A 70,886-nucleotide genomic window follows, 5' to 3' on the forward strand; every position below is an offset into this window, starting at 1 on the left:
GCGTGCAGCGGTGAGTCATCATGCGGGAAGGTTTCCTGGGTTTGCCCCGCCATAACCTCACTGTTATTGCTGCTTCCTGGGATCTCTTACATCATATTCTAAAGCAGCATATTTTTGGCCTTCTGCTCTATAGCCTCAAAGTTACAGTGCGCATCCGTCTGAGAAGGATCATTTTCATCGTCAACAGCTTCATCACTTTTAGACTTTTAAAGTGCTTACAACAAGCGCACATAGAATAGAAAACCGAAAGTAATTACCGTCAGTAAGGCAGCGTCGGTAACAAAGTAAGGAATATTTTTCACAGCTGTTTTTTATTATACGTCGAAGAGTAGCCCATATAGCCAGTGAGACAGAAAAGGGGGCATTTGAGGGTGTTATGAACGAGGACTTCGAAGCGCAAGAAGATGAATTGTTGGCGCTCGCAAGTATCTATAGTCGGGAAGAGTTCGTTCGGGCAGAGTCGGCGTCGGGCGGGGAGATTCGGGTTTCTGTGGACCTACCACGGGACTTCAGTGTGACTGTCAAACATGGTATGTTTATGCTCATCATTATTCACACGTTTAGTGCGATTTATTGTTGTCATAACGTTCATTGTGCTGATCCCACTGGCCTACCACGAACTGCAAAACATAAGGAAACTTTCATTGGGAATATTGAATAATGTTTTATCCTAGTAGGCAGCCAACGTTATCAGTTATCCAATACTGGTGAACGGCAGGCCATGGCGATAGAAAAGCAGTCTGTCTGTTTGTTTGTTGTTGATACCAAGGTGACAAACAGAGGGAGTATGGGATATCATTCCTCCCTCCCCTGTTGATGACCTTTGACCTACCTGTGGATTACCCCTCCACCTCCCCACCCAGTTTCACTCTGAGCTGCAGGTGGCTCTCCCTCATTCAGGTGTGTTAAAGCTAAATAGTTGGATATCAAAAAGAGTAAATAGTTGGATATCAAATCAAATCAAATTAAATCCCACTCTGTCTTGTGTGTGTCTCCCCCCCCCCCTCTCTCTCTCTTCCGCTCTCTCTCTTTATATCCCTTTGTGTGTCTGCCTGTGCACTTTTGCATGTGTGTGTGTGTGTGTGTGTGTGTGTGTGTGTTGTTATCTGTGGTTTATGTCCCAGCTCTCCGCAGTATGCCAGCATCTAGATGAGCTATGGCAGGGCAGTGTGGGAAACGTAGTTCTTTTCTACTGGGTCCAGTTCCTCCAAGAAGACCTCCTCAACTTCCTCCACATCCAGCCCCCTCTGGAGATCCCTGTCTACAACCAGACTTCTCCAACCTCAGAGGACTATAACAACCAGACTTCTCCAACCTCAGAGGACTACAACAACCAGGATGCTCACAAGTCAGAGGACTACAATAAGGAGGCTTCTCCAAAGGGCAGTCAGGCTGGAGGAGGTCTGGAGGGGGGCTTGGAGCCCCTGGACCCCAGGGCTGCCCTTTCAGAAGAGACCCCAGACTTGGACCTCCTGGCCCATCTCCTGGACTACGATGAGAGCCAGAGGCAGAGGGTGTTTGAGGGCCAGCCGTATGGCTGTGGCATCTGCTTCCTGGACAGGTCGGGTTCCGAGTGTGTCCAGTTCAGAGTCTGCGGCCATGTTTACTGTAACACCTGCATGGCCGAGTACTTCAAGGTCCAGATCAGAGATGGAAACGTACGTGGACTCACCTGCCCCGAGTCTGAATGTAGCTCTACAGCTACACCCTCACAGGTATGTACACACACACACACACACACACACACACACACACACACACACACACACACACACAGGTATGTACACAGAACACGCACACGCACACACAGGCACGTATGCACACGTACACACGCATGCACAAACACTCACACACACACACACACACACACACACACACACACACACACACACACATTGACATATGAATACCCCAAGTCTGAGTGTAGCTCCACAGTATGTACACATACTCACACAAACACACAAGCAAGCACACACACATACACAAGCATGAAACGCACGCACGCACACACAAACACACACACACACACACACACACACAAACACACACACACACACACACACACACAGGTATATACACACTCCCACTCCCTCTATGAGGGAACTAAACCCAGACAATGCTGCCTCTTGCTCTCCTCTCCTCTTGAAGGTGAAGCACCTGGTGGGAGAGGAGCTGTTTGCTCGTTATGATCGTCTCCTGCTCCAGTCCACCCTGGACCGCATGGCCGACGTCGTGTACTGTCCTCGCCACGCCTGTGGCGCCGCCGTGATCCTGGAGCCAGACACCACCGCCACTCTCTGCCTCACCTGCCACTACGCCTTCTGTTCCCTTTGTAGGAGGAGCTACCATGGCCCCTCCCACTGCCAGGCGAAGTGGGCGGCAGCTGATACCAACGGTTCGCACGCTGACGTACCCCAGGCTGAGGGTAAGGGAGGTTTTCATTTATTATTTTGGTTTATTAAAGCATTCTTTTCAGAAATGTGTTCAATTGAGAATCAATAACGTTTTAGAAGAATGACCCAAATAGCAACACACACAGTTACAGATTATGACAAACAATTCATTAATCAAAAATATTTATATTTTTTGGTACAAAAATAAATGATATCACCACATGAACCACATGTCACGTGGAACTCTGGATGAGTCACTCTTTGGGTGTGTCAACATATATGGCCAGTTTTAGAGGAACCTTTTTAACATTGCACTGGCTTGGCACTGTTAGTGTTAAGATTAGATTAGATTAGATTCAACTTTATTGTCATTGTGCAAGTACAGAGACAACGAAATGCAGTGTTAAGGTAATCTTGTGTAGCCATACCTCCAAATCATGTTGTTCTCACGCCTCCTTTTGGAGGAATGCCATTTAAAACCCTGCCATCTACTGGTGAGTCAGCTCAATTAAAAAGCACTTTCGTTCAATCAAACTGTGTGTGTGTGTGTGTGTGTGTGTGTGTGTGTGTGTGTGTGTGTGTGTGTGTGTGTGTGTGTGTGTGTGTGTGTGTGTGTGTGTGTGTGTGTGTGTGTGTGTGTGTGTGTCTAGCCGGGCTCAAGGCCCTGTGGGAGGACTATGCCTCAGGCAGTGATGAGCGGAGGAAGTTTCTGGAGAAGCGTTATGGGAAACACACACTCCAACTCCAGGTGGAGGAGTGTCTGAATATATCCTGGATGAGGCAAAACAGCAAGGAATGTCCACGCTGCTCTGCTAGCATAGAGGTGAGTCTGGTGAGGCTGGAGAGGCTGGTGTAAGTCGAAATCAGAGGACAGGCTCATTGTAATGCATGGAATGGCATAAGGAATGGTATCAAACACACGTTTGAAACCATTCTTTATTCCATTCCATGTATTACAATGAGTAATTGTAAGTATTGAAGGTGCTCTTTCGTCATAGGGTCAGTCAAGTGCAAGAACAAAAAACCAAAGCACTCTTTCTCTTCAAAGTTTATATTCTGGCATGTTCAATGAACAGATAGAAATGTAGATAGTGTAAATGGAAATGTAGATAGAAATGTTTCAGTCACTCCCTGACCATGGCTGAGGCCAAAGCCTTTTTTTACCTATGTCACCGAACATGGTGAATTGATAAAGGAAACTCAAAGAGTGTCTTGCTCCTCCTTTCTATTCTTGCATTTGAAATAAAGTTAATTTATATTTGATTGAATATGAGATGATGTCCCCTGTGACCAGTGTGTGTCTGTGGTCCTGTCCTTCCAGAAGAACGGTGGCTGCAACAAGATGGACTGTACCAACTGTGGCCAGTACTTCTGTTGGGTGTGTCTGATCTGTCTGCCCACAAACAAACCCTTCGAACACTTCAACAACCCCAACACCGCCTGCTACAACAAGCCCTATGCATTCTAGGTGTATGACAACGATGATGATGATGATGATGATGATGATGATGATGATGATGATGATGCTAACCTATCAAATCAAATCAAACTTTTATATATAAAGCACATTGCACTTCACAGAAAAGAAAAAATAAATAAAGGCAGAAAAGACAACTAAAAACACAACAAGACAATTAAAAACACAACGAGACTAAACATTAGAGGATAGAAATATGGCAGCCATCTCAATGGGACATCCTGGTTAAAAAATAAGAAAAATATAAATATAAATATATATACATAATTATAAAATGATTGAATGCATTCATTGTGTGTTATTAATATTTTTGTGTTAATTGTCCACACCGATGAAATCGGAGAGGGAACTATGATTCCTCTGTCCATTTGTATGTCACAAGCATTTTCTCCGACACAATTTTGATGAAACTTGGGTGAATGATGCGTCTTGATGTATCAATGATATCTACCCTGAAGTTGTATTCTCCTTTCTGGGGTGAATGTAACATTTTAGACTATTATCTTTGCCTTTATTGTCGATCAGTAAATCTGTATTTATTTAGCACATTTCATACAGACATCTGAGATACCTTATATTGCCAGCAGGGGACCCCACAACCCGGTGTTATTTTTCATACAGGTATTTTTCATATCAAAATCTTTCTCTGCGACTCTAGAACACGATCTAACGGCTGGAATAGAACATTCCATTTAACTATTCTGTTTTACACCACTGTTCATAGAGTTGGCTTAGCTGTATGTCTCTGTGTTCCCTCGGGTATCATACACCACATTTCTTCAGATACAAGGTAACTTTCACTCCTTTTAGCTAGATTATTTGGTTGGTCACTCCTCACTTTATCTATTGAAGAATGTAAGGATTCATCCATGTAATGACTGTCAGCAACCGAATGCAAAGGTTCGAATTCAGCATTGGACAGCGACAGAGGTCCGCTCAATGTAGACGGGTGGAGTTCAGCACCACGGACAGCGCCCCGATCACCAGCGCTGTGTGTGTGTGTGTGTGTGAGAGAGAGAGAGAGAGAGAGAGAGAGAGAGAGAGAGAGAGAGAGAGAGAAAGCGAGAGACAGAATAGCCCAAAGAAATTCTTCTAGGTAAGAAAATGTAAGGAAGTTATTATAACAATGGCCAGAACATAGACAAGGCCAATGTAGTAATGACGCTATGAGTTGATGAATGTGACGGAGAGGCAGAGGAGGGGATGGGAGGGGCTACAGAGACGGTGGAACATGGGGAAATTGGATGACACGGTGCGTACACAAGTAGGGTGACAAGATAACATAATGGAATTTAAGAATAAAGAATTTACCTGATTCAACGACATTGTTTTGGAAAGAAAAATCTATCAGTGCGGAAAGCGGCAGCGGTCAAGGATTTTATATTATTTTGTAGCCTATTTTATGAGGATGCGGGCCCTCACGGTACCCTGATCGTGGCCCAACCACTGGACAATGTGTTCTGTTAATGAGAACGTCGAATTAGTATTTTCCTGAAGAGATCCGGTCGACGTTTGAGAGGAACAGCCCAGTCTACACGAAGGTAACGTTTAGATGCTTTACGTCGAAATAATAAACGCGCTGTTCTCAACGACAACCAGACAACATCCGCGCGATTGAAATTGAACAGAGCATCTCTATCATTTTATGTTGATGTTTGCCGCAAGTCGATCGGTGCCTCTTTTCTTGTGAAAGCTGCGATCATTTGGACTGTAAGGCCTCGAGCTTGATTTAAAGGGTCTTTATCTTTATCACAGTGATCATAATTGTTATCAGGATAAAACAAGTTTACCATATTTATCATTATAATATCCTAATATGTTGTTTTTGTAATTATTTGATGTTGATGTCACCCAGTGGTAGCTGGACATACATAATCATTTATAGTCAGGCCTAAATAATAAAATAATTTGGTTGGTTTTACAATTCTGGTATACTCATTCACTTGGAACTCAGAAATATTCAGAAGATTCCACACTGGGCAAGATAAACAGGCTAATTTGTGATGTTGTCTGTTAAAATGAGTCTAACACTGCCCTCCCCTGTTTGTCTCTGGTCTTTACCTCTGACTGTCTGTCTCCCAAACCATCTCTCTCTCTCTCTCTCTCTCCCTCCCCCTCTCTCTCGGTCTGTCTCTTACCATCTCTCCTCTCTCCCCAGGTTCTCAGGCCTGTTGAAGCCATGGCTCTCGTCCTCTTGTCTGCCCTGATCCTGTCCGTCCACAGCCTCCCTTCGCTGGGCTGTCCTGTGGGATGTCGCTGCTACAGCTTGACTGTAGAATGTGGCTCCATGGGCCTCAGAGAGATCCCCTCACACGTACCACCTTCCACACAGGTAGGTCAAACACACACACACACACACACACACACACACACACACACACAAACACAGGCATGCACACATGCGCACACACACACACACGCATACACTCACACACATGCATGCACACACGCACGACTGCACACACACACACACACACACACACACACACACACACACACACACATCCCTGCCCTGCCTTTGTTTCATAACTATACTATCTTCCCCATTGCTCTCCATTTGTAGACCATCTTCCTCCAGGACAATGCCATTGGTCAGATCCGTGTGTCGGACCTGTCCCAGCTGGGTCGCCTCCACTACCTGTACCTGCAGAACAACAGCATCTCAGCGCTGGAGCCCGGAGCCTTCCGGAACCAGGGCCAGCTGCTGGAGCTGGCCCTCAACGGGAACCGTATACACCTGGTCACCGCCGACATGTTCAAAGGACTGGAACACCTCCGCATCCTCTACCTAGCAGGAAATGACATCACACGCCTCCAGGACTATACCTTCAGAGGCCTACAGGTGAGTCATCCTGTAGAAGATGCTCAGTTTGGTCCGTTACAGTGGAGGCTGGTGGAGGTAGAAATCGGAGGACGGACTCGTTGTAATGCATGGAATGAAATGAAGAATGGCTGGACATTCCTCTGGACATTCCTCATTCCGTTAGGGTTAGGGTTAGGGTTATTACTATAAGCCCGTCCTCCGATTTCTACCTCCACTAGCCTCCACTGTAACAGACTTTATGCTTTGTAAACATAGTAGATTTAGCAGTTTTATATTTGTATTTGTATTGTGTATACAATACATAATATAATTGAGGATAGTGTATATAATGTATTTTGTATAGGCTATATGTTTGCATTTGGTACGCCCACCACAACTGCTTCTATCCCTAATGAACTACAATAAACATTCTAATCCTGAATAAATGAATGAATGAAGTGAATAGAACAAAGTGCACTTGACCGTGAATAGAATTGAACAAACAAACAAATAAACAACCAAACCAACAAACAAAGAAATCCATAAATGAATGACTATTCATGGATCATGATGACTGAGGTGTATCCAACCCTCCTGTTCTGTCTGTAGCGTCTGCAGGAGCTTCATCTGCAGCAGAACAGCATAGAGCTGCTGGGAGACCAGGCTCTGATAGGGCTGACCTCCCTGGCCCTGCTGGACCTCAGCAGGAACAACCTACACACCATGGGCCCCGCCACGCTCCGACCCCTGGTCAGCCTGCAGGTTCTGCGGGTTACAGGTGAGGGGAGAGGAGAGGGGGCGGGGAGCGGTGGGTGGGCAGCAGGGCTGCGGGCGACAGTGGGTTATCCATCTAACTATCTCTATATCTATCAATCTATCAATCTAGCTGTCTATCTATCAATCTAGCTGTCTATCTATCTATCTCTCTATTGATCTCTCTCTCTATATCTATCTATCTATCTATCTATCTATCTGTCTGTCTGTCTGTCTGTCTGTCTGTCTGTCTGTCTATCTTTCTATCTCTCTATCGATCTATCTACTGTATCCATATGTCCTTGTTGCATCATTGTAAAGTGTATTGAAATGCATTACATGAATACAACTTTAATATTGAATTTGTATGATTCCCTCCTAGACAACCCCTGGCGCTGTGACTGTGCACTCCACTGGCTGCGCAGCTGGATCGACGAGGAGGGCCAACGTCTCCTGAGCTCTGCCGAGAGGCGCCTGGTATGTACGGAGCCCCCCCGCCTGTCCCACCTCAGCCTGGTGGAGGTGCCCCTCAACAGCCTGGTGTGTATCCCCCCCCTGGTGCAGCTGGAGCCCCGGCGCCTGGCCGTCCGTCTGGGGGAGAGCCTGCGGGTGTCCTGCCACGCATCCGGCTACCCCCGGCCCCAGGTCACCTGGAGGAAGGCCTCCCAGGGCAAGGTGATGCTCTCCCCCCGCGGCCTGGTCCAGGAGCTGGGTGGTGGAGGAGGTGGAGGTGGGGGTGAAGGGGCGGTAGGGCCGGAGGTAGGGGCAGCTCATCCAGAAGGGAGGGTGAGGCTTCAGAAGGTGGACGGTGAGCGTTTCGACCCAGACACCGGCAGCGGAATGCTGTTCCTCAGCAACGTGACCGTGGCGCACGCTGGGCTGTACGAGTGCGAGGCCTGGAACGCGGGGGGTGTGGCCCGCGTCACCTTCCAGCTGGGCATTAACTCCTCCTCTTCCTCCTCGCCATGGGCCCCCGCCGCCCCCTACTCGCCACCTTGGCCCCGCTTGCGCTCTTCGCGCCCAGGGTCGTCCTCGTCCGACGTCAGCCGGGAACCGCTCTACGCCCTGGGCAGCATGGCCTTCAGCGCTCTGGGTGCCGCCACTCAGACGGCTATCGCCATTGGCATCTCCCTGCTGGCGCTCACCGCCCTCCTCCTGGTCGCCATGATCTACAGCCGCCACCACCAGCGCCTGAAAGACGCGGACGACAAGAAGGAGAGTATCCTGTACGTCAACGACTACTCGGACGGACCCACCACCTTCGCCCAGCTGGAGGAGTACCGCGACGAGCGCGGACACGAGATGTACGTCCTGAACCGAGCCAAGCCCGTCCTCCCGCCTCCGCCACCCCCCACCGCCGTGACCACCAGCCTAGGGTACGGCCCCCAGCAGGAGCCCCCCCCCATGACCCCCACCAAGCCCGCCATGGAGCCAGACATTCGGACAATGAGGAGGATGGCGGGGGAGGGAGGGGAGGCTGAGCCCGTGACCACGGCCGAGGCGGAGGGCTTGTTTCTCAACCACACGGGTTTGTTCCTGGACTCACAGATAGCCTACGAGATCCACTGCTGAGGAGCAGGGCCACCTAGCAGAAACATCAGTGACGTCACTCTTGTGTAAAAGAGATGTTTCATCTCAATGGAACTAACTTGATAAACCTGATAACGGTTTGATAAAATAAAAAAGGAAGCAGAACAGGCAGCCCCCGCCCCAGTGAGGTTAGTGACAATATTACAACTCAGACAGCGCCCTCTCTCTGTGGGGGCAGGGGGCGGGGGGCGAAGGAAGGAAACTCTCTACAACCCCAACTGTACCTCCTCTCCTGGGAGAACCAACATACTGCATTAGAGCTGAGAACTACAGAACTATTAGAACTTCTCTGTATCTGTACTGAGAATGGAGAGAACCCACCTGGGTGCTGGGGTTGCCATGCCAACCTGCCAGGTTTGGACAGTATTAGCCTTGGCGTGCCTGAGGAGCAGAAGATCTATCATTAGAGATATCGAAACACTCGACACCTCAACATAATGATCAACTGAAATGTGTCACGACATTGCAGTTGGAATGGAATTTTGTGAAATTGTTGTTTGTTGAACTTTGGGCTCATACAGTACATACAGTACAGTATACAGTAGGCTGCCGGGAGCCCTTCGACCCACCAAACCCTCTCTCTGTGTATCTTAGCTAGGAGTCTTTTGTTTTTGTTGATGAGCTCCAAACTGGAGTCATATGTTGTGCATTGTTGTGTTGAGAAACCATTACCGGGGTGGGAGGCATCTGTGGCGGCATTTGGAGACTTCATTGGCTTCATTGTGATGCTACCAGTGTTTTATATCAACCAAACTGTGATGGGGCACACTGTAAACCCCTTTACAATTTCCACCTGTCTGTCTGGCAGATTCACCTGACTGACTCACCTGAGACAGAACTGTGGCAGAACTGTGAAGAACTGGCATGCGTACCGAATCATGATCCTCCATTTTCTACAGCATCATGTTACTTCCAAAGATCTCATCATTCAAACAGTGCATCATCGTGTGTGTCTATATCAGAAGAGACTGGTGGAGGTAGAAATCGGAGGACGGGCTCATTGTAGACTGATGGACTGATGGGCTCATGGAATGGAATGAGGAATGGTATCAAACACACGTGTTTGATACCATGTGTATTTGATACCATTCCTCATTCCATTCCATGCATTATAATGAGCCCGTCCTCCGATTTCTACCTCCACCAGCCTCCCCAGGTCTATATCATGTGTCATCTCCTACTCTGTTCTCCCTACGTTGGTGATATTACCAACATATATATCAGAAGATGTGAACTTGCATGAAAATCTGGAGGCGTATCATATTTGAGGGCATAATCAAAGGCATTATCAAATCTGTCGAAAACCCTTAACTGTAAAATAATCCTTTTTGAGATGTATGAATTAAGAGCCTAGCTTTACGATTGTGTTGTTTTTGTTGTATCCCAACCGGTGGTCATGATTTTGAGTTGATCACATAAAACCATGTGATTTAGCGATGATCAAACATTTAAATAGCATTTAGCCAACTGTGTTTACAGTACGGTACACCTTGGTAGACTGACGTTTGAGTGAAGAGGCCCCATTTTGTGCACTCTCAACTTGGAGGAAAGGAAAGTGAAACTTTGTTCATGTCCTGCTCGTAAAAATCTCTCCTTCAACCTGTGACTTTGCCTTTCAGATGTTGACAGTAATCTCTTTGAGCCAGGGAGTGCCGCAGGTGTGTGTGTAGTCATCAGACACAGAGATAGTTTGATGTAACTGTTTAAGTCATGCCAATAGATACAACAGAATGCCAGTAGATACAGCAACAATGATACCAGGGGAGGCTGGTGGAGGTAGAAATCGGAGCCCGGGCTCATTGTCATGTATGGAAAGGAATGAACAATGGTATCAAACACCATTCCTCATTCCAATCCATTCGTGACAATGAGCCCAAGCTCCGATTTCTACATCTACCAGCCTCCCTTTAATGATAATGAATGACACCAATGGTGCAATATAATCATACAAGAGGTGTAATACTGATTTTTAATGAAAAACACTAGATAGAGACCTAGTCTCTGTAACACAGGGATGATTCACACACATACATGTACACAGTTCTATTTTGTCTCTATGCCTGATAGAGAGTATGGGATCTGAATGCTCCCAGGACAACGGTGTGTTTGAGGCTTAACAGAACAACCATGCAGTCTGGCATTAAATTACCAACACTGTCCTCTCCTGTCCACAATGTTAGCCTGGCTACTTTCAAATTTAAATGTAAAGCTGTTTGGATTTTTCAGTTAATTTTGTGTGTGTGATTTGTGTTTACGCTACATATTGTGTTTTAATCAATTTCTGAATAAATGCATTTACTGTTGCCTTTCTTTTGCTGTTGACGGAATTGTGTACTTATCAGTAATTGTCATATCATTGTCATCGCCCATTTTGGTCTAAGCGTATGTAATGTAATGCAATGTTTACTAGATAAAACAAGAACAACATTGTCAGTTTAATTCCAGGGTGAAAAAGCCATATTTTCTGCAGCGCGGGTTTGATTGAATGTTGCCCATATTGAGTGGGAAAGCAGTCAGTTTCAGCAGCAGGTGATGTCAGATTAGCGCACCTGTGCAAGAGAAGCGAGTGGAGCATAACTGGATATCAAGGTAAAAAGATGAACTCTAATACACATACAACATTGGTCATTAATTTATTCCCGTCGTTCGCAAAATAAGTGCTACTCCACCAGCAATATGCGAGTATGTTCGATAATTCGCTTGTGTTGTTATTGAATTGGACTCTTATCTGGGGGCAAATGTGACCGCAATAAAGGTCTTGACAGCGGACAAAATTTGCACTGCTCAGCTCCAAGTTCTCTCCGCTATCACTGTACACACATTGGACATAATGTTGTCGATAAATGTTTCCCATGTAGTCTGCAATACAAAATAAAATCCTGTACAAAACAATCGACGGTAAATTCCTCGATCACCTCAAAATCCAGGTCACCAACCAGGTCGCCCTCGCAGAAAGCTTTCCAATCTCAAGGGTTTTAGCTGCTTCAATAAAGGTTAAATAGTCTTAATAAAATCAATATTTCCACTTAACCTATTTTATTATGGCTGTCTAGAGGTGGGAAGCCTCCACTAGGTCAATGATTATTTTCCCTTGGAGACAAGTAGGCCTACTTTCCCCAGTAGCCTAATCATATTGTCAGTAGTTTGCCTTCTCATTCTTTCACCCATGAGACTCTAGTCTCACTCCCATTCTGTCTTCACAAATTAAGCTGTCTCAGACTCAACAGCAGGGGAGGCTGGTGGAGGTAGAAATCAGAGGACGGGCTTACATTCCTCATCCTATTCCATGCATTACAATGAGTCCGTCCTCTGATTTCTGCCTCCACTGCTCAACAGGCTCTGTCACAGGGATGAAATGTAATCAATTATTGATTAATCAGGCCTGACAAGCACAAAGGTTAATTGTTAAAGGCAGGTTTATCCATTCACAATGAGAATGGGATGTGTATGCATACTTAGGAGAGGGGCTGTCTATTGTCTCCTAACAGTCATGTGAACACCCTTGACCACCCCCACCTCTCCCTAGCTGAAGCAATCACTCACTATTGAGTCACTGTTGAACCTGAGGACACACTCAAGCATGCAGAGAACGTCTCGGCAGTGCCAGAAGTAAGACCTGATGGTAGTAGTGGAAGAGTCAGCAGCAATTAGACTATAGGTGGGAGGAAGGAGAAGACACTCGGCTTGGAGAGGTGAGGACAGTGGGAAAGCAAACCTTTTCACCCTGGAATTAAAATGCCACGGTTGTCCTTGTTTGATCTAGTATAGCTTCGACTGTCTGGAAGTAGCAGAGGAGAGCAGGGTACAACAAGTACTCAAGCCTTTGATTGAAGAGAGGAGAAGAACAAGAGAACAGCCAGAGGTAATAAGGCCTTGCTTGGAATGAAGTGAAGGGGACAGAGGAGAAGAGAGGAGAGAAGACTGATCATGAAAAGTCTGAGGGAGAACATAGAGATGGAGCTGTTTGTCTCTGTCGGCTTGATTGCTGTGGTCCAACAGGAGTGTGTGGCAGAAGACCCGGCGATTGAACAGGTAAAGTCAACCTCTGACCCTCCGGTCAACATGCAATCCACTGTTGGGTTATTTCGGTTCTTTGTTATTGACTTTTTGTGTGTGTGTGTGTGTGTGTGTGTTCTCCTAAATCCTAAATGTGTAACCACTAGACTTGGGCCCAAATACCATTCATTTATTTGGAGGACGGGGCTCATTGTAATGCATGGAATGAGGAATGGTATCAAACATGTCTGTTCTCTCCCACAGAGTCAGCGTGAGCACCCTCTAGAGGACGTTGAGTTGTCGGAGGAGTCGGAGGAGTCAGAGGAGTCTTCAGACCCGGTCCAACAGCAGCAGGAGATTCCGTCGGTTCCGATGGTAGCAACACCTGCTAAGACTACGAAGGAGGAGTTGCCAGTGACGGCTCCAGCAATAATTCCACTGGAGAGCATGGAGAGCGTCGAGATAGAGATGGATGTGTTCCCACCTTCAGGCTCTCTGGCCGAGGACATGGTGAAGATCACATCAGGTGACTCCTCCGTCATGTGCACTGTAAGTATGAGCGACTGGGTTTGAACCAGGGTCGTCTAAGTGCCCACTGGGAAACTGTGTTAAGCCCAGGTCATGAGGTTCACCCCAAGCCAGTCCTTTAGATCTGAAAGGACTTGATAGGTGTAAGCAATATGGGGACAGTTCCACCTTTCTCTCTGATAAGGTGGCAAGGTTTTCGGAAGAGTCCTTATATATGGTACTTTATACAACGGTTTGATCATAACAAGCATTGTGATTGGCCGAGAGGCCTACAAAGCGTTGATTTAATAACGATAATGTCACGGTTAAATCACCTGTTATAATATTCATATGCCACAGTGTTTATCACGTTCCTTTGACAAATATTTCTCGGCTCAGGGTAGAAACCACACCAATCTATCACAAAATAAATATTTAAAGCGTTGTTTTCTTGTCACAATTTTCTGATTTGTTGTGTAAATGTTGTATCAAAGCAATAATGGAGGCTGGTTTTGTGAATTACACTCTCCAACATCAAATTGTGTCACTTTCCTTCAGACACCAGAACCGTCCACCCCAGCCCTCCCTCCGATCAGACACAGCAAGCTCAAGTGGAGGAGCCTCCCAGCCGAGAAGAGAGGTCTGGTGGTGAAGGACGTGGTATGTCTGCCCCGGGGTCACTACCTGGCCCAGGACATCCACCACAGCGTACCTAGGGAACAGGAGAGGGCAGATCTCTCCACCATGGGCCTCATTGCCAGGATCACCATGGACTACTCCTGGCTGGCCCATGAGATGGAGAGCCGCCTGGCTTCTCTCTTCGGGGGCAGGTTTTTCAGGGGACGGGCCCAGAGGTTCACCTTTACCTACCTACAGGTACTATGGTTAGAATGAGGGGGGGGGGGGGGATTCCCAAGAGAACAATGATGCACTCTGCATTTAATCTCTCTTTTGAAATGTCAAGTTTATCTCTATTATTACAAGCAGTATGTACATGTTGTTGCCAGGTGAACTACTGGACACATTACACTGTGTATGTTGTAAACTTAATGCGTTATCTTACTCTATTTTCTCTCTTCTCTCCTCTCCCTCTGTTAGTGTCTCCAGGGATCTCGGGTGCTGTTTGTTCCCGACCCCCCACCACGGAGCTCCTGGACGGGGGAGGAGGTTCTGAGGATCGCAGGGCATGGCAACCTCTACATCCTCAGTCACCATGACTACCAGAGCACCGAGGTGAACACTAATAACTTTCGCCAAGGTTGATCGGCTAAATAATGAAAGATGAAAATGTAATTAAAGCCCCCTCCTCTCCTCATTGCTGTGGAGGAATACATAATGGATTTTGGAAATACTGCATTATTATGATACTGTGTGGACCGGCTCTGTAGATATGTTGTATTGAAAATACCCACATTATAGTTAGTACCTCTGATGCCCACTAGGGCATAACAAAATTGCTTATTTCAGACCAAAATGATTGTATATTGATATACTTGTACTTAAAATATGTATTTTCAGCTCAGACTCGAGGGGATCTTTAACATTAATGTATAGGTTATTATGTCATGAGATGTTGTACATTGACGTTGGTATTTAATGTTATGTTGTGTTTTTGTGATTGTACAGGCAGAATGTGATTGGTCCACGTGCAGGACATCTATGATAGACAGGTAGGCCTATATTAGACTATATTTGACTGAAGGGTGGTAATATGATATTTAAGCATCTTAAATGGGGAATCTGGCTCAAGTGCATACGTTTGCTGCATTCACTGAATATTCCATTGAAACAGGTTATAGAATGAATTTGGTCAATTTGCTTCCAGTTTCTTTCTGCCATGTAGAAGTGAAATTGACCTTGACATTTTTTAGCTGTTTTCTTCCCATGAGTGAGGAGCAGTACTGTATGCAGAGGCGGCTGGTGGAGGTGGGAATCGGAGGACGGGCACATTGGAATGAATGGAATGAGGAATGGTATCAAACGCGTGTGTTTGATACCATTCCTCATTCCATTCCATGCATTACAATGAGCCTGTCCTTCGATTTCTACCTCCACCAGCCGCCTCCGCAGTACATTCAGTTTATTCCAAAGGCATTGTAACAAACATCCTCCTCTGTCATTCAGACAGCACTGTATTTGGATGTAATGCCCTCCTCTCTGCCCTTGGTGACGTTCTAGACGGGAGTTCTGTGTGGACAGCGGTACCGACAGCCGTGATGAGGAGGCCAGTGAAGACACAAGAGTGGGGTCTCCTCTGTGTGCTACCACAGGTGACGAGGTAAGCTGACGGTGGCCTGTATTGTTCTGGGTTCACTCTCAATGCAAGTGAAACAGGCCATCCTTAGGCTGCAAAAACAAAAAAATCTATCAGAGACATAGCGGCAACATTAGGAGTGGCCAAATCAACAGTTTGGTACATTCGGAGAAAAAAAGAACGCACTGGTGAGCTCGGCAACACAAAAAGGCCTGGACGTCCACGGAAGACAACAGTGGTGGATGATCGCAGGATCCTTCACATGGTAAAGAAAAACCCCTGCACAACATCCAGCCAAGTGAAGAACACTCTCCAGGAGGTAGGCATATCATTATCCAAGTCTACTATGAAGAGAAGACTTCACAAGAGCAAATACAGGGTTCACAACAAGGTGCAAGCCATTCATAAGCCTCAAGAATAGAAAGGCCAGAGTAGACTTTGCCAAAAAACATCTAAAAAAAGCCAGCCTTGTTCTGGAACAGCATTCTTTGGACAGTTGAAACTAAGATCAACCTGTACCAGAATGAAGGGGAAAAAAAAGTATGGAGAAGGCTTGGAACCGCTCATGATCCGAAGCATACCACATCATCTATAAAACACGGTGGAGGCAGTGTGATGGCATGGGCATGCATGGCTTCCAATGGCACTGGGTCACTAGTGTTTATTGATGATGTGACAGAAGACAGAAGCAGCCGGATGAATTCTGAAGTGTTTAGGGATATACTGTCTGCTCAGATTCAGCCAAATTCAGCAAAGCTGATTGGACGGTGCTTCACAGTACAGACCCAAAACATACTGCGAAAGCAACCCAGGAGTTTTTTAAGGCAAAGAAGTGGAATATTCTGTAATGGCCGAGTCAATCACCTGATCACAACCCGATCGAGCATGCATTTCACTTGCTGAAGACAAAACTAAAGGCAGAAAGACCCACAAACAAACAACAACTGAAGACATCTGCAGTAAAGGCCTGGCAAAGCATCACAAAGGAGGAAACCCAGCATTTGGTGATGTCCATGGGTTTCAGATTTCAGGCAGTCATTGCCTGCAAAGGGTTCTCGACAAAGTATTAAAAATGAACATTTTATTTATGATTGTTAATTTATCCAATTACATTTAAGCCCCTGAAAATGGGGGACTGTGTATAAAAATGGTTGCAATTCCTAAATGTTTCATACGATATTTTTGTTCAACCCCTTGGATTAAAGCTGAAAGTCTGCCCTTCAATTGCATCTCGATTGTTTCATTTCAAATCCATTGTGGTGTTGTACAGAGCCAGAATTATGAAAATTGTCACTGTCCAAATATTTCCGGACCTAACTGTATATCACAATAATGCTAAATGTATAATGTTTATGTTTTAGATCATCTTGGGCTTGGATAACCTCCTGAGAACATACAGAGAAGAGAATACGCTTCCTGAAGTCCAAACACGCGTACATGTGACACGTAGAGACATCCTCGGGAGCGCTCTCAAAGTCCTGAGGAAGCCATTGTTCTGCTTCAAGACCCCTCCCCTATTCCACTTCCTGGGGGAGGAGACTGAGGGCTATGATGGACCAATGAGGGAGTTCTTCAGGTCAGTTCCCTGCTGCTCTGCTGTTTTCAGTTGTTGATGCTACTGGTGTTAATGTTCGATGACTCCATTTGTATGTGTTAAGTGAATGTATTTGATTCTGTGTTTTCATTTGAATTAGTGTGGCTAGACACCTGTTTTTCCTAGATTAATTTATTAGACTGTGTAAATGCTTATAACATGCTTAAAACATGCTTAAAACATGAAGAATGTTCAAACAGTGGAATGTGTTCTTTACCCTTATTAATGGGCTTGCTGTTGTCATTGCTCATACTTGTTAGTGAGCTTGCTTCAGGGTTAGGGTAATCAGTGTCATTTCGTAAATGCCGTATCTGTATGGCAAGAACAATCATTCAGTCACTTTGACGCTAACATCAGATGTACAGTATGTTCTCAACTTTAAAAGTCTTACAGCTGATTGAAAACGTGTTGTTTGAAACAACATAACCTTTCTTAGTTGTTCCAATGACCTGTTCAGTTCCAGTTACCCTTCGGCTTACGCATAGCAAGAATTCTGCAGACATGGTGATGTGAAGTTGACAGCACTTGTCACGTACGTACTTAAGGCATTGATGATGTAGAAGTGCCAGTAAGCGAGGTAGTACTGGAGTTCTGGTTGTACTGGAATGACACCCTGAAGGCCAAGTCACGGGTTGGAGTTTTTGAGTTACAAATAGCTGAATAGTTTAAAACCAGGTTTTACCAGTTTGACCACCTGACATCATATACACGTGGAAACCACCCAAAATATTATTTCCAAATTCATAAGGCCTAACCCTAACCCTATATGTCTACTGTATTAGGCTACACTCCTAGCTCTCCACTTTGCACCCTATTATGATGTTTTTAATGATGAATTGGCATCACCTCGAAACTCCTGAAGAATCTCTATGACAAGATGCATCTTTCACCATAGTTTTGTAAAAATTGGGCCATTCAGTGTAATTTTGTAAATGCTATCCTACTGAAACCACTCTCAACCTCTTAACCAACCAACCCTCTACCCAATCCACTGAACTACCCCAGGCTTATCCTATCTATCTATCTATCTATCTATCTATCTATCTATCTATGTCCTTCTAACATACTATCTGTCTAACCTTCTATCTTTCCAGCCTTATATCTGTCTAACCTACCAAGCATCATCCTTTCTTCCTTTCACCAGTCACTACTGCTTCACTCAGTATATAACGCATACTGATTAACCTCTTAATTGTTTTGATCTTTCTATACCTCCCCTCTCTCATTTATCCATCCTCTCTTCCTCTATTCCTATCTCACTTTCTTTCAACGACACAGAAAATCATCAACCCTGATAAAAGCTTTCTGATACCCATTCAACTTTTAAAACGATTAAGATTCGATTTTTTTTTTTTTTTGTAACTCCAAAAACTCTGCTAACATAGTAAGACTCTCACTTTCTTTCAACTACCCAGCAAATCTATCTATGTATTGACATGTCTAAACCTTTTCCACTACCAAAATAAGACTGTGCAAGCCCACAAAGTTTCTTCTGGAATGAATGAAATGTCACATGATGTAAACAATCTGAGGCCTCAGATTCATAAGACTGCATTTTCCTCTTCACAACCCAGTGTTTCTCCCTCTTCTCCAGACTGCTTCTGTTGCAGCTGCAGCAGAGCCCCATCCTAGAGGGCCATCCTGGGCATCTCCTGCTGGCCTATGACCAGGCAGCTCTGGAGGAGCGGAGGTACCACTCTGCTGGGGTGATGGTTGCCTGGGCGCTGGTCCACGGGGGTCCGGGCCCACGCTGTCTACACCCAGCCCTCTACCAGCTGATGTGTGGTCTCAGCCCTGACCTGGAGGACTTCCCCTGGAGGGACATCACTGACGTGGATGTACAGATACGGCTGCAGCAGGTATGACAAAGACCCCGTTGAATCACCAGATCTCAGTTCAAATAGCATCTGAAATCTTTTCAAATACTTGAGCAGTGCTTGATGTACTATAGCTTTTCTGGTGGTTAGCACCGACCTCGTATTCCAAACAGGCTATTTGAACTTGGGGCCTGCAAATCACCATGACATTCACCTACAGTACTATCATACACAGGAGGCTGGGATGGCTGAATCAGAGGACGGGCTCATTGTATTGCATGGAATGGAATGAGGATTGAAATCAAATGTGTTTGGTAACATTCCTCATTCCATTCCTTTCCATGCATTAACAAGCCCGTCCTCCGATTTCTACCTCCACTAGCCTCCCCTGCCACACATGGGACTCTTTCAGTAGGGTGCAGTGTTAGAACATGGTAGAATGTTATGTACTGTATAGAGCTGCACCTACGTTTTGGTACAGTATATTGCAGTCTGACAATCGGTCCATAAAATCCCTCCCTAGTTTACTCGTATGATGATGTGTATGTTATAGCTCAGGAGCTGCACCAATGTCCAGAATCTGAGTCCAGGCCTGTGTGAGTGGATCGCAGGCTGCGGCCTCCCAGGGATCTACACTGCCCCGTCCAAAGACCTGTCCTCTATCTACCGCCGTGTCGTAAGGCACTACATCTACCACAGGTGGGAGAACAACATGCTAAAGCGTTGTCCATATGTTAATTAATAAACACCTCCAACGTTTCAACGTTGACTGTAATCTGCTGCTAAACTCATTTAGTGCCGAGGGTGAATGAAGTCACCCAAATTGTCATCATTGGTTTGCCAAGGGTGACTTTAGTCACCAGAAATGCATAAATGATGCGGCTCATTTTGTAGCCAATCAAAGTATTGTTGCTAGGTAAATACCACATAAAACACTTGGGACTCCAGCTGGTTAGAGCTCTTTGGCAGTTGGTGAGTTAATGTCATGGCCCCTTCACCATTGTCAGACAATCAGGCCCAACTTGAGCCCGTCGGTATGGCCTGAAATTTAAAACTGTAAATGAAATATATTCAAATCATAACAAAATGATATCAGACAGGTTGAATTGTCTTGCTTTGATTGAACGACTGCAATATGTAATTTGTAAATGGAATGTCGTCATAACTTCATTGATGAATACAATTTCTGTGGAGAATAGACAAAGTTCCTCTAATCTTTCTCATTAAATCTATGTTGTTTCCCAGGGTGGCAAGCATGATCTCCCAGTTCACGGAGGGGCTGAACAGCTGTGGGGGCTTGTGGGACTTGATGAAGGCCCACTCTGCTGCATTCCTGCCTGTCATGACAGACCCTCAGCAGCCCCTATCTCTGGACCAGTTCAGAGGCCTGCTAGAGGTGGCCTGGAGCCCACAGGAGTCACACCTCAGACCAACCGAGGAGACCACTGTCGACTCCTGGGAGAGTGTTCTCATCATGGTCAATGGTAGGTCGAGGCTGGCTAGCTTCTGCTTCAGATCACGTGTATACATCTACCTAATTCATATCTTCTACACATGCTGCCGCTGTAATGAGCGTTAGTGTGTCATGTTTCTGCCTCAAGTCTCAGATCTGTTGTTGAAAATACATTGGAGGATGAAATATAATCTGGATATACTGTAGTTTGACTTGTACATTTCGTACAACTGTAATTGGAAGAAATATATGCTGATTCAATGGCACAAAAAGTAAACCAAGACACATTTGAAGAGAAGTATGAATGACAGTTGCTTGACTACTTTCATTGAAACCTATGTTTTATCAAATCTCAGAGAACCAAACTGCCTTGTCATTCGGGGACCTGTTGGCCTTCATCACGGGAGCAGAACATCTTCCACCTCTGGGGTTTCCCCGTCATCTCTGCATGCGCTTCTACAGCCAGGACCCGGGCACGCCCAGTGTCCGCCTGCCACATGCCTCCACGTGCGCTCTGGAACTCTTCCTCCCCCGAGACATGGCCAGTCCTGCAGCACTCAGAGACATGCTGGCGAGAGCAGTACAGGAATCACTAGGGTTCGGAGACCTTCATACAGACTGCTCTTCTCTCAGCCAGTGAACAGTCAAGCCATAACTATTGTTTTGCTGCGTCCCATTGTCCACCCTCATCCTGGAGTGTGTATTTGAGAACCCCCCCCCCAAATCATATGCTTTTACTGTCAGTGGAGGCTGGTGGAGGTAGAAATCGGAGGACGGGCTCATTGTAATACAATGAATGGAATGAGTAAGGGTCCCAGGGGCCGTCCTCCAATTTCTACCTCCACCAGCCTCCCCTGCTGTAGACCTTTGAGGTAGCGTACAAGTGCATACTTTGTGAGAAAGGTGGAGAATTGGCACGCAGGATTTGATAGAGAGGAATTCAGGCATGAACAGCTTTCTGATGGCTGCTCAATGGCATGCCTAATGGTTTGCCAGTCTGAAATGTTATTTGTTTTGCAAATGGCCTCTTTCTTCTTTTATTACTGACACTCAACCATAACAATTGATGGAAACAGACTGCATTTAATTTGTGCTCAATGTACTGTAATTTGTGATATTGCTGTTCAAATTTGATGACATACCAGTAGATCCATTGCATATTAACATCCATACTTATCCATCTAAACTATGCAAAAGATCGAAATGTTATTTTAACATTCAATGTATGTATTTTTAATTATAATACACAATAAATGTTTTTTTTTTATATTTTGAGTGACAAATGTTTATTAATTCAAACATTGAATATTTGATTGTAGTAAAATCAACAATACTGTGAAAATAAAGAATAAAATACCTACAGTACAGATCACTGCTGTCATGCATCCTCCAACAAGTTAAGACAATACTTAGATAATGTGGTATAATGCTTAATTTCAATTAATTGATTGGACAAAATTGATGTTATATTATGGCTGATTAATTTGCTGCTTCACTGTTGAATTGTTGTAGTAGGGGGAGTTAATAATAATAATATCTGACATCTTGATCCAAAGTGACAGTGGATCATGGAGTCATTTGGGCTGGAGTTGTAGGAGTTGGAGTCATTTGTGTAGGAGTTGGAGTCATTTGTGTTGGAGTTGTAGGAGTTGGAGTCATTTGTGTTGGAGTTGTAGTAGTTGTGATTGTAGGAGTTGTGGTTTCTTGTATTCTTCTCACCGTGACCCTAATGGTTCCATTTAGTTGAATGCTCCTGAAGTACTGAAACAAGAAATAAATAGATTTCAACTGGAATCTTACTTTTTCATGTTTATTTTTTTTACAGGAAACCTTAACTATTTTGATTCAAAATCAATGGAGGTATAGACACACATCCACAAACTTGGAGTATAGGAATAGGTAGACAGACGACACAGAGGGACAGATCAAAGTCAACTTACCTTTTCAATCTCGCCAATGACCGTTTCATTGCTTAGTCTTCCTATAGAGGTTATCTGAACTTGTGCATGGGCAAACGTTGTGAGAGCTGTGGATGAGTGATATCAGCAGTCAGGGAAAGATTCAAGACTAGTCTAGCTAGGTGACCTAGGTTAGAGACAGTACACTATTCACAAATATCAACTGATTAACAAGGATGAGTTAACTTATGAGTTTGTAAGAAAATATGCATGTTATTGACAGTTAAATTAATTACTTATGAAGTGAGAATTGGCAATATCCAATGAACATTATTAAGCCGTTGTGTACTGTAGGATGATCTAGGTACAGTATACAGTGCATTCAGACCCCTTCACTTTTTCCACATTTTGTTATGTTACAGCCTTATTCTAAAATGTATTAAATTGTTTTTTTCCCCCTCATCAATCTACACACCATACCCCATACATACAAAGCCAAAACAGGTTTTTAGAAATGTTTGCCAATTTATTTAAAATAAAAAACTGAAATCACATCTACATAAGTACTCAGACCCTTTACTCAGTACTTTGTTGAAGCACCTTTGGTAGCAATTACAGCCTCAAGTCTTCTTGGGTATGACACCTGTATCTGGGGAGTTTCTCCCATTCTTCTCTGCAGATCCTCTCAAGCGCTGTCAGGTTGTATGGGGAGCGTCGGTGCACAGCCATTTTCAGGTCTCTCCAGAAATGTTTGTTCGGGTTCAAGTCCGGGTTCTGGCTGGGCCACTCAAGGACATTCAGAGACTTGTCCCGAAGCCACTCTTGCATTGTCTTGGCTGTATGCTTAGGGTTGTCGTCCTGTTGGAAGGTGAAACTTCGCCTCAGTCTGAAGTCCTGAGTGCTCTGGAGCAGGTTTTCATCAAGGATCTCTCTATACTTTGCTCCGTTCATCTTTCCCTCGATCCTGACGAGTCTCTCAGTCCCTGCCGCTGAAAAACATCCCCACAGCATGGTGCTGCCACAACCATGCTTCACCGTAGGGATGGTATTGGCCAGGTGATGAGCAGTGCCTGGTTTCCTCCAGACGTGACGTTTGGCATTCAGGCCAAAGAGTTCAATCTTGGTTTCATCAGACCAGAGAATCTTGTTTCTTATGGTCTGAGTGTCCTTTAGGTGCCTTTTGGCAAACTCCAAGCGGGCTGCCATGTGCTTTTTACTGAGGAAGGCTTCCGTCTGGCCACTCTACCATAAAGGCCTGATTGGTAGAGTGCTGCAGAGATTGTTGTCCTTCTGGAAGGTTCTCCCATCTCCACAGAGGAACTCTGGAGCTCTGTCAGAGTGACCATTGGGTTCTTGGTCACCTCCCTGACGATGGCCCTTCTCCCCCTATTGCTCAGTTTGGCCGGGCGGTCGGCTCTAGGAAGATTCTTGGTGCTTCCAAACTTCTTCCATTTAAGAATGATGGAGGCTACTGTGTTCTTGGGGACCTTCAATACTGCAGACATTTTTTTGTACCCTTCCCCAGATCTGTGCCTCGACACAATTCTGTCTCTGAGGTCTACTGACAATTCCTTCAACCTCATGGCCTGGTTTTTTCTTTGATATGCACTGTCAACTGTGGGACCTTATATAGACAGGTGTGTGCCATTCCAAATCATGTTCAATCAATTGAATTTACCACAGGTGGACTCCAATCAAGTCGTTGAAACATCTCTAGGATGATCAATGGAAACAGGATGCACCTGAGCTCAATTTCAAGTGTCATAGCAAAGGGTCTGAATACTTATGTAAATGTGATATTTCAGTTTTTTATTTTCAATAAATTAGCAAACACGTTTTTGCTTTGTCATTACGGGGTATTGTGTGTAGATTGATGAGGAAAAAAATTAATTGAATCCATTTTAGAATAAGGCTGTAACATAACAAAATGTGGAAAAAGTGAAGGGGTCTGAATACTTTACGAATGCACTGTATAATGCTCAAAGCATAATATACAACATACCTTCATATGGGGTAGTGATTATTGTAGTAGTTGGAGCCTCAGTTGTGGTAGTTGGAGCCACAGTTGTTGTAGTTGGAGCTGCAGTTGTAGTAGTTGGAGCTGCAGTTGTAGTAGTTGGAGCTGCTGTTGTAGTAGTTGGAGCTGCTGTTGTAGTAGTTGGAGCTGCTGTTGTAGTAGTTGGAGATAGAGTTGTAGTAGTTGGAGTTGTAGTAGTTGGAGCTGCTGTTGTAGTAGTTGTAGCTGCTGTTGTAGTAGTTGTAGCTGCAGTTGTAGTAGTTGTAGCTGCTGTTGTAGTAGTTGGAGCCGCTGTTGTAGTAGTTGGAGTTGTAGTAGTTGGAGCTGCTGTTGTAGTAGTTGGAGATGCAGTTGTAGTAGTTGGAGATAGAGTTGTAGTAGTTGGAGATGCAGTTGTAGTAGTTGGAGCTGCTGTTGTAGTAGTTGGAGATGCAGTTGTAGTAGTTGGAGATGCAGTTGTAGTAGTTGGAGATGCAGTTGTAGTAGTTGGAGCTGCTGTTGTAGTAGTTGGAGATGCAGTTGTAGTAGTTGGAGATGCAGTTGTAGTAGTTGGAGATGCAGTTGTAGTAGTTGGAGATGCAGTTGTAGTAGTTGGAGATAGAGTTGTAGTAGTTGGAGATGCAGTTGTAGTAGTTGGAGCTGCTGTTGTAGTAGTTGGAGATGCAGTTGTAGTAGTTGGAGATAGAGTTGTAGTAGTTGGAGATGCAGTTGTAGTAGTTGGAGATGCAGTTGTAGTAGTTGGAGATGCAGTTGTAGTAGTTGGAGATAGAGTTGTAGTAGTTGGAGATGCAGTTGTAGTAGTTGGAGATGCAGTTGTAGTAGTTGGAGCCGCAGTTGTAGTAGTTGGAGATAGAGTTGTAGTAGTTGGAGCTGCTGTTGTAGTAGTTGGAGCTGCTGTTGTAGTAGTTGGAGCTGCAGTTGTAGTAGTTGGAGATGCAGTTGTAGTAGTTGGAGATGCAGTTGTAGTAGTTGGAGATAGAGTTGTAGTAGTTGGAGCTGCTGTTGTAGTAGTTGGAGCTGCTGTTGTAGTAGTTGGAGATAGAGTTGTAGTAGTTGGAGCTGCTGTTGTAGTAGTTGGAGCTGCAGTTGTAGTAGTTGGAGATGCAGTTGTAGTAGTTGGAGATAGAGTTGTAGTAGTTGGAGATGCAGTTGTAGTAGTTGGAGATGCAGTTGTAGTAGTTGGAGATGCAGTTGTAAGAATTGGAGCTGCTGTTGTAGTAGTTGGAGCTGCTGTTGTAGTAGTTGGAGATAGAGTTGTAGTAGTTGGAGATGCAGTTGTAGTAGTTGGAGCTGCTGTTGTAGTAGTTGGAGCTGCTGTTGTAGTAGTTGGAGCTGCTGTTGTAGTAGTTGGAGATAGAGTTGTAGTAGTTGGAGATGCAGTTGTAGTAGTTGGAGATGCAGTTGTAGTAGTTGGAGATAGAGTTGTAGTAGTTGGAGATGCAGTTGTAGTAGTTGGAGATAGAGTTGTAGTAGTTGGAGATGCAGTTGTAGTAGTTGGAGATAGAGTTGTAGTAGTTGGAGATGCAGTTGTAGTAGTTGGAGATGCAGTTGTAGTAGTTGGAGATAGAGTTGTAGTAGTTGGAGCTGCAGTTGTAGTAGTTGGAGATAGAGTTGTAGTAGTTGGAGATGCAGTTGTAGTAGTTGGAGATAGAGTTGTAGTAGTTGGAGCTGCTGTTGTAGTAGTTGGAGCTGCTGTTGTAGTAGTTGGAGATAGAGTTGTAGTAGTTGGAGATGCAGTTGTAGTAGTTGGAGATAGAGTTGTAGTAGTTGGAGATGCAGTTGTAGTAGTTGGAGATAGAGTTGTAGTAGTTGGAGCTGCTGTTGTAGTAGTTGGAGCTGCTGTTGTAGTAGTTGGAGATAGAGTTGTAGTAGTTGGAGCTGCTGTTGTAGTAGTTGGAGATAGAGTTGTAGTAGTTGGAGATGCTGTTGTAGTAGTTGGAGCTGCTGTTGTAGTAGTTGGAGATAGAGTTGTAGTAGTTGGAGATGCAGTTGTAGTAGTTGGAGCTGCTGTTGTAGTAGTTGGAGCTGCTGTTGTAGTAGTTGGAGATAGAGTTGTAGTAGTTGGAGATGCAGTTGTAGTAGTTGGAGCTGCAGTTGTAGTAGTTGGAGATAGAGTTGTAGTAGTTGGAGATGCAGTTGTAGTAGTTGGAGCTGCTGTTGTAGTAGTTGGAGCTGCTGTTGTAAGAATTGGAGCTGCTGTTGTAGTAGTTGGAGATAGAGTTGTAGTAGTTGGAGCTGCTGTTGTAGTAGTTGGAGATAGAGTTGTAGTAGTTGGAGCTGCAGTTGTAATAGTTGGAGATGCAGTTGTAGTAGTTGGAGATGCAGTTGTAGTAGTTGGAGCCGCAGTTGTAGTAGTTGGAGCTGCAGTTGTAGTAGTTGGAGATGCAGTTGTAGTAGTTGGAGATGCAGTTGTAGTAGTTGGAGATAGAGTTGTAGTAGTTGGAGCTGCAGTTGTAGTAGTTGGAGATAGAGTTGTAGTAGTTGGAGCTGCAGTTGTAGTAGTTGGAGATAGAGTTGTAGTAGTTGGAGATGCAGTTGTAGTAGTTGGAGATAGAGTTGTAGTAGTTGGAGCTGCTGTTGTAGTAGTTGGAGCTGCTGTTGTAGTAGTTGGAGATAGAGTTGTAGTAGTTGGAGATGCAGTTGTAGTAGTTGGAGCTGCTGTTGTAGTAGTTGGAGATAGAGTTGTAGTAGTTGGAGATGCAGTTGTAGTAGTTGGAGATGCAGTTGTAGTAGTTGGAGCTGCTGTTGTAGTAGTTGGAGCTGCAGTTGTAGTAGTTGGAGCTGCTGTTGTAAGAATTGGAGCTGCTGTTGTAGTAGTTGGAGCTGCTGTTGTAGTAGTTGGAGATGCAGTTGTAGTAGTTGGAGCCGCAGTTGTAGTAGTTGGAGCTGCAGTTGTAGTAGTTGGAGATAGAGTTGTAGTAGTTGGAGCTGCTGTTGTAGTAGTTGGAGCTGCTGTTGTAGTAGTTGGAGATAGAGTTGTAGTAGTTGGAGATGCAGTTGTAGTAGTTGGAGCTGCTGTTGTAGTAGTTGGAGATAGAGTTGTAGTAGTTGGAGATGCAGTTGTAGTAGTTGGAGATGCAGTTGTAGTAGTTGGAGCTGCTGTTGTAGTAGTTGGAGCTGCAGTTGTAGTAGTTGGAGCTGCTGTTGTAAGAATTGGAGCTGCTGTTGTAGTAGTTGGAGCTGCTGTTGTAGTAGTTGGAGATGCAGTTGTAGTAGTTGGAGCCGCAGTTGTAGTAGTTGGAGCTGCAGTTGTAGTAGTTGGAGATGCAGTTGTAGTAGTTGGAGCTGCAGTTGTAGTAGTTGGAGATGCAGTTGTAGTAGTTGGAGCTGCAGTTGTAGTAGTTGTAGCTGCTGTTGTAAGAATTGGAGCTGCTGTTGTAGTAGTTGAAGTTCTCGTAGTTGATGTTGTTGTATTTGGTGTTGTAGTAGTAGTAATACCTGGAGCTATGGCTGCTAAGTAAAAATATTGCATTGTGTTAGTACGATATGATATTATTCATAACATGATCTAACAACCTTTTATCATGAGTTACTCACATACAGTATATTACTGTATATGTGTCCAGCCATACTGTATTGAAAATTAACTCCACCCAACTTGGTTGTGTGGCAAGTTTTGACAACAAAAAGATCTTTGACAACAAAAAGGTTATATAAGGCCAGTTTTTCTGACCTTGTGCTTTTCATGAACCATTTTTAACATAATAACACTTTTATTTTCAAACATTAGGCTACCACAACAAATGATCAATAACATATTGTGTTCTAAGTACATACAGCACACTTGCACATTAAGTAAAACTATTGTGACAGATCCCTTTACAGTTAACCTTACAGTCAGAGTGTGCTACATAGAGTAAACAATACATTCCAAAAAATATAGATTGATTATCAAGCCAATAAAAACAATAGTGATATTAAACTTCCTTACTTGAGCTTTGTCCTGCAGACATACAGACAAATCCAGTCAAAAGTAGAAGACAAAACATCTTGCTTTTCATGATGATGATGATGATGATGTTGAAGTCTCTTAGCAACAATGTTTCCTTTCAGGAGGGTACAGGCTAATGTAGGTTTTGATCACATCTTTACTTCTCTTTAACTGAAGGAGGGACAGGTGAAATTCTGTGTGACAAATTGTGACAAGTATTTCCTGAAGCTGTAGAGACAAGAATGTCACAAAACTGGTTCCCAAACCATTTTTGAGACTCATAATTCATACACTGCAATCATTGGACGGGATACTGTATGCCTTTCACTACTGACATGCAATTTTATAACAGTGTATTTTCTCATTATATTAGATCCCAATGTTATTGTTGGGCCAAACTCAACATGACAGTGAAAAATAAATGTTATAGTTCAACCATCAACTTCAGGGTGGTCATTAGCTCAGCATTATTGTCATTTCACATATTATCTACAATGACATAATAATCACATTTCTGTTGACATTACTCCTCAGAGGAGCCCCGATTCAGGATATTGTCTGAGCTTGAGGGTTGGGGTCAGGAAAACTGTTAAGGAAGGACAATGATTTGGTGGGAATTATTAATGATAATTCACATACATACATATTATCACTTTATTACAATGAGACATACAGGATTCTTGTTTTAATTATATCAGAATGACTTTTTTAGGACATTTGTAATAATGTAACAATTGGAAAGTCGTTATGTATTTTTGTTGAATGAATGATGATTCTTGTTGCACAGGCTATATTACTCAGAGGTTTGTGTCAGAACAATGTTGCCATAGGTTCCCAATTGTAACAGTACCTTGTTTCTCATGGGACAATAATAATTGTAACACTATAATTGAAGTTCCGTTCCAGACTTGTTAGCATGCTTTTAGAGCTATGTCAAAATAATGTTTCGGAAAATATTGCTCAGGTTGTGAATTATGGAGCAGATGGCGTTGAATCACCGGGATTCGGTGAGTATTGTACTGTAACCACTGTCTGCGGTGCCGACTTTGTGCAGCAGTAGGTAGCTATGCTCGCTGGCTGGCTAGCTAATATTTGCTAGGTAGCTAACGTTGGCATCGTCACGAAACCCTCAAGCAAGGGTTCAAGCGTCTTAAAAGGCTAGCCAAATAGCTCATGTCCACACCTACTACCTTTACAATTGAATTAAATACATAACGTATTACTAAGCTTAGCTAGCTAGTTATCTTCCAACTGGTGCGTTTGCTAATTTTCTTTCTTGCTGTGTGACGTGAGAGGTGGGGTGGCTGTCATTTCACTTTGATAACTTTGTTTTTCCTCTCTTTACAGACTGCTGTGTTCATTACAATTAAACTATAAGGGTCGAGAATTGAACATGGATAGAGATTTACTGAGGCAGTCTCTGTCATACCACGGACAATCTCTGTTTTCCCGTCTGAAATGTGAACAGAGTGAAAATCCAGATTTCAAGGCTATTGTTTCAGATTTGTCCAAAGCCAACTTTGAAAGGTAAAATACATGGAGAATAGTAACAATAAAAAAGGGGCGGGGGAGCTCATAATTCCTTATAATGAATGAATGTTTGTTTGATCAGCTAACATAGTGTCATGGAAATCTACCACCACTATAAACACATGCAAATGCATATAGTTTGAGTCAGTGTGCTGTGCTCGTCCTCTATAGGAGAGTTGGAGGGGACAATGCCTTAGTCGAGCAGTTCATCGCAAGGAAAGCGGACATCCTCTTTGCACCTTCATGGAAGTCCAATACACTGGTGGAGGAGGTGTTGGAGGAAGAGGAAAGAGGTAGAAATAAAAAGTGTGTGTGTGTGTGTGTGTGTGCACATCCGTGTGTATGGCCTAATGCCAGTATCCCCTCTTGCTAGAGCCCTATGCCATCATGCCCCCTCTGGAGCTGTTCATGGAAGTCTCCTATGAGGAGCGCAGGAACCTGTTCTTCATGGACATGGAAAGAGGAGACGTGGTCATCGGCAGGATCAACTCCATCAGAGACTTTGGCTTCTTCCTCACACTCCTCTGCATGGGGGGAGGACTGGAGAGAGACATAGAGGACCTGGAGCTCACGGTACGACTGCTGGCCATGCAGGGTGACTGTTGACTCGGCCGACGGATTCTTCCCATCATTTTTTAGATGTACATCAAAAATGATTTTGTGTTGAAATTGAGGTGTGTGTTGAAGGGATGGGTGGGAGCACCTGAACAGGTCTCGCTTCTCTCTCTCTCTCTCTCTCTCTCTCTCTCCCTCTCTCTCCCTCCCTCCTTAGGCTCTGTGTCCCATACGAGATGTTCCCTCCAATGGCAACCATGATGATCCACTATCTTACTACCAGATTGGAGATTTAATAAGAGGTGAATGAACGCTAGTTATGTCAACAAACTAGTGTGTGCGTGCGGACATGAGTGTTGAGCGGAAATGGTCTAATTATGTTTTTCCTGTTCCCATTATGTTCTATTCCATTCCAGCTGGAGTGAAGGATATTGACCGGTACCATGAGAAGATCACCATCTCACTCCAGCCTTCCTCCGTCTCCCCCAACCTGACCAGTCTGAAGCTGGGTGTTCTCAGCAAAGAGGAACTTCCACTTCACTACACGTAAGGGAGACTTTTGGCCCCTACTAGCCACTCGACAGCCACTGTAGATCTGAAAGGAAATGAATAGGAATGAACAATATGGTAATTTCTCCATCTTGCCTTTTGATAAACAAGTCAGCATTTCCGTCATCTTGCTTATACCCATCAAATATTTTCAGATCGACAGGAGTGGTGATGGGGGGGGGGGGGGCCTACTTGGGATTCAGCAATAGCCTCTGGTGAAATAGTTGTTTTTACTGACTGTGTTTTAATTGTGTTTCCCAGTCGCAGTGGGAGGGTCGCCAATGACAGCACTGAGACCTACCAGAGGGTGATGAAGAGTTCTCTTGGCTACTCCAACCCATCCATAGTGCAGTATCTCTTGGGAAAGATGGGGGTCAGTGACACACAACCTCCATCTGTCATGAGAGGCCTACAGAGGTAAGGAGACCTGGGGTGCATCCCAATAGTCTACAGTAGCTTCCTCTCCTCATCTTCTTGACTTGGCCCTTTCTCAATTGTTAGAAACTCGATTACTTGTGCCTTCTCTTCCGTCCTCCACTCACTTCCTTCTCAAAAATTATTAGAGGAGAATATCTAAGGGGAGGAACCTAGTTATTTTCCTCCAATGCATTTTGAATAGAAGGCGAATAGAGGATGGAGGAGAGGATGCAAGGAATCAAGTTTCTGACAGTTGAGAAAGGGCGTCTCTCTACTCTGACATTGAGGAGAAGCCCATAGGTCACAAACTGCAAAATGTAAACAAAACTGGAGACATTTGTCATTTGGGGAGACAGGCCAAGTGCTAGCAAAAGAGAGTCAGCGTAGTAAATTCCAAAACTGACCTTACCTGCAACCTTTTATAAAACCAGAACATATTTACCGTTTGCTAGCAACCTCTCCGATTGCTTTATTTTGCTCGCACGCATAACAGTGACATCTGTCTCCAAAAATGACAAGTGTCTCCAGTTATGTTTACAATCTGTGGTTTGTGACGTACAGACTTTAGCTTATAGTCTACAGCAGCTTCCTCTTCTCGTCTTCTTGACTCTGTGTACTCTGACATTGAGTTGAGGAGACCTGCAGGAGAGACAACATACCGATGCAGGCTTTACAGGCGAGATTCACTGAATGTGGTGTCCGCTCTTACAAGGAGAAATCGCACACTTAAAGGACAACGACCGACCTTAGCTAAAAAAAAATCTTGGAATGAACAACGCTTTTCCCATCTGCTTTGTCAGGTTGGATCTCATATAATCTGCTGTTTTAGAGGTTGCACAACCAGAACAAAGGCACCAAGCATAGACATTGGTACAGTACTGCTCGTCCTAGCCCCCTGTAATCAGTAGCTCCATCCGTCCGTATGTTGACTGTTTTGGGGTCTCTCTTCTTTGAAAGCAAACACTTCCTGGAGGAGGACTTTGCCACAACGATCCGAAAGAAGCAGTCTGCATCCTGGGCTCTGAAATGGTATGGACACGGAACATACTTCACACGTTGACATTTGGAGATCGTTTGACATTTAATACAGTAACAGCTGCTGGTCCAATGTCGACCAATGTTAAATGCAAAGCGTACCTCAAATAGTTTCAAGTATTTGTCGTCGGATGTTAGTACGAGGTGCCGATTCCTCACAAAAAATAGTTTTGGAGTAAATTTGGAGTGAAATTCTGCTTTAAGTAAATACATACTGTATGTCTGTGTTTCAGTGTGAGGGCTGGTGTGGACCACTTCAAGTCTGGCCGGCATGTACAGGCTATGAATGAATACAACAAGGCCTTGGAGATAGACACTAACAATGTGGAGGCTCTCGTAGCCCGTGGTGCACTGTGAGTACCCCCCCAGGGGAGGCTGGTGGAGGTAGAAATCGGAGGACGGGCTCATTGTAATGCATGGAAAGGAATGAGCCCCTCCTGATTTCTTCCAGGTCCGATCCAGTCCATCCATGATGGACCTTTCACTCAATTCTAACATTCCTCTAATTACACTCTGTTAGAAAATACAACTAGAACAGTGGATTTGATTTATGTAATCTCTAATCGTCCTCTACCCACGGTATGTCCAGCCACCCACCAATGGCTGTCTGAAGCCTGAACTTGTTGAGCTGTAGTTGGAGAAATGTAGTCAATGTACAATTCAACTAAGCAATATGGGCCAAAAACCTGTCATTCGTCACTTACCAGCTATGCCAACAAAGGGAGTGTGGTGAAAGCAATAGGAGACTTTGAGCTGGCGCTGGAGACCTGCCCGACACACAGGAACGCTAAGAAGTACCTCTGCCAGACACTGGTGGAGAGAGGTGGCCAGTAAGTCTTTGTCTCTCTGCTACTTCCTTGTTCACCTGTCAATCGTGTGGTTTCAGTTCGTGTCTGTATTGTGGAATTGACAGTGATGGCCCCACATAAACCAGTTTGTGCAGTCAAGTGAAAACCCTTAACCCTAAGGCAGGGATGGGCACACACACACACACACACACACACACACACACACAGGAAACCACTGTATGCATTTACACTACTTATCTCTCATAACCAATTTGATTATACCAGTAACAAGCACCACTAACTTTCTTATTGTGGAGAATGGAGACCTTCAAATAATCTCACAGTACAAGGTTATTGAACATCAGTGTTTTTTTCAACAGAGCAGTGCATCCCTGACTATTATAAACCTCTCAAAAATACATCACAGTGAAATTAATGTATTCTAATTATTTTATTGGCTTTTTTTTTTTTTGCTAAAGAAAAACGAGTATTACATATGATGCCAGCAACAGTGCATTCTGATCATTGCAATAGCTGTAATCACCCCTCCTATTTGTGCTATTCATGCATATGTTATTTGTGCCAATCTTGCTGTGCAACTTTGTTCCCTTGTTAGGTTGTTAGGAGGTAGGGGCTAGCTAGGGGATGATGTGGGTTTCAAGGAAAGTCTGTGGTTTGGACAGGAGTGCTGGTCACCTGAGAATCACTTCATTCTACATACTCCACAGTGTACACATTTGGGGTTAGTAGGGGCTGGTATGGTATTCCTGACTGTTCCCTCTGTGTTGTGTCCCAGGCTGGAGGAGGAGGAGAAGCTGGTGACAGCGGAGGGTCTGTACAGGAGAGCCCTGACCCTGGACGACTCCTACCATGAGGCCCAGGAAGCCCTGCGGAAGATCCAGCTGCTAATCCAGGTGAGCTGGCCCTGAACAGGGAATCTGACCGCTATATGTTGACCACAGGTGGCTACCCATGACGACCAAATGCCTCTAGCACTCACTACTGGGTTAGCGCTCCCAAGAATTGATCTTGTTTTTCATGAGTGTCATTTGTTGCTGAGCTTCGGACTAAAGGATCCATCATAGCTTTCGTGGAGTGCTGTATGTGCATTGAGTGACACTGGTAGTTTGTAGAAGTGAGTAGCCCTGTTTGTTTTGTAATTCTGATGAAGTGTTGTGTCTGTGCGTGTCTCTGTGATCTGGGACTCCGCCCCTTGACCTTCCGGCTGCCCTGATTGTTGCCTGTCTATCCGGGGGAAAAACAACAACAACAACAACAACAACCTTCCAACCGGAATGGACACGGTTTGTACTCTGGACCTGGTCTCCATGGAAACTATTTCTTACCCTTTTGGGGAAATTCTGGGGAATTTATAAAAAAAAATAATTTTTTAAATGCTTTTTGTTGTCTGCCTGCTACTGTGATTTCTGGATCATGGTAAACCTGAATGTGAATGTGCAATCTATATTCCTCTCTCTTTGTGCCACTACCGTCAAATGAATGGGAATGAATGCACTCCTGGGTTCCTCCTCCTCTGTGCATTGTCTATTGGTGTTTTGTCTTGGGAACGGGTGCTACTTGTACTGTGCTGATAAACTGCCTTAAAGAGAGCGGTTCAACTGAGGGAAGAGGCAGCAGCTAAGGAGCTGCAGAAAGCTAAGAGTGTCGAGACGAGCGCAGAAAAATTGCGTAAGATCTTAAAAGAAGAGAAAAGGTAAACCCACACACCAATCCAAGGTCGGTATGGTAACCATGGTAATGACAATTCTCCCGGCGCGGCTTTTGTCTGGAAAAAGCCAAAACACATACACATAACTTCACTTGGTGAAATGTCAGTGAATCGTCAGTGAAGTTGCTTAACTAAGACAGTGTTTAGACAGACACATTTTCTTGATCGGTAAGACCGATGTGCTGGTAGCCCGCTAACTCAGTCTTTGTCATATCCCCCTCTCTAGGATGAAAAGAAAACAGAGGAGATCCTCCTCCTCTTCATCAACGTCTTCTTCCTCTTCCTCGTCTTCATCCAACCACACCTCCTCCACCTCCGGTCGGAGGAAGAGTAAGAAAAAGAAGGGAAAGCACCGCCGGTCGTCCAGGGGAACTAAAAGCCAGCGCAGGGTCTCTTCCCGGGACGTCATCGTCATAGGTGATGATGGAGACAAGGAGAAAGACGAGGAGGAGGAGGACGAGTGGTACCCAGCCCCACCTAACACCTCCGCCTCCTTCCTCAACCGTAGGCTCAGCTTGGAAAGGCATTTTGAGGGGCCCGAGGAGCCTAGTGATCCTCACAGCAAGGCTGGTGGCAGTAGCAGACGCTCACAGTCCCACTACTCTCCGTCATCAGCCTCCACTGAGGCTCCAGACAACAGCAGAGGGAGGATGGAGGACGAGGAGCGTTCTGATGGCTCACCCCAGCCAGGGGAGGGCAGCCATGGGAGAGGAGGCCAGGGTGGCAGGCAGGACAGCAGGGCCGGGGCTGGGGACAGGGAGGAGAACGGGAGAGACCGGGACACCTCCCAGAGTCGGAGGTCAACCCAGGAGGACCAACAGGAGGAGTTGAAACACAACAGGTACAGGAAACTCTCCACCTCGTCAGCCGGCTCCGAGCGCTCCCGTAAATCTGACCGCCACTCCATCAGTGAGCTCCCTTCTCAGACCCAGACCCAGGCTCAGACCTCCGCTTCCAGACGATCAGATAGAGGCAGATATGGGAGTGGCACTTCTCACCGCTCGTCAGACAGCGGGAGGTATGAGGCCACAGAGAGGGGAGATAAGGGAGAGGAGAGCAGGGCCACACGAAGGTCTGATGGGGGAGATTACAGGTTCCCCTCCGACGGCTCCAGGAACAGTCAGGGACGTCGGGACGCCGGGGGGAGTCCGAAAAAAGAGCTCCCATCCAATCTGTTGGATATCTTTAGCCAGATCGCTCAGTTTCAGAAGGAGAAATGCGTTAAGCCGAGAAAGTGAACTCAGATTGACACTTTAACCGTTGTTTTGTCATGAACATGATTAGCTGCCTGATGGTATTGTAATGGCAGAGACTATCCAAAGCAAGATGAATTCAATGTTAGCGTTATCAGCCTTGCATTGTCCTCTGAAACGTCTTATTTGTGTGGTAGATAAATGGCCTTAATAACATATCCTTAGTTCAGTTAATTTTTATACAAATAAAACCTTTGTTTTTCTTAATTGCAAATTTGGATTTCAGACGAATATCAATGGAGATTCTGCCTTTAGCCTGACAGAAGTCTGTGTCGGGAAGTCAATAGACTTGTTCATAAGATATGGTTAAACAATGTCAACCTTTTAGATGTGTTTTCCCTCAACAGTTGAGTAATGCTAACTGTCAACTCACAGCTTGGAAATGAACTGTATGGGTAATGTAGTATGTTAGATGCATCATACTTCAGCCTTCAAATAGTTCCGTTTGGAAACAGTAGATATCTGTAGATGTCAGTGAAGCATCAGCAGGAAATAGATTCATCAGATATGTTGAAGTATAAACGTGCCATTGTCCTGGTTAGTTGATAGTTTGAAGAAGACACGCAATAACTTAAGCTTTACATTGCAATGTCTGTGCATATTTTTCAATAAACTCGCTGATGAACCTCTTCTCTCTTGACTCTTTCTGGTTGTGGTTTCATGTCAAGGTGGTTTGTATATGTGTGCAGGAATTTCAGTTCCCTTGCATACTCCCTCTGACTAAGACACATTTTTACACAACAGATAGTTGCTTTAGCTGTTTATCTGGTAATATGCACAGTGAGTACACTTCAGTATCTTCACCTCTTACTTGGAGACATGCCAAGATGTTTACTGGAAGGATTGGATTCTTGACTGAGGAAGTTCAGAGCAAGTTCACCAAGTCAATTTTCTGTATATCAATTTCCTCACCGGCCACTTTATTTGGTACTCCTTGCTAGTACTGGGTTGGACCCCCTACTTCCGTTCCATGCATTACAATGAGCCCGTCCTCTGATTTTGTACCTTCACCAGCCTCCACTGCCTTAAAGGGTTGTTCCACCTAATTATTTTTCCCTGGATTGGTCCAGAACTTGGCCGTAGTTGAGTAGCCCAGATAGGAGCGGTCGGTCACCTGTAGCTCAGCCATGTTGTTCATGGTAATTCGTCAATGTCGATACTGCCTAAACTGGGACTGAAACTGGAAAGGAATTTCTGAATAGTGTGCAGTTATTTCATACTACATGGAAAGGCGAATTGAGTATGACATCCATTGACTGGCATTCTATACATACTCAATTTCTGTACATTTTGCATACTGTGAAACATTCTAACCGTACATACTGAAAATGCCTACTAACTATCTCGTAGTATGAACATTCAGACATGTCCAAGTTCTGAGTAGTAGAATCAGGTGTGCTAAGTGGTTAGGGTTGGGGTGAAAACTAGGGCTGTCAATGGATATCCTTGGAAGTCCTCAAGTCAAAAGAAATGTTCTCTTGTATGGGGTTGCATAGTGAATATTATTGTTTATTTCTAGAATTTATTCAGCTCACTGTGCTGTCTGCAGGGAAGCTGGTAAAACAACTCTTCCTGTATTCGCTCACCTTGACATACAATCAGGCGTGGCTGGTGGAGGTAGAAATCGGAGGGCGGGCTCATTGTAATGAATGGAATGAGGGATGTTAAGGTTATTTAGATTGATAGGCTGTCACTGAGGAAAGAATGTGTTGATGAATTCAAATCAATTTTCTACGGATGGTTCTCTTGTGTAGCTTTGTGACTTCATCTCTTACTGCTACTTGACTACATTCCATTTCTTGTCTCTCACGCTTACACACACACACACACACACACACACACACACACACACACACACACACACACACATACTTAAACCCTATGGCTTATTGGTAAGCTACTTCATGTCAAATATCCTGATTTAATAACTGGACACAGACAGCAATGCTAGCAGAGGGATAGAGAGAGCACTGTAACTTTGGAGCCCAAGTGGCTTATTTTCAGCTTAACTTCAGCTTGTCTGTCCATCATTACTCTCCACATCACAGATATGTTTCTGCAGTTCATCTTATTACAGGAGATTATTACTCACTAATTTACAGGCACGGCTATTTACCCTGCCAAGGCTGTCTCTCTGACATGTCCTGATGGGTCCTAATAAACTGATTCCTCTGGCTATTAGCATCAGGGGAGGCTGGTGGAGGCAGAAATCGGAGGACGGGCACATTGTAATGCGTGGAATGGAATAAGGAATGGTATCAAACAAACGTGTTCTCATTCCATTCCATGCATTACAATGAGCCCGTCCTCCTATTTCTGCCTCCACCAGCCTCCCCTGATGAGCATGTGAGGCACTCTTGGCTCTGATGATAAGGTGATGGTGGTGGTTGAGTGTCTCTCAAGGCCTGAGTGTGCTGTGGGGTTTCTCTGTCCTAGTGGGCATCTTAATAAAGTTGGCACCCCTGTCATAAGAATTACATTCTATACCTAGCACTAGAGTATATATCAAATATATTGTATAACCCCACACACACATTTTGTCCCACAGCCTTTCATTAACGCACATGACCAGATTAGCATTTTTTTATATATTTATTATTTCAACAATTACAAGATAGACAAAAATATAGAGGGACAGTTGTGGCTGGAATGGAAATGAAAGAAATGACCACTGATAGTGAAAGATTAATAACCAAATGTGAATCTCAACTGACATCCGCCACTACTGATACTGTCCACTGGATGGCAGTGCAACACCAGCTCTACATAGTGATCTGTCAAATACGGCCAACAATTACATGGATATTTGGTGAAACTGAATTGCCTGTCCAAACATGTTGGCAGTCTCTAACATAGTTATATCACATCAATATGTATTACATGTTCATGGTCCACACTTGCATCCTGAACATTTTTTTTAAATGTGATTATATGTCAGTGTGACGTCTTGAAATGTTTCAATTCTGTTGTGAAATCAAATGACTATATAATATGAATCGTATATATATATATATATATATATATATATATATATATATATATATATATATATATATATATATATATATATATATATACTGTATATATATACACACATTATATTAGTACAGTAAATATGATTCATTCAAACACATTGGATCAAATGGTTTTGATGAATTCATAATATTCATGAACCTTTATCCTTAGTTGTACACAATACTACAAATCAAATATGGCCTACCTTAACATTAACAGTGTTTCACCAAACAAAGAGAGATAAAGGGACAAATAAAACATTGACAAGTGGGTATTGTGCTAGCATGTGTGTTCACAGTCAAATAAAATTCCATACATGTCGTATAGGTATAGTATGTCTCATTCCAATTGTGTTTGGATTTCTGTTCAGTAGTTCCATTGTTCCAGATTCCATAGAAGGACGGTAAAAACATTTATCTCCAGAGACACTTCAGATGGGAGATGAGCACCTGGCATTGACCTCTGGTTCATCCTCTCCTCGCAAAGGCCTATTCATGACACATCACATCTGAGTGAAAAACACTACCTGGCTTTGTGCAAATGTAACAGAGTTGGTTCACACGGAGGTCATTCCTACAGAAGCCTTCAGCTCAGCATGCATCAACACACACAGTCTTATCGCCATACTAGGGCGATACGATGGAGGACAGCACTTACCGGATCGGTGCTGATGATGGCCTAATAGTCCGGGATAAAGTCCCTAAACTACAGGCCCTACTCAGCTCAGCTCAGCTCAGCTCAGCCCTGTCTGCCTCACTACTAAGTTACTGTCATTTGTTTGATAGACAGAGAGGAGGTGACGATCATCATGTTGCATGTGTTTATGTTCAATACATTGTCTCTGTGTGTGTGTGTGTGTGTGTGTGTGTGTGTGTGTGTGTGTGTGTGTGTGAAGGACCTTCAGTCCTTGGAGATGGAGGGAGCCCGCGCCATAGGTTCTGACTGAGAGGTGGGCTAGGCCTGACTGCCTTTGATGAAGCTGCAGATTTTGGCATTTGGGAATCGTTCATTCCCCTTTTCCGACTTCCTAGATGAGAAACCCAGGAGTCCTTTTCAAAAGGAGGTGCTTCCGTCCGTAAGAAGTCCTTCTTCAGCGGGGCAATCAGTTGAACGTGGAGGGAGATGAGACATTTGGAATTAATGTTAGGTGAAAAAAAGATGTCTTTCATTTTTACAATAAAGGTACTACATTGAATTCACAGAGCATGACAATGTGGTGGGGTTGAGAATGAAAAGAAAATGAAAGTGGTGCCTTTACATTCCTGGATAATTAGGAAGTTAAAGCCTTATACACCCAGGCTACTGTTCAATCAAACCTGCAGTGCAACTGGCCTGTACTGAGATAACATTGTCCCCGGAGGCTTAACATTAAGTTGCTCTGAACTGTACCTATGTAATGCTGTAATTACTATTGAACTGTACTAACATGTTGTTACATAGTAATAATTGATTTGTGAAAACGGTCCCAATCTCAGCTGTGTAATGAATTTACTGATATACTCCATGGCCTTGTAAATACAACATCACAATGTAACATGTGCTTATTAGAATTTCAGCCTTACTATACAAGTGCATTTTTTTTAAAAGTGTAACCCAATTGATTTGACAATTAGTGATTGATTTGACAACTATTTCGACCTGAAAGTGTTTTGGGATATGTGGCCGTGCCACGCTGTGTATTTGAAGTGATTAAGTCTGTTTTGACAAGACTGCAGTTTTTGCTCTGTCAAAATGTCTCCTAAAGTGTTTGATTGAATTCCAATTAGTGTTTCATCCATTGAATGAAGAATTCAAGCGGCAGATAGCGAATTCGCAGAATGTCCTTCAACAATACTTGTATCAAAAGAAGATGTACAGTTGAACTGCTCAAGGCTAACCTGAGTTCAGAGGAATTTGTTCATTTATTCTAATAGAGGGAGATTACAATGAATGCATTACATGTGAAAACGCTCTGAATTTGCCCTCCTTTCCTATTTCCCTACCTAGTGTTTGTCTTCATGTCCACACAGCCATAATAAGCATTTCTGGGTCCCACATTTGATTGATATCTCTCAACCATTGAGCCTTTTGCATGTGTTTCCTTAATCAGTCCTACAGCCGTGGCTGGGGACAGGCTGTAGCCTTCAGCAAAAAGTGACATTTGAATCAGGCGACAAAATACGTTCAGATACAACAAACACATTGAAAAAGTCTGCAAATTCCATTACGCTTCAGAATTCTGAAAAAAAGATTTGGGTTAATTTGGTAAACACAGGGTCAGGCGGGAGAGGACACACAGACAGGGAGTAGGGGGGGTGGCATCACGGAGGTGGGGAGGGAGGGGGGGGGACATCTTCAGGAGAGAAGGCTGTTCAGAGAGAAATGCTGAGTATGTTAACTCCGACCCTGCCATGCCTAAACCCAGCACAGAGAGAGAGATAGGAGCACTTTCTCATTTGCTTCCACTCCTATTTTAATAATAGCTGTGCATAAGTAATTTATGAAGGGCCAACCAGGCACTGGGCAAGGGGAAATTAAACTCATTTTATCTGAAAGCAGGTGGATTTCCTATTTATCATTAACATGCATAGAATTTGCACAATGTTATTTCTCCTACTGATGGAACGTAACCAAATAATGTCTGAGGATGAGTTTTCTTTTTTTTTTTTTGCTTATGCTCGAGTGAAATTCATAGATAAAAGTACCAGCTTTTTTTTGTGCAATTTTCTGCGAACGGAAACTAATTCTGGGAAGCTTCTTATTACAGTACAGACTCATTTGGTTTGCATTAAAGACAGACATAAGTGACATTAGGATTTTCTGCCCGATTTTATGAGATGCGCTGCTTTCTGTTAAATCATTAGTCTTGCTCCTCCCCCTGCTTAACAATCCCCCGTTCTCCTGTTAAAGACAGAACACAATCTCTATTCATTTTGTCCAATAACGTTTCAGCTTGAATTTTTCTGATGGTCTGATTTGGGTCATATCAAAAGATTAAACTGATTGAAAAACCTTCCCATGCATTACATGTTATATGTATTTCAATTTCAAAACAGACTTGAATTACTTTGTAACTGTCTTTTGTTTATGTACAGTACAACAAAGTCTATATTAGTGCTCCATACTATAAGAATATTTTCTTTATTTTGTTGCTAAACAATTAAGAATGACTGCTTGCACTGAGAATACTGCTTCTCACTTGTAAGATAAAACGCAACCATAAGTCATTGTATCATCCATGTCCTCTGTGATTCAGTCTGTACACCCAGGGGAGGCTGGTGGTGGTAGAAATCGGAGTACGGGCTCATTGTAATGCATGGAACAGAATAGGAACGGGATCAAACGCCATTCCTCATTCCGTTCCATGCATTACAATGAGCCCGTCCTCCGATTTCTACGTCCACCAGCCTCCCCTGCCGTAGGGGTTAGAGAAGATCATACAATGTGATCTGCCTGCTCTTCACACCAGCCTAGTCCTTATTCTGATGCTGTGGGATGATGTTTTCCTGCTCGGGCTCCTGAAAACAGCACAGCCCAACACAGAGATGCCATGCATGCATTGTTTTGTACTGTGTGTTCGGGCTGTCTGCACTGATCCTTGCTAAGGTACTTACCAGCCCATTGTTGTCTCTAAGTATGCTATTTTCTGGCTGGGCACCTCCAGTATAGATTCAGAGGTTTCAAAGGGACGTTTGTTATAGCATATGGAGTGCTAATCCCAGAATGTGATATGTATGTGTCAACACTGGAGTCTTTTTAAAGCCGGTAACCTTCCCCAGAATTATCCTTATTGGTCTTTTATGATGAGTATGATTTAAAGACCTTATTCATTCCCGTCCTGTCTTATAAAGTTGTCCTGAGTGACATCGATTGAGACTTTTTCAAAACAAAAAAACCCTTTCATGTGTGTGACACACGGCTTGGTTGTACCTGAGAGGCAAACAACAAACACACAACCGTATGAGAACTTGGTTAATTGGTGCAATTACTAATTAATGAATTATTCATGATTTTTCTCGATTCACTGTGTGACAAATTAGCATATAATACACCTATATCCCCTCCTAGCTTAATGTGCATGTTTCACTTGGTCATCAGGACTGTTAAACAGTTTTCTTGAATCTGAGAAAAGCATTAATATAGAATATATTTGAACCCAGGTCCTAAGTAGATTATAAACACTTATTATGGCCATGTTATCATAATATTCTGTGCAGCATATTTCCAAACTTCTGTGGGCCAGTTTTTTAAACATGCAGTTGGAAGATCATAGTTAATTCTGCTGATTTATGGTAATGCTGCGGCCATATCACTCTCAGCATCAGAAATACTAACAAGCTTAGTATAAGCTTGGGCTGAAATGTTATGAGGTTTGAATTTCTGGAACGACCATAGTCTGTGGAGCAGAATCTCACTTCAGCAGAAATAGAACGATTCCTGTGCTTAAAAATTAGTGCTACTGCATAATATTTTTTTTTTTTGCAAGGAAAGGAGGTTAGGTGGCTGGGTCTTGTCGGAAATGCACTGCGTGTAGAAATTTTCGGAGGAAAACCCTTCCTCACAGGGGTAGGCTCATGCTAATCGTTTGAGAGCTTGCCAAATGCATTGTGCATTACAAGATTTATGCTGTCATAAAGTTAGAGCTGAAATCATCATTAACTCATTGACGATGACAAGATTGTGTTGCTTCATAACAAATGCCTCCATGTTAAGTTACCCTGTACGGTCACCCTAGTCTCTTCACCGATCAGGCCCATCTGACGTAAGCATGTTATGGTTACAAGCCTCATCATTTTTCTATGATCCACCTCTGGCACAGGGGATGTGCCTCTCTTGAACATGATAAATCCTGTTTGTGTCTGTCGGCTGCTCCGAGGTTTTAAGTTAATCTGGCCATCCTGGCCGCTGGGGCCTATTTGTCATCTAGGGGAGAAAGCCATGGTACCACGTACTGTAAGACCACAGGGGTGGGTAGAGAGAGAGAGAGAGAGAGAGAGAGAGAGAGAGAGTCTGAGTTAGAGATGTACGGTGTGTGTTAGCTTTACGTGTTGCTGACATGCCGTGTATCCCTAAGAGCAGGGCACTGAGGCAGCAGAGGAGCTCGTCTGATTACCCAGGTCCAAACAGACAGAAACAATTAAAAACCAATAGAAATTAATAGAATAGAATGGAATAGAAGGACACAACAGATACAAGTTTAACTGCACCATTCTGATATTGAAGAGTAAGATAGAACAATAAATCTGCAGCATGCTCACATAAATCATACTGTTTTAAGTTCCCTTTTCAACCACCCAAACCACTGCTCTCTACATCTATCCATCCTGCTCTCTCTCTCTCTCTCGCACCTCTCTGTCAATAATAATTCAATCTCTACCTCACAGATGTGGCACTTGTAGCAGGTAGAATACTTCAGACACCATCTATTTGTAACTCTGAAAAACCCATCAATGTAAAACCCTCAGTGTTATCAAAATTATACATTTGGAGCTGTTAGCATGGCCTACAAAAAACACATACAAAAAGGTTATGCTCGAGTGAAAACGAGGACATTCTCATCTCATTAAAGAAGCAGAAATAGTGGAATTAGCCTGAATCTAATTACAGAGCAGACTATCTCATGTAAAAACATGCCTGTTTTTTCCATTCTCATTCATTTTGACTAGTAATTAGTTTTGGCCTCAAAAATGCCACCCTTTAATCCTGGAATGGCTGATGTGATTCGAGGTGCAATTTAATCTCGCTTTAATGAAGAACTAATGGACGCATTGCAAATTACTTTTTTGCGGTTTGAACAGGAGGGATAGAAAAAAAAATCTATTTCCTGCTTTTGAAAAGATCAAGAGTATCTTTGATAATGGCGAGAGCGTCCGCGGCAGCCTCACTGCATCGAGCCAACAAGCTCTTTTACTCGACTCACAATTCAATAGAGAGGAGGCTACAATTAGCAACAAAGCAGGCAAAATGCATCACTACAGCAGAATCGCTCTCAACGGCTCCAGCCCTCCAGTGCCCAACGCCTTGTTAGAGCCAGGGCCGCAGTGTCAGCCCGGAACAATGAACCATGATAAATTACCCTCCAAAAAAAGATGTACTACTAATTTTCAATTATACCTATAATGCATCATAGATTGGAGGAAAATTGGACACGTATTGAGAACAAATAGTAATAGATTTTCAGCTTTTTTTTGTTTAGCTTTCTCTCTTTCTCTTTCTTTCTCGCTCTCTCTCTCTCTCTCTCTCTCTCTCTCTCTTTCTCTCACCTGTTTGTGTTTGAAACAGGAGAGGAACATCCTAAGAGAGAAAAATATACTTCCAAATGGGCATGTTGATTGATAAATGAGATGGTGTTTGATGGTCTTCTGATTATGTTATTTTGTTACATAGCCTTGGAAATGAAGATGGAAGCATAACATGTTTATTTACTGGGTATATTTCACAATGATTTACAAATTACTAAAAGTAATATTACCAGACAAATGTGTATTCATCTCTAATTTCAAACAATGTTGTAATATATCATTCAGACAAGCTGGAATGTTTCACAACATTGACAATCTTCTGCCTTTAGACTTCTGCAAACTATGTTTTGCAGTGTGTGGTTTGAAATTTGGGCAAAAAGCTTGCAGCATGCATCTATGTAAACCACTTATTATTGGACACACTGTTTCAAACAACCATTACTAGTAGAGGATGCTTTAAAAAAAAAAATATCGAGAGTAAATGAGAGTTCTCCAAGGCAAAATGGATGTGAAAACTATGAAGGGTCAGACATGGTGAACATGTGTATCTCTGTGTGCATGCCTTTGACTAAATGTGAGAGAGGGTGAAAGCCTAATGGAAGTTGGCTTAACTCTGGGAGACAGCCCCGCTGTATATCTGATTACTGGGGGACAGTCATTTTCTTTCTTAAATAAGGAAGAAATTGGATAGGATGAATGATATTTGGCTGTCGTATTGCAATGATGGTACCACAAGAGATTATGTATTTCATAATCATTCATCATTTCCACTAGTGTTCAGGCTTAGCATAATGGAATTGGTAAACTGGTTTAAATCAGAAAGTGAGGACGGACTATCAGCCAGAGACCTAAATGGTTATATGGTAATGGCTCTTTAGCCCAGTGAAATATTTTCACAAGCATACGTCCTATTGATTTGATTTAAGTTTTTCTTTTTTTTCCTATCACAGGGGCAGACATGCATGCATTAACATATATTCCCATGATCATGATTGTCTAGAATATATATTTTGTATGTGCTAGGTTAAAGGACACATTTCACACTACAGTCCATTTTCATTTGAAAAAAAATATTGATCAGTACAATCAAAAGTAGGCCTACTTCAGGATTAAATATTGTTATCAAATATGACATTAGGTCTGCATTATCATAGACATGAAGGGACAAAGGAGGAGTACCCATTAACCATATGACCATTCACTGTATTGCATTGATTGCTTTCATAACACTCCATCCAACCAATTAGAACATGAAAATGATATCTATCGCTAATCATGATTAATTAGGGCTGGGGGGTGGGGGGTTGGGGGTTGGGGGTGTCTAGTACTGTACCTAGCAGTGCCGTTGGCTGGTAAATTGGTAGCTCCAACATCAACCACTAGATGTCACAAAAGACTTCTTTTAAATCCCATGATGATTTACCATGAGACTGTTACTGGATTCAATCAAATGCACAGTGGGGAAACATGGACTATCTTAAGGTAAATTAATGTTCACTGCAATAATGCCCCCTGTGGGTTTTGTTTCACCAAGTCAACATAGTCTAAAAACATAACGGCTTAATCATGGCACAAGAACAGTTTCATTTTTTCCCCATAGTGCTTTTTAATTCCAGGCTTAAGACTCCCAACATATGATAAATCAGAAATGATCAAGATGATCCAATATTACCTTAGATTATTTCAAGGCCCATCCCTTTATTTTGGATGCTTTGTCATTTGTTTTTGATGTCTTCAGGTTTTTGCCTTTCACGTTACATTACAAGCTGTCAATGGTTACAACTGACAACTGTCAAGGCAATTACTTTCGGGTGTGGTCCTCATTCTTCTCCTCTAGGAGTTTGAACCTAACTTTTAATTCATTTGATCAGGTCATTATACTACCACATGAGGATACAACTGGCTTCTTTCATGCATCTCAATAAATGTTAGCCGATCTGACATTTGTATAGAAACATGTCAGTTACAAAAGCCTGTAGCCGTCACCTACGGCTAACTAAATGTCATCTCTGTGTTATGCCATTGATAATTATGCAACACCTTCACATAATGTCAGTGATGTGTCCTCGTCATAATTAGACTTTTCCGATGTTATGGCCAGTCATACATCCCTAGTGTCTCTCTTTTCAGTCATACATCCCTAATGTCTCACTTTTCTGAATCATGAGCGGAACATCCAACTTTGTAACTTGACAGCTTCTTGCACACTACAACTCCTCAGCCCCCAGCATGCATTGCATGTCCAACATGGAGGAACTGACGGTGGAGGTCCGGGGCTCTAACGGAGCTTACTACAAGGTAAAAAAGCTAGCTTTATTAATTATATGTAAATCAAACGAGTCTTGCTGAAACATGATAAATACGTGCATATGTTTCCCCGTTATATCCAATGAATGTTACATTTGTCTGAACTGGTCAGCTTGCTGTCATGGGATCATCTGATGACGTTAGCTTGCTTAGCTAAGGCTAGCTAGCCACCTAGCTAGGTGGCTAACTTCATAGACAGTCAAAAATGGTCAGATTTATGTCAGGAGTGTTCATTCGAAATCATTAACTTCCAGCATTATGATATTGGCCGTTTCAGCAACTCATGTTAGGTGCTGTCTTCCTGAATGGAAAACCTAGAAATGGCAGTTGGCAAGACTGGCAAGCTAGTTACTTGAAAGTCAGTTAGCTAGCTAGCTAACGTTAGCTAGCCGACTGTCATTTGTTGTTGTTGTGTGTCGCTAACCAACTACGTTATGGCCTTCTTTGCATTGTCATTGTTTCGTTTTCCTTCTCACTTTTAGTTGAGTTTCCTCTGTCGCTCGCAAACTAGACGATATAGGTAACTCCGGTTGGAAAACCCATCATGAAGTTATTATTTGCTATATATAGTATAGCATCATCAAGAAGTTATTCTACGAATGCCACCTCAGGCTTAGTCGTATCTGCGAGAGCGGCAGCTGCTCTCCGTCAATCTTCAGCTGTTGTCGGGTTCAGCAGATACTTTAGACACTAGGTCTATTTGTGGAGTCACAGAGCGAATGGATACCGCAGGCCCCCTGCCCCCCTTTTCTGAGTGTTTTCTGGGTGTTGGACTGTATGATTTTTGGATCTATGAGTTATGCCATAGACTAGTTTCCAAGCATAACTTTAAAGCCTCACTGTTTTAGCCAACTATCCCTAAGGTATGCAGTCAGTGTTTAAACATAAGTACGTGTCTGACTTGGAAAGTGTTTGGTATTTATTTGCTATAGTGGACTATATAAGCCAATTATACTTAAGGCTATACTGTATGGTGGCGGTATACATTCTTGTCATGTTAACACGTGTTCCAACCTGTCCTCTCTACAGGGATCTGTCAAAGATGTCCACGATGATTCACTCACCATTGCCTTTGAGAACAAGTGAGTGGCAAGCACAGTTGTCACACATCTATGTACTGAATGACAGTACTGCTGCACAGTGCTCTTATTTCAAATCAGTCTAAATGTGTTTGTTGTTGTTGTGATTCTAGTTGGCAGCCTGAGAGACAAGTCCCCTTCTATGATGTGCGGATGCCTCCTCTAGCCGACGCAAAAAAGGACATCGGCGAGGGTGAAGAGGTGGAGGTTAGTAGCCCTGGCTCTCAGTATATTAAACACTTGGTTTCTTTCCTCACAATTCCACAGCACATTCACTTTAATCAGAGTTACTCAGCCACAGGTTTGTTCTGTTCCAGCCCAGTATAAAACACCAGATTTAACTCAACAACTGATCATCAGGGGCTTGAGTAGTTGTAATCAAGCAAGAGGGGGCTGGTGGAGGGAGAAATCGGAGGACGGGCTCAGATACCACTCCTCATGCCGTTCATTACAATGACCCCATCCTCCCATGTCTGCCTCCACTGGTCTAAAGTGTGTTCATACAGGGCTTGAACAAAAATGTCCACTTCTCCGGTTCGCCAGGACTAGAGTTGATGATAAATCGGGATCCAATCCTGAATCACGAAGCTGTCACTCTGTGTTTGTCTTGGCAGATCTTCTCCAGGGCTAATGACCAGGAGCCGTGCGGTTGGTGGCTGGCCAAAGTCCGCATGATGAAGGGAGACGTGAGTAGGAAGCCGTGATTAGGCCTGTCTTAATTCACCACACAATGTTACCTCAGAACTCAATCTCACTTTGTGGTTGTTTTCTTGCTTAGCTCTCGCTGCTGTTTCTTGGATATTTCACCTGTGATTTCCCTCTTCTTATGTTGTGTTGTTAGGTGAGGCTGATTAGACTAATGTCTACTGTGTGTGTGTGTGTTTTTGTTGTACAGTTCTACGTGATTGAGTACGCTGCCTGTGACGCCACATACAACGAGATCGTCACCTTCGAGCGTCTCCGGCCGGTGAACACAAACAAGGCCATTACCAAGAGCTCCTTCTTCAAGTGCACAGTCCCTGTCCCCGACGATCTTAAGGCAGCGTATGTGAATTCATGAACCGAGTCGGACGCAATGCGCCGTCATGTTCCTGTAGGTCGACTGGCTTGTTATTAACATGCCGTAGACGTCAGGGTCTTACACACATGTTTATTCAACTCTAGGTGTAAAAGTGAACAAGCGCACAAAGACTTCAAGAAGGCGGTGGGAGCCTGTCGGATCGTCTACTGCCCGGAGACCAGTGAGTTGGTTGTTATGGTAAGTACCTTTACCCCCCTCCCCTCTACAGTTTATCTACAGTTTCAATGGTATGACTAGCACAATGCGTCATAAACAGTTATACACACAAATGTATCATGATGCACAATTCCCTTCCTTTTTTTTTTTTTTTTTACACTATCCAGAAGAGAGCACTATTGAGTGGGACATTGTATATCAAGATTGCTTGTGTGTAATTGTAGTCCTTTTTACTTTGTTTCTGTAGTCCATAAACGAGGCCACAGTGAAGCGCGTGTCTTTGCTGAGTGACATGCACCTTAGGAGCATTCGCACCAAGCTCATGCTTATGTCTCGGAACGAGGAGGCCACTAAACATCTGGAGGTGAGTGGACCTTATCTGGACTAAGCTGTCTCTCTCTCTCTCTCCAGCTTTCTCAGGTTTCACTGAAACTATTTGTCTTATCTTTCATCTCTCCCTCTTTCTCCCCCTCCCCCTCCCCCTCCTCTTTTCCACAGAGCACAAAGCAGTTGGCCTCAGCCTTCCAGGAGGAGTTCACAGTGAGAGTGGACCTGATGGGCCTGGCTATAGGGAGCCACGGCAGCAACATCCAGCAGGCCAGGAAGGTCCCCGGGGTCACGGCCATCGAACTGGACGAGGAGACCGGCACCTTCAGGATCTATGGAGAGGTGACTTCATTATTGACCTTATTTCTTTTACCATTGAAGTCATTTAGCCGACGCTAAGTCATTTAGCAGACAGTACATCTCTTTTTGTCGCCTTACATTGAATTGTTTTTCCTTCTAGTCTGCTGAAGCGGTGCAGAAGGCGAGGAATTTCCTGGAGTTTCTAGAAGATTCCGTTCAGATCCCCAGGAACTTGGTCGGTATGTGTGAAGTTGGATGTTTTATATTCACAACAGACAGGCATTGTGCTGGTCATGGACAACATCCTGTGTATGCGTCAGGGGAGGCTGGTGGAGGTTGATATCGGAGAACGGGGCTCATTGTAATGCAAGGAACACAATTAGGAACGGTGTCAAACACACGTTCAAACACATTGTGTATATGACATTATCGTGGCTGGCGCTGTTCTAATTCTGTGGCTGGTATGGGCTTGAACATAGGAAATGCCTCCTGTCTTTTCCAGGCAAGGTGATTGGGAAGAACGGCAAAGTGATCCAGGAGATAGTGGACAAGTCTGGCGTGGTGAGAGTGAGGATAGAGGGGGACAAGGACAACAAGGACAACAAGGACAACAAAGAACAACAACAACAACAACCCCGCCCGGAAGTAAGCCCTTACCTTCCTGTTGGTCCCACATCACTGGTTAGACTCGCACTTTATTGCAGAAATGAATGAATGATTCATTCGATACATAATGACACACGTATGGCAAAAACATCAATGAAACATTGAAAACCACCGAAGCACCAAGTTGTAGATTCATAGATGAGTCTTCACTATAGAATAGTGAAGGCCTTACTGTGGACGTTGGTGGCCATGACTTCTTTACTCCCGTAATAACATTGTATGTTTGTTTGTGTTGCCGACACAGGGAATGGTCCCGTTTACGTTTGTGGGGACGAAGGAGAGCATCGGCAATGTCCAGGTCCTCTTGGAGTACCACATCTCCTACCTGAATGTACGTACAGGTGTGTGTGTGTGTGTGTGTGTGTGTGTGTGTGTGTGTGTGTGTGTGTGTGTGTGTGTGTGTGTGTGTGAGTGTGAGAGAGAGAGAGAGAGAGAGTGCGATGTGTCTATCTGAGGTCTGTGTGATGTGTTTGAGCATGTGGTATGTTTGTCCGATGTGGTGCTGATCTCCTCCCCCCACCCCACCCCACCCCACTCCCGTAGGAGGTGGAGCAGCTGCGCCTGGAGCGTCTGCAGATCGATGAGCAGCTGAGGCAGATAGGGATGGGCCACCGTCCCTCGTCTGGCCGTCCTGGCTCTGGGCCTGGGCCTGGGTCTGGGTCTGGACACGGGTCTGGCCCTGGCCCTGGCCCTGGCCCAGCAGGAGACAGGGACAGAGGCTACACCACCGACGACAGTGTCCCTGGCACCGCCCTCCACACTAGCCGCTCCTACACTGGCAGAGGGAGGGGCCGCAGGGGACCCAACTACACCTCTGGATATGGTACGTATGGGGTCCCCCCCAGGATAATAATAATAATTATTATTATTATTATTTTTTTATATATATATATAAACAAGATGGCACCGGATTGTATTGTTCATACGGACGTGTGTCTGTTCATGTCAAAATGCACTAAAAAAAGCTGAATTAACTGAGGAACATAATAACGCTTTCGCTTTTAACAACGCCGTCATTGGCGATCAAAGGTAGTTACTCTATCGTTATTAAATATCAGTTTATTTGACTCTGACATGTTAACATAGTGGCAGGGCCAAGGTGCCGCAGCGCCCCTCTTCCATTCTTTGGGGAGAACCCTGGTATGTCTGGGTCCCACAGTGGCATTAAAAAAAGACCTTAGGTTCTCCTCCTCCTGTCTCTCAGCACTTGTTGGTTGATGAAATGGTCAATATATTCTGGTGACGTGTGCTATCTGAGAAAAGGTTGATCTATCTAAGCGACTCGAACCTCAAAACCAGGTGGCGAATATACACTTTAGTCACAGTCACAATACACTGTGATAAGACATCGGGACACGTACTTTTAACCCAAGTAAATATCTCTGTGTTTTGACCTTCAGGCACCAACTCTGAGCAGTCCAACGCGTCCGAGACGGACTCTGAGCGCAAGGACGAGCTGAGCGACTGGTCTCTGTGTGGAGAGGACCAAGACAGAGACCGGGAGAGGGGTCCCCGGCCCCCCAGGGACAGCAGGAGGAGAGCAGGGGCAGGGAGGGGGAGAGGAGGGCCTGGGAGAGGACGTGGAGCTGGCAGAGGAGCGCCCAACGCCAACAACACTGGTACAGCACATTTATACACACTACATGTGACCTGTACTTCCTTTATCTTGAACATATCGTATTGAAAAGAGACAGTTACATTGCATGATTGACTACTACAACAGCAACTCATTCTTTTTCTTTTCTTTTTTTTAAATATTATACAAACTCCTAAACATTTGATCAGTAATGACTGTGAGACTAAGCGTGTGTGTTGTTGACTCTCTCTAAGTCCGTGTATTGAGTGTGTAACCCTGTGTGTGTGCCGCTCAGCTGTGAGGGACCCTGATGGAAACCCCTACAGCCTCCTGGACAGCAACAACACAGAGACCGACCAGACCGCCGACACGGACGCCAGCGACTCCGCCCTCAACACCAACCGCCGCCGCCGATCCCGCCGCCGCCGCACCGACGAGGACACCACCGTCATCGATGGGATGAGCGAGTCGGACAACGCCTCCCTCAGCGAGAACGGCCTTGGTAAGACCCCCCCCCCCCCCCCCCCCCACACACACACACACACACCCTCCCCCAACACATCTTTACAGTCATCCTCAATAAGGATAGAATTTGTGTTGTGCTTTTTTTTTCTTTTCTTTTTTTTTTTTAAGAATGATTTACATTTAGATTTATTTTTACAATGTCGGTCTCATATGGTGTTCAAAAGCCCTGTCCCCAAACCTCTCTATGTTACATAAGACAGTCAGGGGCAGTCAGTTCATCCGAGGAGGGTCACACTAGATTACCCTGCAAGAGAGGGACATCAGTACAGTAATAATTCAGGACTAATTCATGGCTCAGGTTGACACTAGCTGCTTTCTGACAGCGGTGTCAGTGCTTGCGGCCAGCTAGTAATCCAAAGCCCGGTGGTTCGAGCCTTGTGAACATGCCCGTTTTGAATTTTCACACTTGGGCTTTCTAGTCCCGCCCTGTATGATCTCCAGTTTGTTTACATTCTGCAGTTCGTAAGGTGGTGAACTATGGCAACATGAATCAATTTCTCCGGTTTCCCAACAGGTCCTGGTAACTTAAGCTCTTGATGTCAATTGTATTGGTAAAAAGCGCTATTCAAATCCATTTGATTGTGGAGTTACAGCGAGCTAACATGGATTATGGGCTTGCCGCCCACCAAGTTCACTAGCCAACTAAAGCACTTACTGTAGATGATAAGAATATCCCGCCCTGGCTGTAAACCGTGCCCCTAGGCGCCCCGTATGGCCTCATAAGGACCGGGAGAGGGGGTAGAGAGTTTTAAGGATGGAATAGGTCTGGAGTAAGCCCTGTTGAAGCCCGGGAGTGACTGTGGCAAAGCCTTGGCACGCCCTGCGTAAGCCCTGCTGTGGGAAACAGGCTATTGATGGCCACCACCTCAACTCCACTCTTAATGAGTGTGTGTTCCCCATCCCCTACGTAGATGACCCTGAAGCTAAGTCACAGCGGCGTAATCGTAGCCGCAGGCGCCGCTTCCGTGCCCTTGAGGAGCCACAGCCAGGTAACCAGCGGTAACCAGCGATGGTGGACTGGCCTGCCGTGTGTTTGTTTACCAAAGCCAGCATGACTGACTGACTGAGTGTGTGTATGTGTGTGGGCTAAAACACCAGACTGGAAACCTGCGTGGACAATTGATCAAGTCTTCCATGACTTTCATGACAGGTGGTCTCATCCACAACAACCCTGTCAGAGGCCTGGCTGGCTCAGATCAATGTCCTGCTGTTGTTGTGAAGCTACATTTACCTCACTTCTCATTTTAAAGCTGAAACCCCCAGGGAAAGCATGGACTCACCCAATTATTCACTCCATCAAATCTTCCCATCAAACCCCTAATTATCTAATGTGACTGGTGATTACTACTAGTACAGTGTTTTGAATCCACTAACCTGTCACAAAGTGGTAGACTACAAGTCAAGTATATGTTTTCCTAACTGTATTGCTACTGGTCTGGATTTACCAATAAACTGTGGAATGGCTTCTAGTGAGATTTGAACTGCATTATGTAATGAATTATTAATAAACATTACTGTATGTTTCAGCTATACTGACAACGCCTTCAACTCTAGCTCTGTTGGTTTACTAATATATGTTGGTGTGGTCCACTGTTTCTCCAGTCACGGTGGCAGATTACATATCCCGTGCCGAGTCCCAGAGCAGGCAGGAACCCAGGAACCCCAGCAAGGACCTGAAGAAGAACAAGAAGGAACTGGTTGGTTATCAATGTCATCATGTGAAGAGAAGCTATTTGGTAACATTCCAGTAAGTTACCCTTCTCTAACTCCTCCCTCTGTTCTGTATCCCCCCCAGGGGCAGGTTGACTTCATCGCGGAGCACGGCCCCTCCACATCGACAGCCAACGGCCCCAGTAACCCCCCCACTAGCCCCCCCAGTAACGCCCAAGGTGACGAGGCAGGCAGGGCACCCAGGTCTTCCACAGAGAGGCCTGCCAAAGTCACCTACCAAGGCCAGGGACAGGGGGACGAGACACCACAGCCTGTCCTCAACGGGGTCTCCTAATCTAGACCCGCCGTCAGTCACCTGTTGTACCACATTTTTACAATAGTTCTTGTACAAGCTTGCCAAAGATAAACATACTACGGACATCCAGATACTCTTCTGCACTTTTTCAGTTCCCTCACTGTGGGAGCAATGATGGGGAAGATTTAGTACTGAACACAAGACCTACACAGAGGATGGCCCTGTTCAGAAATAACCACTAGACCATTGGGTAGATCTGGAGGGATTGGATAGCTCTAAGTAAGAAGGCAGTAGCTCCATTGTGCCTTCTGATAGGCTAGCTGGAATTATCAGCCATCTTGTTTATACCTATCAGAAGGCACAATGAAGCTACTGCCTTCTTGCTTAGACCTATCCAATCCTTTCAGATCTATACAAGTGTCTAGGGTGAAATGGGCTGAGAGGTTGTTTCAGGACAGGGTCATGGTTTCAAGTACATGATCAGATGTTGTGCCTTGAGAGAGTAGATTCAACTGAAGTTGCCTGGCTGTCGATAAAGTTTTGTCAAAAATGGCAGTGATGGGGAAGAAGAATCCAGTTATCCTAAAAATATCTGTTGAGGAGCAATTTAGCTGCTTTTTGTTACGTTTTAATATGCAACCACTTCTTCATATGAGGAAAACTTGGAAAATGCAGTCTGTCTGGAAGAGAAAAAAATGTTTTGCACTGAATTGTAATTTCTTTTCCATAATAATAATAATGTTAGTCTGGAAACTGGTCTGTTAATGTTCTTGTCCATTTTTATATGCTGATCGAACGACACGCTCCAGAGTCAATATGTTTCCTATTATCCATACTTCTCCTGAAGTATACACTTACCTCCCTCATGGATTTGAATGGGACTCCACTGGGATAAGAGCATGTGGGGAAGTGTGCGTGTGTGTATTTCGGAGAAAGATGGAGAAATGGGATGCAGAAAATGTCCCTGTCAGATATACTTGTTGTTTTTCATGGATGTTCCTTAGTCTGGAATGATGATGATGGTAGTAGGGACTGTTTTACCAAGGAACTTTTATTTGGTTTATTTATTTTAAAAAATGTACAGTATTTAAAAACAAGAAAAAAAAATAAAAGTTGGTATTCTTAACACTAAAACTGGCAGAACGTATTTTCATGCAGGTGACGATTTGGACTACTGAGAGATCAATTTCCAGATTTTATTTGTTTGGGTATTAAACTACGTTTGTCTGTTGTTTTTTTAAATGATCATTCTGGTTGTTTGATGTGCAATATGTTTTGTATGCAGGTAGTTCTTTAAATAAAACCTGATCTTATATCTAGATCCAAAACTCTCTGTGTCTCGTTTATTGTTTCTCTGAGAATACATGAATGAAAGAATCTTTTATTACTCATTTTGCACAACTCTGAATACAACAATCATGATAAGACTATAGACATGAGAGGTTTATGTGAACACACACAAAGCAGAATCACCAAGTTACCCAGCTGACGTTGACAAATCAGAATCACTGACTACCTCATTCGATATAAAGTACGTAGGTCTTGATTGGGTCATTAATTCAAGCTGAATTTGATACTCGCAACAAGTCAAGTAAGTTATACACGGCCATTTAAAGTTTAAAGAGGAAGTTTACCGGAAATCCATTTTCATGTGTATTCCTGGTCAATTCATAATGCATACCGTCTCGAACTATCGTCATTTCGCGTGAAGCTGTACCATAGCTATCGAAATGCCAGTTCTGTGTTTACTTCCTATAAAATTCTCATACCGCGTTAAAATACGTCAGACAAGAGTTTTTGCACTCCGACCCTGCTCTAAGATGCCAGTGATTCCCAGAGAGCAGCAGGCGCTGTTCAACAGAAGGACCTCACATGGGAGGGAGAGGGAAATATTGGGAGTTGTCGGAAATGGGCAACTTGGAACATCAGGACTGATCAGGGCATTCAAAGCGAGATATCTTGACTCAGAGATCATTTTAAAACACAATTTTTTTCATGAATGTGTCTACTATTGACTAATAAAAACAACAAATCCACTGGATTACAGGGTAAAATTCCGCTTTTACTTGAAAATGTAAATATGCAACTTATTTCAGAATAGAGCTGGCATTCATTTATTCAGCTTTATGAAATACATACTGTAGGCCTATGAACATGACAGTTCCATGACAACATAACATTCTAGTGTGAGAGTGTACCAAGAGGCAGTTGAATATTCTTTTTTATACATGATTTATTTGGGCACAATGAACTAGAAAAGGCTCTGGCCCAACCATCAAGTGCAACAATGTAATATACAAGTGATCTATTTCTTCAGCTGTCCATCAAGTAAATCCTTGGCTTCATTAATCTTAGCCGCCAGGTAGGGCGATCCACCTGCAAAACAACACACAGAGCATCTTCAGAGGAGAGGACAACACACACATACAGGGCTATATTTTAACGGCAAGTGGGGGGGGGGGTGAAATATACAGTATGTGTTATTTTCTAAGCCAGATTTCAGCACACACGACTGCATTTGACCTGCTTATGGTCATGAACACGTCTCTATTCACAGATACTCCACCCACGCAGGCAAGACAGCACTACAGCCCAGTGGAATTTTCACCTGTTACCACCGACACAAATGGCTAATATGCCTGCTGTATGCCTGCTATTGGACTTGCGTACGGTTTTGCGCAGGCTGAAAATAGAGCCCATACTGTAGTAGTAGTCTAGACAATGTACACATTCACACAGTTCAGACAGCAAGTGGTCAGAGTGACACAGATTTGTTTGGAAAGAATTGCATGAAAGTGTTAAAGCAGTAAGAGTTATGTTAGAGATGGAAGATGAAGACATGGAGATGAGTCATCTAGAGGTTCCACCCACCTCTATCTGGGTGGTTTAGAATCATCAGTTTTCTGTGTGCTTCCCTGATCTTGAGCTTGTTAGCCGTGGGACTAGGGAAAAGAACAGGATTCCATTTAACAATTCAACTTTAATTCACTGATGCACACTCTCTCTCTCTCTCTCACACACACAGACACAGACACAGACATTCTCCCTCTCTCTCACACAGACACACTTTATAATGCATACCTGACACCTAAAACGAGACTGGCCTCTCTCTTGTTCATTTTTGGATCAAATCCACCTCTGTAATATCCGCCCCCGAAAGCCTGCAACAACAAGGCCAAGACAGTTTCACCACTGAGACATAATGCATTAGAGTTCTCAACCCAGTCTTAAGGGACCGACAGTTGTTTCACATAATGTACCTATTTCACCTCTTAAGTCTAGTAGACTAGTTGAATTGGGTGTGCTAGTAGGTTTGCGCCGATATGAGACAGTATCCAATATCGTGATATTTGGAGAATATCATGATATTGTTCTTACAGAAAATAGTCTGGAAAAGTGCAGTATCCCGCCTTTCTCTAAAAGATCGAGAGGTGGGGGCGCTTAGTGGCGTAGCACACGAATGCGCTTAACACGTAACCGCAAGGTTCCTGGTTCGATTCCGACCTTCGACATATCTTACATGTCATCCCTCCTCTCTCTCTCTCACCCATCCTTCCTGTCAACCTCTACTATCTCTATCCCAATAAAGCAGAAATGCCCTAAAAACATATTTAATAAATAAATAAATAATAATCTAGAGGTGAAAACATGTCTGTTTGACCAGACTATTTACAACACCAGTCATACACTCTATGCACTGTAGTTCAGGCATTTTTGCTCACACTGGCATGTCTCCACTATACCTCAGCAGTGAAGGAGATTACTGTATATCGTGTATATTTCCTCAAGAAATTGTAACTATTGTGAAAAACTAAATTTGGATATCACCGTATGTGCTAGTGTAGTGAACATGTGTTGAGAAACACTAGACAACATTAATCACACAGGCACACTAGAAAAAGTTTAGGGTGGACAAATAGACATGACATGTTACTGTTTTGGGGAAACCCTGGAGAGCTTGCTTCACTTGGGGTTCCATGTGCTTCATGGCCTGCATGGCATACCGACCTGAAACAAGTAATGTAACAGTCTTCAGTCTCTCACACGGTCCTCTGTGGCTCAGTTGGTCGAGCATGGCACTAACAACGCTTAGGTTGTGGGTTTGATTCCTGCTGGGACCATATATACTGAAATGTATGCACTCACTGCAATGTAAGTCGTTTTGGATAAAAGTGTAAGCTAAATGGCATATATATATATATATATATATATACATGCATGTGCACACACACACGCTTACACACACACACACACACACACACACACACACACACACACACACACACACACACACACACACACACACAGCAGAATAACAGTGCAGCTAAGGCTCTGTGGAAACTTAGAACCACATAATTGTACTGACCTGCAAACCCTGCTGCAGCCAAGCCCAGCCCCACGGCCACCATGGTACTGGCCTTGGAAGACAACACAACACTGTCACAGAGATGTTACATCAGGCCAATAAAACCTTTGCCCAGGCCAATGAAACCTTTGTAACATTTGCCCGTTGTTAATTAGCCAGATCATATTTCTTTGTGGAGTAAGACTGGCTGTGCATTAGTTATAAAACAGTTATCAGACATAGCAATACATCATAATTGAGCTAGCTACATAGCCAGTTAGCTGGTGGAGTGTCAACCGTGCTAGCTGACTGATAAGAAAATGCTAGTCTAGTCAAAAGTCTTTCATGGGAAGGTGCGATACCACTAATGCATTTGAACTTACCATGTTTTTATGCTAAGATCCGCCCCTGTCAAAGACCTGAAACATAACGTTGAGGTCCACTTGTTGTCTAGAATGATCAATGTCACAACTGACCCCTCATGTTTCGATTTGCGACTGAAACTTGTGTCAAAGATTGGGATTGCCGTAAAGTGAGGAAACGTGTCGGAAAGAATAACATCGGGACGCACAGCGTTGACGCAAACACAGGGCAAAGATGCCCACAAGCAAGTACAGTAAACTTTTCAGTTTACTCGAATCGAATCCTACCTTTGAACCATTGTAAAGAAGAAACAATACTAAACTGGAACCACTGTCTAGTTCAGTGCCCTGAAGAAAATAACTACACCAATTATCATCCTTAATAAACCAGTCATATGTCTTGATGATTGTGAGAAAAGATAGGCCAAATAATATAGGCCTCGGCCAGACATAATTACAGTCTCAACAAAGATTTTTGGCAAACCTTTCTCACATCTAATTTTAGGGTTGTTACGGTTCTCAAAGGATTATCAAAGACAGTGAATTGTGGCAATGCCAAATGCATTCTGAAACATAGCCTATTTCATAACAATATAAAAATTTCACATTTAGAAAGCAGTAAGGCAGTCATCCATAACTTAAGTGAATATAATGAGTGTTTAGCCTACCTGACATGGTCAGTCCCTACTCCCTGCAGAATGCTGTATCTTCACCTCAGAGGAATGAACACAAGTTTAGACTGAACATCTGCTCAGAGCAATTTAGAATAGAATATAGCATGTTTTCTCTCTCTCTCTCTCTCTCTCTCTCTCTCTCTCTCTCTCTCTCTCTCTCTCTCTCTCTCTCTTTTTCTCTTTCTCTCTCCCCATTGGAATCGGGCACACTCCAGCAACACAATAGGATGTTGAAGGTCCCAATTATTGCCCCTATCATTTGCATAATTACAATGTTTTTCCAAAGGCTGGGGCAGTATAGAAATTGTAAATTGTAGTGGACCTGCAGCAGCTCGTCAGAGAGTCGTGCTTTAATGACGTTGTCCTCCACCAGGCTGGCTCACTGGCTGGGGTTTCAATAGGGATTTCAAAAAGCCAACTGTGTGGAGAAATTAGAGTTTTTGCCCCCAAAATCATATGGAATTACAGTGCTGGCTGCATGTGGGGAGCCTACACACATAAAAGCCCAGAGGAAGCAGCTATTTCTGTTGGTTTTATTAAACCAACCAAGCAATTTAATTCTTTTGTTCAGGGGAGTTCTACTTCATTGATTAACAAAAGCAGGGATATAATTTTTTCAGCCCCTTTTGAAAAGACTGAAATGTCAAGCCTTTTAAAGCAGATTATTCTGCCTGTGTGCGGTGAATGCAGCCAGAGTAACCTTTTGTCTACAATTAAATATTCCGGCATAAATATAAAAGAAAATCAGAGATGGGGAAGATTGACTCAGGAGAGATTGGAGAGGTAGATCCCTCACACTGATAGTGCAAACAGCTTGCTTCTAATTAAATATGCCACAGAGTCTCCAAGCATTTGCTTTCAGCCGCAGAGAGAGGAAGCTGCCTAAGAATGAAGGGAAGAAATATATCACCTCATCTGTCTGTCCACAGCCTTCCTCTGGGCATCTAAAAAGGTATTTCAGGTTTTTTTGTTTTTGTAATTATTTGTTTTCCCTTTTTTCTTCTTCTAGGGAGGTATCTAAAGGCAATACCTTATGGGATATGCATAAATAGAGAGACACAATAAAAGTTCTGAAATTGTTTATGATTGAGTCAGTTGATTAGGCAGGACAATAAGACCCTTTAGGGACATAGGGGGTATTTATTTTACATTGAGGGGATACTGAGTGCTCTCTTGACATGCATGGGATAGGGAGGGGGCATATTTAGAGGCATTTACCCAGTGCAACTTTGCATTTAGGAGTGTTATGGTTTAAGTTGTGTTGACTTCATGGTTGATAATGTTATCAGTGTGTGTTATAACCTCCAGGGTAGGAGAAGCTCTGTACCCTATATGGTACTGTTGTATAGTTTCTCATATATCATATATTAACACTTCTTAGCTTTATGAATTTAAATCTTATAAGAGCAGATATGCTAGACATGCATTTGTTGGTGAGGCTGTCTGGGATAAATGGTTAGTGATTTGTTTATTGTCTGACATCGATTACAGTGTGTGACCTCTATGAGACCAATGTGATGGGGATTATTATATGCCTGCATTTAATGAAACTATTCACTAACTTCTGTCAGAATTCAAGGAGAACATTGAAATACTCTTGAATGGATTACAGGAGTGTTAATGATGTTTACCATGTTTCATTTTCTCCTGTTCTTGAGCAATATAACAGACAGGCAGTGCGTAGTTAGATGACATTGTTTTTTTTTAGGAAAGCACTCTGCAAATGTGTTGTCTTATTTACGGACATTTTGGTTGAAGAAACAATGTTTTGTGAATTAGTTTAATCTTGAAATTATGTGTTTTAAGTGTTTGACTTTGAAAACATGTAAAGTCATTTATGGGACAAACAATAAGTCAAACTAATTTTGTGTCACCATTATTATGTACTTTAGTAAATCTAAACATATTTTGTATATTTTATAAACACATCAAATATAAAGAAAAAGTTTTAGTCACCATCTGACATAAGGAACTTAAAAAAACAGATCAATAAAGTTTGACAAGCACAAAAAAGTATTTCAGACTTTATTGATCTGTTTTGATAAGTTCCTTATGCCAGATGGTGACTAAAACTTAGTCAGTTTATCAATTGTATCAGACTAAACTATTACTAAAACTCTAGACCAGTTTCCAACACACATATTAAGTCCTGGACTAAATAACATTGTCAATAGAAAATCTCTGATGAAGATGCATTTTAGTCTAGGATTAGAATTAATCTGCGTCCAGGAAACTAGCCCATCGCCTCCAATTCATTGTAGTTCGAATTGTGATAATGAATGCGAAAATATGCCTCTTTGCTCTGAAACTCAAACTAATATGAAATAGAACTATGTTTAGGAAATTCATGTTGTCTCTTACAGTTGATTGATTCCTTATGTTAGAGAATGACTTGAGAGGCCATGAGTAGAAGTATGTGACTGATGATGTTTTGCTTGGTGAGAAAAGGGGCTCTGTCCTAGGAGGACAAGAGTGTTATATCAGCATGCATTTGAATCTGTCTGAAATTGACTGTAGGCAAACCAGAGCCTCCAGCAGATCACCCGTAGTATACCCTCTGTTCTTCTACCTGCCTCCTCACCCCACCTTCACTCCTATCTTACTCCTATCCCCCCCAACCTAACCCCTACCCTATCTCTATACCTGGCCCCTCACCCCAACCGTACTCCCATACCTGGCCCCCACCAATACCCATAGCCGAACCCGCATCACCTCTAATTCCATACCTGCCCCCTCACCCCACATACATCCCTACCCTGCCCCCTGCCCCCACCCCTAACCCCACACTAACAAACCTGCCATACGGCCTTATCAGAAAATTGGGCAAGTCAAGAGTCTTGATTAAGCCTGGCAGCTATAATGATTGTGGGTCAGGGTTTCAGGTGGTGAGATATATAATATAAACACTAGGGTCAACTACTAGATGGCAGGTTGTGCTCTGTCGTTTATGTTTCATAGTGATAATGGCTTCTGTGCTGACCAGCCGTAGATAATAACAGCATGGGCTGTAGTCTCTTTACCCTGGTCTGTGGGGACAGGGGAGGGATATGCAAGGATTCTGGGAAACCTCATTGCTTTCTCCCATACCACATAAATCTTGCATTATGCTGAATTTTAGTTTCCAAAAGGGACTGCAAGGTTTGCAGAAAGGAAACATAGAATTATTCAATCAAATAGGCCCCTCTCCCCACATCCAGATTTGACTAGAGCTGCATAATGTAGCACTCTAATCCCTTTATCAAATGCACAGATGAAGTCGTCTTATTGGAAAAAGGAAGCAAAAATATATAGAGAAATATATTTAAGGTCATTCTATCGCTAGTTTATTTTTTCAAATTTACCCCACTCTCTTTTTTTATCTTCCGAGACAATAATTACTTCTGGTTAACACAGACATATTGCAGATTCATGTTCTGAGGACCCAATGGAAGGAATCTTTGCAATAATCAGCAATAAAAAAAAAACCCACCTTTTTTTTTATATTTCTTGAAATTTGTAAATAGGCCTTCTTCATAGGCTGTCTGGGGATATGTAATGTTCATTTTCAAGTGATGATTACAATTCATATCGTCATGAAATATGGTACTTGAACTGTGGGCCTATAATTCTTTCGCTGTCAGCATTTCATACATATTACAGTGTCACATGATGTGGTCTAAGCTTTGATGCAATGTTTTTTTCATGGACTGTTAAAACATGTTTTCTCTTTCATACAGTGTCACTGTTCAATTTGTCAATGATCTTCCAGATTCTACCTTCTGACTAAACATGATTTAGACACTGTGGTCCATCTAAAGAGAGCTTGCTTCAAAGCTATAAAGGGACATTGCATGTAGCCCAGGGGAGGCTGGTGGAGGTAGAAATCGGAGGACAGGCTCATTGTAATGCATGGAACAGAATGAGGAATGATACCATTCCTCTGTCCATTCCATGCATTGTTTGATACCATTCCTCATTCTGTTTCATACATTATAATGAGCCCGTCCTCTGATTTCTACCTTCACAAGCCTTCACTGACTGCAGGGTATTCTCTTCTCTCAGGAAATGAGACACACACAGAACATAATGCAATATGTATCTAATTCTAGTCAATTGATTGCAACAGATACACATTAGATCCAGGCCCGGCGCCAGAACCAACACCTTGGAAGGGCCAATGATTTTGTGTGGGTGGGCGGGGGGGAGGTGATTGATTGGGTGGGCAAGACGCACGTTTGGGTGGGCTGAGCCCACCCCTGCCCATAGCCACCGCTAGCCTTGATTAGATCCAGCGTACCTTAATGTTTGAATGGCTAATCTTCCAAGCCTCTATAGGCCTAAAGACATAGGTTTTGGCTGCATTTCTGCATCTCTATATTTAACCCTGCATTCATGGGTTCATTGATGACTATGATGTCACGTGATCAATTGAAGCTAGTGTAGGCCATGTCAAAAATGTTTTGTTAGGCCTCTTACTGATCTTCAATTCCCTGTTCAGCAGTTTCTATTTCTTTTGTGGAAACAGTACCTATGTAAGAAATAATGAATGTCTATTACCAGTCGAAGTACCATACCATACCATACCATATAATATTAAATTAAAAGAATTTGCCATCAATCCACACACAATACCCCAGAATGACAAAGCGAAAACAGGTTTTTAGAAATTTCAGTAAATTTATTACAATTCAAATACAGAAATACCTCATGTACATAAGTATTCAGACGCTTTGCTATGACACTCTTAAAATTAGCTAAAATGCAAAAATGTCATCAATACTCAATACTCAAAACTCAATAAGTTGAATTGAGTCCATCTTAATGCAAGGATAATAGTTCATGTAGTTTTGGAATTAATATCTTTGTTTTTACAGGGTCTCTGATTTGCATAGAAATCAATTACACACTGTGTGGATTAGGATGTCACTACCAACTCAGCAAATGTCATAATTTTCTCTAGATCCTGACAAACTCCCCAGTCCCTGCCAGTGGCAAACATACCCATAACTTGATGCAGCTACCACTGTTCTCCACACGAGAGATGGTGCATTGTGCATGTGCTGGATTTGCACCAAACTTAATGCTTTGTAGTAAAACCAAATAAACACATTTCCAGCCACTTTCTTTGCTGTATCACTTCAATTCATTGTTGCAAACACAATTATGAATATGAGATTATTAATTATTTTCCATTAAGGGATTCTTTTTGGCCACTTGGTTATAGACCACTTTTGTAGAGTGACTGAGATGATGTTGTCCCATCGAAAAATTCCTCTCCATCATTCAACTTTTTTTTTTTTGTAAGTCTCCCCAGGCCTCAGGGTCGCATTCCTGAGCAGTTTTGTTCCTCTCCATTTGCTCAGTTTGTAATGACAATCTGATCCACACAGTGTGTAATTGATTCCTATGCAAATCAGAGACCCTATAAAAACAAAGATATTAATTCCAAAACTACATGAACTATTATCCTTGCATTAAGATGGACTCAGTTCAACTTATTGAGTGATTTGTTGATGACATTTTTGCATTTTAGCTAATTTTAAGAGTGTCATAGCAAAGGGTCTGAATACTTATGTACATGAAGTATTTCTGTATTTCAATTTTTATACATTTACTGAAATTTCTAAAAACCTGTTTTCGCTTTGTCATTCTGGGGTATTGTGTGTGGATTGATGTATATATATAGATTTATATATAGATTTATTTTTATATATATTTTTTATTTTTATTGATTATTGATTATTTATTTATTTTTTGTTTTGTTTTGCATCAGATTATTCGGTAGGTCGCTAGATCAATGAACTAATACGCAATAAATAATATCAGAGTAAACAAAAAGCTAAGTAAACTTTCTTAAGGTGTGATGGAACATGTGGTAGAGGTTCAGTACAGGACGTTTTTCCGATTGATTGGAGTGAAAATATGAAACTCGCGCGGCTTATTAAACAAAAAAGCGGGAAAAGCATCGCCAGCGTCTGGATGAAACGATGAACACGACATAAGTGACAACACCGACGTTGAACATGGGACAATATATCGTTGATGGTAGGTCAATAGAACAAACTTGTCACTTTTAGAAAAAGTTTGATACTTAATCAGTCGGGAAAAAAACATTTCCAGTACTTAACCCTTTACCACATGTTTCCATAACATCATTAGAAAGTTACCTCAGATTTGTCAGCGCTATCATCAGCAGCACCTTGACCTCCATTATGTGTCCATGATGGCGCGGTAGGCCTTTGCAAAGCACTCTGAAAAACTCCTGTTTTCAAAGTACATTACAAAGTACAAAGTATAGTCTTCAATTATAGTCTTCAAAGTATAGTCTTTTGTCTGGTAGGAGTGTGCTTGTGTACATCAGTAGTCTACCTGTAAATGAATTGAGGAGAGTAGTGTCAAAGTGCTCGGCCATGACACTACCTTTCAGGTTCAGGTTCAACACCTGATTCAAACAGCAGTTCCTCTGTCTCTGCAAATGAATAACACTTCCAAGTTCGCATTGTTGCTCCTGCTCCTTTTCTTTCTGTGTTTGTGTGTGTGTGTGTGTGTGTGTGGGTGTGTGTGTGTGTGTGTGTGTGTGTGTGCGCGTGAGTGTGTGTGTGTGTGTGTGTGTGTGTGAGTGTGTGTGTGTGTGTGTGTGTGCTGGATACCTCAGCCCTATAATTATCCCTTGATGAAAAACAAGTCCATGGTGAAATGCCCATTGTGGCCATAGAGAACAGATTATAGACCCTGTCCCTGTCTCTTTCTCTCATGAAAGAATGCATCTGTGTGTGTTTTGTTTAGTTTGAGTTGTTTGGTAGTGTGTGTGTGTGTGTGTGTGTGTGTGTGTGTGTGTGTGTGTGTGTGTGTGTGTGTGTGTGTGTGTTTCTTGATGATGGTAAATTGATCAGGCTTGAATCAGAGGCTCAATACAGCCCCCCCCCATCTTCTGCCCCTCCCCCCCCTTCCCCTCTCTCTATTGTCTAGGTGAATAGCACACACTGAGGACCATGGGCAGGTTACTATTAATATGACAGCCTACTCCATATCCAGCTATAATTTCCAATGAAATACCTAATCTCCATTATTTTGATCCAGGCAGGCAATTCTTTCAGAGAAAGAGAGAGAGAGAGAGAGAGAAGGAGAGAGAGAAGGAGAGAGAGAGGACAGAAAAGCTCTTTTCTTTGAGTTCCTGGTGTCAGTTGTGTAAGAAACAGCAAACCAATAATTTTGTCAAGTTCTTTTTTAAGCCAACTGAAAACGTGGTGGATTGCCACAGTTTATAAAGGAACACAGATAAAGGCATTCACAGCTCTGAATGAGGACGCCATCTGTTTTTTTTCCATTTCCACCCTCTTTTTCTTCCCCCTTTTCAATCCTTGTAATCAAATTTGAGCAAAATCAAATGGGGGTTTTTCAATGAAAGTACCTTTTGTTGGTCTGAAACGAACAAGTAATTTACAAAATGCCCTTCCTTTGTGCAGCAGGCTAAAGGAAAAAAGAAATCAGTAGCTTTTAAAGCTAGGCCTTGCTGCGACGGCGAAGATAATGAAAGGCGTCTTGTGTTGTGGGGTAGAAAGCTTTTCAAAGGCAGGCCCCGACTCAGGGTTACACGGCTGAAAACCCTGTGTTGTGTTTGTTTTGTGTGGAGTGGCAAGCCGGGCGGACACAGTCTGCCATCCTTCAGGGTGAAACGGTGAACATGAAGAAGAAGGAGAGATCCAGGTAACGGATGAGAAGAAGAAAGAGAGAGCTCCAGGCACTCATCTTTACCTGCTGCTGTCTCTCTCACTCTCTCTCTCTCTCTCTCTCTCTCTCTCTCTCCAGGGCTAGGAGAGGAGAGGAGAGGTGTCTGAGAGGAGAGGAGAGGAGAGGAGAGGAGAGGAGAGGAGAGGAGAGGAGAGGAGAGGAAAGGAGAGGAAAGGAGAGGAGCCTGAGAGGAGAGGAGAGGAGCCTGAGAGGAGAGGAGAAAAGAGGAGAGGAGAGGCGGCCCAGGTGTCAGGCTGAACCCTCCACAGCAGGAACAGGGGAGGAAGGGAGAGGAGAGAAGAGGAGAGAGATCTGGACTTCAGCCTGGCTCTCTCTTCTCCTGTACAGGAGCTGGAACTGAGGACTGTCTGGAGTTCCCTGGGAAGGCAGTTGGCAGGCTAATGGAATACCTACCTCTCGCAGAGTGAGTTGTCCTGTTAATTCCTGTATCTGTCTGCATGCCAGGGTTGTACCTCCATCGACAGACAGGCAGATGACTTTGTTAAACTGCTGGAGTGCTCTAGCTGTCAGTCAGTCAGTCAGTCAGTCAATCAGTCAGTCAGTCAATCAGTCAGTCAGTCAGTCAGTCCGTCAGCTCACAGTCTGTCTGCCTGCCTGCCTGCCTGCTTGCCTGCCTCTCTGTCTGTCTGTCTGTCTGTCTGTCTGTCTGTCTGTCTGTCTGTCTGTCTGTCCGTCTGCTGTGCAGCTGTTATATTGAGCAGAGAGAGCGAGAGTAACACAAGGTACTGAGTTGTATACTTTGTATACAGGCTACTTCAGCACTGCGTGTGTGATTGTGATAGGGATGTGAGTGTGAGTGTGTAGCCAAGGCAGCCTCCAGGGTGTGTAGTTAAGGCAAGGCAGCCTCCAGGGTGTGTAGTTAAGGCAGCCTCCAGGGTGTGTAGTTAAGGCAGCCTCCAGGGTGTGTAATTAAGGCAGCCTCCAGGGTGTGTAGTTAAGGCAAGGCAGCCTCCAGGGTGTGTAGTTAAGGCAGCCTCCAGGGTGTGTAGTTAAGGCAGCCTCCAGGGTGTGTAATTAAGGCAGCCTCCAGGGTGTGTAGTTAAGGCAAGGCAGCCTCCAGGGTGTGTAATTAAGGCAGCCTCCAGGGTGTGTAGTTAAGGCAGCCTCCAGGGTGTGGAGCCATGGCAGCCTCCAGGGTGTGTACTTAAGGCAGCCTCCAGGGTGTGTACTTAAGGCAGCCTCCAGGGTGTGTAATTAAGGCAGCCTCCAGGGTGTGTAGTTAAGGCAGCCTCCAGGGTGTGGAGCCATGGCAGCCTCCAGGGTGCGTACTTAAGGCAGCCTCCAGGGTGCGTACTTAAGGCAGCCTCCAGGGTCAGGGTGTCTCTGGGTTTAGGCTGAATACCACCACCACTGCTGCTGATTTAGCATGTCATTAAGATCCTTTTAGGTACTAATGAGTAACTAATGAATGGAGACATTATAGTGCATTACCACAGGTTTTTAAATTGTCCCCTGTGTGCTAGACGGCAATAAAGCCTTGCCCATGTGATTTCAGTTTTCATCATTATGTAAAGGAATTTCAAGGCAGAAAAGAACTAGGTACACAGTAATATTGTAGCTACACTATTAATCTAAGTTATTTTAGTTTTGGTTCTCTTTGAGAACCAAGTTTGTTTACTGTCCGGATGTCCAACTACTTCTACTTCATTTAGGTCAGGTGCTGTCCTACTATCGGTGCATTTCTTAATAAGGATCTTCCCTCTCCCTTTTAATTAAGGAACTTCCCAGTCATACGTTACAGAGTTACGGTTATGACTATGCATACAGGGTTTGATAAGTCGTTTCATGTGATAGAAGTTGAGTGACTTTTCTGTCTACCATTATTCTGTTATCTGCTAAGTTTCATGTGTACTCTCTCTCACTTTAACAATAGACAAGCGAGCTGTATTCAAATGAGTTGATTTCTCACTTGGCATATTGAAATGTCAGAATTTGCAACTGGAACAAATAACTTGGTGAAATTCAATTTGAATAGAATATTTAAATAGGCAACTCTGCTGCCGACCAATAGCAACGAGGGAATCTCTCAGCCGCTGGGAACCAAAGTCAGTCAGACGGTACGCATCACTGCATTGATTGTTACTAAGACCTCCACTTCTCAGTGTGTGTGTGTGTGTGTGTGTGTGTGTGTGTGTGTGTGTGTGTCTGGGAGCAGTCATGTGTAGGTTATAGCTGGGATGTGATGCCACTGTATTATCCACTTATGACATAATAGA

The 70,886-nt window shown here is 43.5% G+C and overlaps 5 protein-coding genes and 1 long non-coding RNA gene across 8 annotated transcripts; 4 read left to right on the forward strand and 2 right to left on the reverse strand.

Moving 5' to 3' along the window:
• Nucleotides 1–4: 4 nt before the first annotated feature.
• On the forward strand, nt 5–4,818 carry LOC310806404 (E3 ubiquitin-protein ligase RNF14-like). 2 transcript variants are annotated; one of them, XM_083672486.1, is made up of 6 exons: nt 5–530; nt 770–900; nt 1,125–1,715; nt 2,149–2,425; nt 3,044–3,216; nt 3,715–4,817. In XM_083672486.1, the coding sequence occupies exons 1-6, from the start codon at nt 377–379 to the stop codon at nt 3,859–3,861; spliced, it is 1,473 nt and encodes a 490-aa protein (XP_083528612.1). In that variant the 5' UTR covers nt 5–376; the 3' UTR covers nt 3,862–4,817. The 2 variants fall into 2 exon arrangements, with proteins under 2 accessions (XP_083528612.1, XP_083528613.1); XM_083672487.1 differs by lacking the exon at nt 770–900 and having other exon boundaries at nt 398–530; nt 3,715–4,818.
• A 1,231-nt stretch (nt 4,819–6,049) lies between these two features.
• LOC310806128 (leucine-rich repeat-containing protein 24-like) lies at nt 6,050–8,998 on the forward strand (the record flags this gene model as incomplete). The annotated part of the gene is made up of 4 exons (XM_083672111.1): nt 6,050–6,202; nt 6,434–6,712; nt 7,283–7,451; nt 7,809–8,998. 4 exons carry the CDS (start codon nt 6,050–6,052, stop codon nt 8,996–8,998), a joined length of 1,791 nt encoding a protein of 596 aa, XP_083528237.1.
• Nucleotides 8,999–22,186: 13,188 nt separating this feature from the next.
• On the reverse strand, nt 22,187–24,899 carry LOC310806133. The gene is made up of 3 exons (XR_014554273.1): nt 24,538–24,899; nt 22,578–22,663; nt 22,187–22,398 (listed from the first exon to the last, which is right to left on the reverse strand). It is a non-coding gene; the product is annotated as an uncharacterized lncRNA (long non-coding RNA).
• A 4,462-nt stretch (nt 24,900–29,361) lies between these two features.
• On the forward strand, nt 29,362–36,971 carry ttc14 (tetratricopeptide repeat domain 14). Its single transcript, XM_083671484.1, has 13 exons — nt 29,362–29,490; nt 29,831–30,010; nt 30,185–30,306; nt 30,387–30,586; nt 30,786–30,870; nt 30,985–31,114; nt 31,379–31,534; nt 32,492–32,563; nt 32,803–32,922; nt 33,277–33,399; nt 34,154–34,271; nt 34,965–35,071; nt 35,313–36,971. Exons 2-13 carry the CDS (start codon nt 29,877–29,879, stop codon nt 36,322–36,324), a joined length of 2,379 nt encoding a protein of 792 aa, XP_083527610.1. The 5' UTR covers nt 29,362–29,490; nt 29,831–29,876; the 3' UTR covers nt 36,325–36,971.
• Nucleotides 36,972–47,804: 10,833 nt separating this feature from the next.
• Nucleotides 47,805–56,923, forward strand: fxr1 (FMR1 autosomal homolog 1; the record flags this gene model as incomplete). 2 transcript variants are annotated; one of them, XM_083671949.1, is made up of 17 exons in its annotated part: nt 47,805–47,873; nt 48,912–48,964; nt 49,075–49,168; nt 49,576–49,647; nt 49,857–50,005; nt 50,126–50,219; nt 50,446–50,562; nt 50,697–50,867; nt 50,986–51,064; nt 51,328–51,470; nt 51,736–51,822; nt 52,035–52,314; nt 52,892–53,110; nt 53,363–53,569; nt 54,504–54,581; nt 55,195–55,289; nt 55,388–55,774. In XM_083671949.1, the coding sequence occupies 17 exons, from the start codon at nt 47,805–47,807 to the stop codon at nt 55,595–55,597; spliced, it is 2,217 nt and encodes a 738-aa protein (XP_083528075.1). In that variant the 3' UTR covers nt 55,598–55,774. The 2 variants fall into 2 exon arrangements, with proteins under 2 accessions (XP_083528075.1, XP_083528076.1); XM_083671950.1 differs by lacking the exon at nt 54,504–54,581 and having other exon boundaries at nt 55,388–56,923.
• Nucleotides 56,924–57,610: 687 nt separating this feature from the next.
• Nucleotides 57,611–60,424, reverse strand: dnajc19 (DnaJ (Hsp40) homolog, subfamily C, member 19). The gene is made up of 6 exons (XM_083671951.1): nt 60,287–60,424; nt 59,925–59,976; nt 59,493–59,566; nt 58,640–58,719; nt 58,430–58,500; nt 57,611–57,934 (listed from the first exon to the last, which is right to left on the reverse strand). The coding sequence occupies exons 1-6, from the start codon at nt 60,287–60,289 to the stop codon at nt 57,864–57,866; spliced, it is 351 nt and encodes a 116-aa protein (XP_083528077.1). The 5' UTR covers nt 60,290–60,424; the 3' UTR covers nt 57,611–57,863.
• Nucleotides 60,425–70,886: the final 10,462 nt, after the last annotated feature.

This window comes from Argentina silus, assembly GCF_951799395.1.
Source record: "Argentina silus genome assembly, chromosome: 6".
NCBI classification, from domain to species: Eukaryota; Metazoa; Chordata; class Actinopteri; order Argentiniformes; family Argentinidae; genus Argentina; species Argentina silus.

Bases quoted from the DNA above. Each gene is read 5' to 3' on its own strand.
- LOC310806404 (XM_083672486.1), top strand. From the start codon at position 377: ATGAACGAGGACTTCGAAGCGCAAGAAGATGAATTGTTGGCGCTCGCA. The intron at 531-769 runs GTATGTTTATGC...GTTGATACCAAG, and splicing joins CAGTGTGACTGTCAAACATG to GTGACAAACAGAGGGAGTAT. The intron at 3,217-3,714 runs GTGAGTCTGGTG...CTGTCCTTCCAG, and splicing joins GCTGCTCTGCTAGCATAGAG to AAGAACGGTGGCTGCAACAA.
- dnajc19 (XM_083671951.1), bottom strand. The intron at 58,501-58,639 runs GTATGCATTATA...TCTTTTCCCTAG, and splicing joins AGTCTCGTTTTAGGTGTCAG to TCCCACGGCTAACAAGCTCA. The intron at 57,935-58,429 runs GTGGGTGGAACC...GTTGTTTTGCAG, and splicing joins TCTAAACCACCCAGATAGAG to GTGGATCGCCCTACCTGGCG.
- ttc14 (XM_083671484.1), top strand. From the start codon at position 29,877: ATGGATAGAGATTTACTGAGGCAGTCTCTGTCATACCACGGACAATCT. The intron at 31,535-32,491 runs GTAAGGAGACCT...CTTCTTTGAAAG, and splicing joins GTCATGAGAGGCCTACAGAG to CAAACACTTCCTGGAGGAGG. The intron at 33,400-34,153 runs GTAAGTCTTTGT...GTTGTGTCCCAG, and splicing joins CTGGTGGAGAGAGGTGGCCA to GCTGGAGGAGGAGGAGAAGC.